This window comes from Bufo gargarizans, chromosome 6, assembly GCF_014858855.1.
Source record: "Bufo gargarizans isolate SCDJY-AF-19 chromosome 6, ASM1485885v1, whole genome shotgun sequence".
NCBI lineage: Eukaryota > Metazoa > Chordata > Amphibia > Anura > Bufonidae > Bufo > Bufo gargarizans.
In genome coordinates this window covers 234,698,795-234,770,883 of record NC_058085.1, presented here as the reverse complement: position 1 = coordinate 234,770,883, position 72,089 = coordinate 234,698,795, and the positions used below count along the sequence as shown (strand labels likewise).

The window sequence follows — 72,089 nt, the reverse complement described above, 5'->3', positions numbered from 1 at the left end:
ATATGTCTACTTCATGTGTGAATTATTTTGGGAATGATATTTTATTGTTTGGGGATGTTATAAGGCTTAGAAGTTTAGAAGCAAATCTTGAAATTTTTCTGAAATTTACAAAAACTAAATTTTTAGGGACCAGTTCAGGTCTGAAGTTGCTTTGCGAGGCTTACATAATAGAAACCACCCAAAAATGACCCCATCTAAGAAACTACACCCCTCAAGGTATTCAAAACTGATTTTACATATGTTGTTAACCCTTTAGGTGTTGCACAAGAGTTATTGGCAAATGGGGATGAAATATGAGAATTTCATTTTTTTCTGTCTAATATTTCATTTTTACCCATTTTTTCCACTAACAAAGCAAGGGTTAACAGCCAAACAAGACTGTATCTTTATTGCCCTGACTCTGCCGTTTACAGAAACACCCAATATGTGGCCGTAAACTACTGTACGGCCACACAGCGGGGCGTAGAGTGAAAGGTGCGCTGTATGGTTTTTGGAGGGCTGATTTTTATGGACCGGTTTATTTACACCGTGTCCTGTTTCCACCCCCCTGATGCACCCCTGGAGTCGAAACTCCCTAAAAGTGACCCCATCTAAGAAACTACACCCCTCAAGGTATTCAAAACTGGTTTTACATACGTCATTAACCCTTTAGGTGTTGCACAAGAGTTATTGGCAAATGGGGATGAAATTAGAAAATTTCATTTTTTTGCCTTATTTTCCATTTTAACCCATGTTTTCCACGAACAAAGCAAGGGTTAACAGCCAAACAAGACTGTATCTTTATTACCCTGACTCTGCCGTTTACAGAAACACCCAATATGTGGCCGTACACTACTGTACGGCCACACAGCGGGGCGTAGAGTGAAAGGTGCGCCGTTTGGTTTTTGGAGGGCTGATTTTTATGGACCGGTTTATTTACACCGTGTCCTGTTTCAACCCCCCTGATGCACCCCTGGAGTCGAAACTCCCTAAAAGTGACCCCATCTAAGAAACTACACCCCTCAAGGTATTCAAAAACTGATTTTACATACGTCGTTAACCCTTTAGGTGTTGCACAAGAGTTATTGGCAAATGGGGATGAAATTGGAAAATTGCATTTTATTTTTTTTTGCCTTATTTTCCATTTTAACCCATGTTTTCTACTAACAAAGCAAGGGTTAACAGCCAAACAAGACTGTATCTTTATTACCCTGACTCTGCCGTTTACAGAAACACCCAATATGTGGCTGTACACTACTGTACGGCCACACAGCGGGGCGTAGAGTGAAAGGTGCGCCGTTTGGTTTTTGGAGGGCTGATTTTTATGGACCGGTTTATTTACACCGTGTCCTGTTTCAACCCCCTTGATGCACCCCTGGAGTCGAAACTCCCTAAAAGTGACCCCATTTTGGAAACTACGGGATAAGGTGGCATTTTTTGGGGGAGTATTTTTAGGGTAAATATAATTTTTGGTTGCTCTATATTACATTTTTGTGAGGCAAGGTTACCAAAAGTTGAAATTCTGATATTTCATCTCCATTTGCCATTAACTGTTGAGGAACACCTAAAGGGTTAATAAAGTTAGAGTTTTTACTCTAGGGGGGCATCAGGGGGGCTTCAAAAGGGATATGGTGTCAATAAAAAAGGCCATCAAAATCGGCCTTCCAGAAACCATGTCGGTCCTTTCCTTTTGCGGCCTCCCTTTTACGGATACAGCAGTTTACGACCACAAATGTGGCGTTTCTGTAAACTGTAGTATCAGGGTAATAAATTTTAACTTTTGTTTGGTTGTTAACCCTTGTTTTGTTACCGGAAAAAACGGACTAAAATGGAAAAGTGCCAAAAATAGCGGTTTTGGCACCGTATATTTTTTTAACCGTGTTAAGTCATGGGTAGTTAGGTCATGGGATATTGTTATAGAGGAGATTCTTACGGACGCGGCAATATCTAATAAGTCTACTTTTTTTTTTACAATTATTTAGGTTTTTGACTATATTATCTTTTTTGATACAACATTTTTTTGGGTATCTCTAAAGTCTAAGTGTCATTTTTTTATTTTATTTTATCCAATTATCTTATGTGGGGGCTCATTTTTTGCGGGATGAGCGGACGGTTTTATTGGCACTATTTTGGGGGCTATATGACTTTTTGATCGCTTGCTATTAAACTTTTTGTTATGTAAGGTGACAAAAAAAATTTTGCACCTATTTTTTTTTTTTTTTTTACTGTGTTAATCTGGGGGGTTGGGTCATGGGGTATTTTTATAGAGGAGATTCTTACGGACGCGGCGATACCTAATAAGTCTACTTTTTTTTACAATTATTTAGGTTTTAGACTATATTATCCTTTTTGATACCCTAAAAAATTTTTTGTATCTCTATATGACTTTTTGATCGCTTGCTATTAAACTTTTTATTATGTAAGGTGACCAAAAAAAACTTTTTTTGCACCTTTTTTTTTTTTTTTTTCTGGACCGTGTTAATCTGGGGGGTTAGGTCATGGGGCATTTTTATAGAGGAGATTATTACCGACGCGGCAATACCTATGTCTACTTTTAATAAATTATTTTTTTGGGTGTCTCAAGTCTGAGAACCATTTTTTTTTTTATCCGATGTCAGTGCTAAATTGGGATATAAATTTAGTACTCCATGGAAGTGTGATACTCCCTGAAGCAACCGTCAATGCAGAGGCCCGGATGATGGGGGCATGTGTCGCACTGAGTAGTCGTGTCCTTCCGTATCCCCCTCCTGCGACACACTCTGCACTTTTTTGGGTTCGTCCCTTCTTTCCAGTATGGGGGACCACACCTGGAAAGTGTTGGCCAGGGACGATCCGGGCGCCTACAGTTTCCGAGGTACTCCGGCCTGCTCTTTCCCGGTCCGAAAAGATCAGGGCCTTGAGGACTGCCTCATAGAACTGGAGGAATGTCCCTGTGCTGCCAGCGCTTCGGGATAGTACAAAAGAGTTGTACATGGCAACCTGTACCAAGTAGACCGCAACTTTTTTGTACCATGCCCGGGTTTTGCGCATGGCGTTATATGGCTTGAGGACTTGATCCGAGAGATCAACTCCTCCCATATACCGATTGTAGGCAACGATACAATCGGGCTTGAGGACCGTTGCCGTGGTACCTCGCACAGGGACAGGGGTGATGCCGTTACCATGAATTGTGGAAAGCATAAGGACATCCCTCTTGTCCTTATACCTGACCAGCAACAGGTTTCCAGTGGTAAGGGCACGGGTCTCACCCCTGGGGATAGGTACCTGGAGGGGGTGGGCAGGGAGGCCGTGTTGATTTTTCCGCACGGTCCCAGAAGCGGACATGGATCTGGCGGCAAGGGACTGGAACAAGGGGATACTGGTATAAAAGTTATCCACGTACAAGTGGTAACCCTTATCCAGCAGTGGGTGCATAAGGTCCCACACAAGTTTCCCGGTAACACCCAGAGTGGGGGGACATTCTGGGGGTTGAATCCGGGAATCTTGCCCCTCGTATACACGAAATTTGTAAGTGTACCCTGAGGTACTCTCACAAATTTTGTATAGCTTCACGCCATACCTCGCCTGCTTGGAAGGCACATACTGGCGGAAAATGAGTCTCCCCTTGAACGCAATGAGAGACTCATCAACCACGACCTTCCTTCCAGGTACATAGGCCTCCATGAATTTGGCCCCAAAGTGATCGATGACCGGCCGTATCTTATACAGACGGTCATGGGCAGGATCACCTCGGGGTGGACATGCTGCATTATCGGAATAATGCAGACATTTCCGGATGGCCTCAAACCGGGAGCGTGTCATAACCGTACTGTAAAGTGGGGTCTGATATAGGACGTCCCCACTCCAGTACAGCCTGGCACTGGGTTTCTTGACCAGGCCCATATGCAGCACGAGGCCCCAAAATGTCCTCATTTCGGCTGCACTGACCGGCCTTCAGCCACCGGGCCTGGCCAAAAAGGAGCCCGGGTGTTGAGCGACGAACTGTTGGGCGTACAGATTCGTCTGCTCCACCATCAGATTTACCAGTGGGTCACTAAAAAAATGACAAAAAAAGTCATATTCAGTGTAGCCCACTGTGGAAATCTGGATTCCTGATTGGCCTATGAAATCAGGAATCACGGGCTCGTATCGCTCTGGGCTACACCAGACAAGTTCACCGGTGGGCCGGGAAACCAGTACGAGCCCTAGAGCTGCTCGTACTAGTGTGGGCCACAGGGTCCCTAACATGGCGGTCCCCTTGCTCCGCCTGGCGGCGTCTCCGCCGCCTTGGGGGCTCATCCTAATCGCTAGATGATGAGGAGGATGCGGATGACAACAGGAATGTGGGGGTCATCCTCATCGGGACTCTCCGAGTTGGAGGCAAGCTGGGCGTATGCCTCCTCGGCCGAGAACGTCCGGCGGGCCATAGGGGAGTGTGTGTCTGCGTGTATATGTGCGTGTGTGTAACTCTTTATTTGGTGTGCGTGTGTGAGGGGGCACGGGTGTTCACAAACTCACCCTAAAACTAACAGAAAAAAATAAATAAACTAACTAAAAAAAAGGCAAAAAATTTGGGGGGAAAAAATTCAAAACTGCTGATCAACCGTCCGAAGTTGATCAGCGGTGGGGTGTGCGATGCGCTAACAGTGGCCGGACGCTAAGTGCCGGCCAGAGTCAGCGTACGCAAAAAAAAAAAAAAAAAAGCACCCCAAAAAAGGTGGGGGGGGGGGGGGCTGCAAGTGGCAGCACCCCTGGGGGGTCTAGGGTCACACAGCTGCGCTGTGGACCCCAGACACCCTAACTGGGGTGATACAATAAAAGTTCAAAAAAACTACCTTTCCCTTTTTTTTCCCTGCCTAACCCAAACTTTCCCTAGCTGTCCCTATGTACCTGATGGGGTGCTGGGGGCAGAGATCGGGTCCTGGGGGCACAGATCGGGTGCAGGCAGCGGTGCAGCGGTGGCAGCAGACACGTGCAGGCAGCTCCTCTCTCCTCCGGCTCCGGAACACAAAAGGAGGAGGAGAGGGGCGCCTGCCTCTTTTGAATCTGCCGCCGGACCGCCCACAGACCAATCAGAAAGTGATCCTGAGTGGTGATACGCCCTGTGTCCTTAAGGGGTTAAAGTGGTTGTGTCACTTCAGTAAGTGGCATTTATCATGTAGAGAAAGTTAATATAAGGCACTTACGAATGTATTGTTATTATCCATATTGCTTCCTTTGCTGGCTGGATTCATTTTTCTATCACATTATAAACTGCTCGTTTCCAGGGTTACATACCAACCTGCAATCTATCAGTGGTGGTCGTGCTTGCACAATATAGGAAAAAGCTAAAGCCTATGTGCACTCCCATTTTGGAGTATGCGTGACTTTTTGATCACTTTTTATTACCTTTTTTGGAGTAAGAGAAGCAATGAAAAAATGGCAAACTGGCCATTTTGACTCTTTTTTCCGTTACGCAATTCGCCGTATTGGAATTTTTTTTCTATTTTAATAGTATGGGCATTTCCAGTCACGGTGATACCCATGATGTTTAAATGTCTTGTTATTTAGTTTTTTTATTATACGGAAAAGGGGGGGCGATTTAAACTTTTATATATTTTTTAACTTTTTTTATGATCATTATGTGCCTTATATATGAGCTTATTACATTTTCTTTTTAATTTTGGGTTATCAGGAATTTATTAGCTTATTTTGCCCACTTTTGCTCATTTCTTATCCTGGCCTGCCATCTGGTGGCCAAAATAAGAATTATAGTTTGAATACTGTTAGCTTACTCAGTAAAGCTACCAGTATTCAGAGCAACTATCTATGCCCAGATTGGACACACGAGGCATAGGTAGGAAGCGCGAGCGTCCGTGTTTTTGCGCATTTAGGTGCTGTGATCTCACTTGAGCTAAAGCATTTAATTACCGCGATCAGCCATGATGCCCGCTGCACGTGCGAGCGGGTGTCATGTTTACATATCGCACCAGCGCCGTACATGTACGGCGCTGGTAGCCTAAGGGTTAAACATCTCTGGAATATGGCGGGGGGGGGGGGGGGGGGGGATTTACACTACAATAATAATGTATAACACACTAGCAATTTTCCCCAGTATACATACACACCATCCATGTTGATCCAGTTCAGTGAGAACACATTCAAATGGGACAGATCTGTGGATTAACACACTAACCCCTATAGCTGAGCAGGTGGAGTTAACAGGGATAACTTATATACTATCATATGTGTCTCTTGCAGACACAAAATTAGAAGCTGATATGATGGGACATATTCAAATATTGCCCTACGTTTAACTGGAGCCCCCATCCTTCTCACATTACAGGTAATCTCAGTGATGGTAGTAGCCATTTTGAAGGTACAGTAAGATTAGTAGCCACACGATCAGGTCGCTCTATTGGCGACGCTTCACAAGTCTGGACAAAAACATAGCAGAGTTTCCCCCCCTCCCTCAGCAGAAACCATACCAAAGGTTTTGGCAGCACCTGGCTTTCCTTAGATAGGCAGCTGGGCTCAGCAGCTGAGTCTCTGTGTTGGGATCTGAGGCCACTCTGGCCAAGAGAAGGGAATTTGCCCAAGTTACTAAAACTCTCAGTGATCAACACATCCGTTATCGCTGGGGTTTCCCCATTAAACTTCTGATCACGCATGAAGGCATACAGCATGTCTGCGTTTCCCCTCAAGAGGCAGGACAAAGGCTACACAGTTGGGGTCTGCTCCCTACCTCTCTCCAATTGAACAAGGAAGCCATCTCCAGACCTGATAGGATCACCCCGAACTGGAAGAAAGCCTGAGTCAAGCAATGTTCTCTATCATCCTGTAGGATGCTTGGTTGTTGGGACTTGTAAGCGTATGTCATCTGTTATACTTCCCCCCACTTCTCTGCTTTCTGGAGGTGATACCTTACCGAGCAGACATTTTATTGTACCTGACCATCTACCTTGCACTATGTTGGTCCCTGATCGCTATGTTCTTATACACCGTGGTCATTTTGCAGACCCTGCTAGTTATGTTTTTTTCCTTTTCTTTTTTATGTTCCACTTTCTCTGCAGGTGTTACTGGGCCTACAAATCCTAAGTATTTATCTGTATACAGGGTGGGCCATTTATATGGATACACCTTAATAAAATGGGAATGGTTGGTGATATTAACTTCCTGTTTGTGGCACATTAGTATATGTGAGGGGGGAAACTTTTCAAAATGGGTGGTGACCATGGCGGCTATTTTGAAGTCGGCCATTTTGAATCCAACTTTTGTTTTTTCAATAGGAAGAGGGTCATGTGACACATCAAACTTATTGGGAATTTCACAAGAAAAACAATGGTGTGCTTGGTTTTAACGTAACTTATTTCTTTCATGAGTTATTTACAAGTTTCTGACAAATGTGTTCAATGTGCTGCCCATTGTGTTGGATTGTCAATGCAACCCTCCTCTCCCACTCTTCACACACTGATAGCAACACCGCAGGAGAAATGCTAGCACAGGCTTCCAGTATCCGTAGTTTCAGGTGCTGCACATCTCGTATCTTCACAGCACACCATTGTTTTTCTTGTGAAATTCCCAATAAGTTTGATGTGTCACATGACCGTCTTCCTATTGAAAAAACAAAAGTTGGATTCAAAATGGACGACTTCAAAATGGCCACCATGGTCACCACCCATCTTGAAAAGTTTCCCCCCTCACATATACTTATGTGCCACAAACAGGAAGCTAATATCACCAACCATTCCCATTTTATTAAGGTGTATCCATATAAATGGCCCACCCTGTATATTACTATATGGTTGTCACGGCAGGCGTGCACTCAGACTCGCAGATAACCCACCAACCAGGTTCTGGGCGAGAGACAGGGGAAGGGTCACCTCCTAGCTAATCCCTGACCTCTTTCCCTGCACTGCTCAGCCCACATGCAGACCTTAAAGGTGTGATGTGTCCCCATGCCTGGGCTGAGAAAACCCTAACTTCCCTGAGATGGTGAAGAGGGGAAATAGGAGCAGCCTGCTCACACAGAACCTGGATGGGAGAGATGACACAAAACAACCAAACTTGAATCACACTTATCTATCTGAGCTGGAACAGACAGACAACCTTCCTTCCTAGCTTCCAAGACCACAATGATTAGTATAATCCACTCAGAGCACTGGGCTGGTATGCTATTTAAAGGGATTCTGTCACCAGTTTTTGACCCCCACATTCAAAAATATGGTTATGTGCATGGAGCCCTTGTGATTCCTAATGTGGTCTTATAAGCTAAATCTGTAGGCTCATTTAGTGTAAAAAACGTTTTATCTGACCTGTCATTCATCTCGGTAAGGTGCCCTGGGGGTTGCTCATGTCTTCAAGATGCCGCCCGCCGCCGTTCGTGCCCAGCTCCTCCTTTGCTGTCATCAGCGATGTGCCCAGCTCCTCCTTTGCTGTCATCAGCGATGTGCCCAGCTCCTCCTTTGCTGTCATCAGCGCCTTTGCAACGCCTCCGGCTCTCCCTCACTCCTCCCTCCTTCTTCTCTAAGATCCCGCGCGTGCGCACAGGCCTGTGCCTGATGCGCCCATGCGGACTTCTCCGTTCAGCTTCATTGAGCGAAGTGCGCATGCGCTGGCACTTCGCTCAACCTCCCGATGACCTGAACACTGGCGTCAGTTAAAACACTCTCCATCTGTTAAAAAGTGGAAAGCTGGGACGTTTATATGTATTAGGTCCTCAGTAGCATTCACTCCTCAGCAATGTCTCACAGATACTGCAGGGCAGTATGTTATCTTATTATGCTTAATTGAGGGAGCTCAATACACTATTGTCTCTGTGTATGCACCCAATGTTCGACAAAAAACCTTCCTCCACAAACTCTTTAGGAAAATTCAGAAAGTGGCAAAAGGAGCTGTGGTAGTGGGCGGAGATTTTTTTGTCAATGGAGATTTAGATTGCCACACAAGTGCCAACTCCCGTCGTGAAGATTTACAGAACTCGCTTAACCCCTTAGGGACACAGCCTTTTTACACCTTAGGACCAGGCCATTTTTTGAAAATCTGACCAGTGTCACTTTAAGTGATGATAACTTTAAAACGCTTTGACTTATCCAGGCCATTCTGAGATTGTTTTTTCGTCACATATTGTACTTCATGACACTGGTAAAATAAAGTTAAAAAAAATATTTTTTTTTGCATAAAAAAATGTCAAATTTACCAAAAATTGGGAAAAATTAGCAAATTTCAAAGTTTCAGTTTCTCTACTTCTGTAATACATAGTAATACCCTTAAAAATTGTGATGACTTTACATTCCCCATATGTCTACTTCATGTTTGAATTATTTTGGGAATGATATTTTATTTTTTGGGGATGTTACAAGGCTTAGAAGTTTAGAAGCAAATCTTGAAATTTTTCAGAAATTTACAAAAACCCAATTTTTAGGGACCACTACAGCTCTGAAGTCACTTTGCGAGGCTTACATAATAGAAACCACCCAAAAATGACCCCATTCTATAAACTACACCCCTCAAGGTATTCAAAACTGATTTTACAAACTTTGTTAACCCTTTAGGTGTTGCACAAGAGTCATTGGCAAATGGGGATGAAATTTGAGAATTTCATTTTATTGCCTAATTTTCCATTTTAACCAATTTTTTCCACTAACAAAGCAAGGGTTAACAGCCAAACAAGACTGTATCTTTATTGCCCTGACTCTGCCGTTTACAGAAACACCCCATATGTGGCCGTAAACTACTGTACGGCCACACAGCGGGGCGTAGAGTGAAAGGTGCGCCGTTTGGTTTTTGGAAGGCAGGTTTTGCTGGACTGGTTTTTTGACACCATGTCCCATTTGAAGCCCGCTGATGCACCCCTAGAGTAGAAACTCCATAAAAGTGACCCCATCTAAGAAACTACACCCCTCAAGGTATTCAAAACTGATTTTACAAACTTTGTTAACCCTTTAGGTGTTGCACAAGAGTTATTGGCAAATGGGGATGAAATTTGAGAATTTCATTTTTTTGCCTAATTTTCCATTTTAACCCATTTTTTCCACTAACAAAGCAAGGGTTAACAGCCAAACAAGACTGTATCTTTATTGCCCTGACTCTGCCGTTTACAGAAACACGCCATATGTGGCTGTAAACTACTGTACGGCCACACAGCGGGGCGTAGAGTGAAAGGTGCGCCGTTTGGTTTTTGGAAGGCATGTTTTGCTGGACAGTTTTTTTGACACCATGTCCCATTTGAAGCCCCCCTGATGCACCCCTAGAGTAGAAACTCCATAAAAGTGACCCCATCTAAGAAACTACACCCCTCAAGGTATACAAAACTGATTTTACAAACTTTGTTAACCCTTTAGGTGTTGCACAAGATTTAATGGAAAATAGAGATACAAAATTTCACTTTTTTGGCAGATTTTCCATTTAAATTTTTTTTTTTCCAGTTACAAAGCAAGGGTTAACAGCCAAACAAAACTCAATATTTATGGCCCTGATTCTGTAGTTTACAGAAACACCCCATATGTGGTCGTAAACCGCTGTACGGGCACACGGCAGGGCGCAGAAGGAAAGGAACGCCATACGGTTTTTGGAAGGCAGATTTTGCTGGACTGGTTTTTTTGACACCATGTCCCATTTGAAGCCCCCCTGATGCACCCCTAGAGTAGAAACTCCAAAAAAGTGACCCCATTTTAGAAACTACGGGATAGGGTGGCAGTTTTGTTGGTACAAGTTTAGGGTACATATGATTTTTGGTTGCTCTATATTACACTTTTTGTGCGGCAAGGTAACAAGAAATTGCTTTTTTGGCACCGTTTTTTTTTTTTTGTTATTTACACCATTCATCTGACAGGTTAGATCATGACGTAATTTCAAAGAGCAGGTTGTCACGGACGCGGTGATACCCAATATGTATACAATTTTTTTTATTTATGTACGTTTTACACAATAATTTCATTTTTAAAACAAAAAAAATGTTTTAGTGTCTCCATAGTCTAAGAGCCATAGTTTTTTAAATTTTTGGGCGATTATCTTAAGTAGGGTCTCATTTTTTGTGGGATGAGATGACGGTTTGATTGGCACTATTTTGGGGTGCACATGACTTTTTGATTACTTGCTATTACACTTTTTGTGACGGAAGATGACAAAAAATGGCTTTTTTTACACCGTTTTTATTTTAATTTTTTTACGGTGGTCATCTGAGGGGTTAGTTCATGTGATATTTTTATAGAGCCATTCAATACGGACGCGGCGATACCTAATATGTATACTTTTTTTTTTTTATGTAAGTTTTACACAATGATTTCATTTTTGAAACAAAATAAATCATGTTTTAGTGTTTCCATAGTCTAAGAGCCATAACTTTTTCAGTTTTTGGGCGATTATCTTGGGTAGGGTATGATTTTTGCGGGATGAGATAACGGTTTGATTGTTAAAATTTTGGCGTAGATGCGACTTTTTTGATCACTTTTATTACCTTTTTTGGGAAGTAAGGTGGGCAAAATTCCAATTTCATCATAGTTTTTAATTTTTTATTTTTATGGCGTTCACCGTTCGGGTAAAGTAACATGACCGTTTTATAGATCAGGTCGTTACGGACGCGGCGATACCAAACATGTGTAGGGAATTTTATTTTTTTCATTTTTAATCAGTGATAAATGTGTTTTTTGATTTTTACTTTATTTTTCACTTTTTTCACTTTTTTTTTGACCCAGACCCACTTGGTTCTTGAAGATCCAGTGGGTCTGATGTCTGCATAATACAGTACAGTACAATATATATTGCACTGTACTATATTTTACTTACACTGAACAGATCTATGCTTTCAGCACAGATCTGTTCAGCACCATGGACAGCAGGACGCCTGAGCAGGCGTCCTGTTGCCATGGGAACCTTCCCCGTCTGCTCAGTAGTGGCCAGAACTGCGCAGACGGGGAAGGGTAAGGACGGGGCTCTGGGGGGGCTGCCTGGAAGCTCTCTCCCTCTCCATTCGGGGGACTGCAAAGGCACAGCAGCCCCCCGATCGGAGAGGGAGGGAGCTCCCTCTTACTGTTAACCTTTTCCATACAGCGGTCCGTACGGACCGCTGTATGGAAAGGGTTAAACGGCTGACATCGCATCACCGATGTCAGCCGTTTATACCAGGGTGCCAGCAATGTGCTGGCACCCTGGTATAACCCACTAGACGCCAACGATTACGCAATGGGAGGCGGGCGGGGGATCGCGATCCCGCCTACCGCACCGCCCGCCTCCCGCACCGCCCGCAACCCTCCCCCTGCACCTCCCACCGGGCAAAAATCACTAAGGGGTGCAGGGGGGAGGGATACATTTATATTTTACAAATGCAAAAGTTTCTGATCCCCGCGGTCAGGGACCGCGGGGATCAGAAACTGCAGAAATCGCAGCAAACCGCAGGTCTGAATTGACCTGCGGTTTGCCGCGATCGCCGACATGGGGGGGTCACGGGACCCCCCCGCGCATTTAGCCTAGGTGCCTGCTCAATGATTTGAGCAGGCACCGGGTTCCGATCACTGCCAGCCGCACGGCAGTGATCGAAAATGCACAGGGCGTACATGTACGCCCTGTGTCCTTAAGTACCAGGGCACAAGGGCGTACCTGTACGCCCTGTGTCCTTAAGGGGTTAAAGACACATCCTTACATGATATATGGAGATATCAATATGGAGGTGAACGAGATTATACGCACATTTCATCATCCCATTCTTCACAATCTCGCATCGACTATTTTTTGGTATCTAGGGAAATCTTGCATAAGGTGGTATGATCGGACATTGGGTGTGCTACATGGTCTGACCATGCACATGTCTCACTTGAAATTGATAATGGTCTTCCACAGGGAACAAGAACTGTCAGAGACCATCAGAAATCTTGAAGTAGCAAACACTATATACAAGTCCCACTGTTATGGGACGCAGGCTTCTGTTCCCCTGCGCAGCTGGCGTTCCCCAATCTCACCGCAGCAGGGACGCTCCTGGTTCCCGACGTCTCCGTTATCATGGTGACAGGGGACGCTGCGCGCCCAGCCACACTCCTCCTGCAGGAGCGGTCGGCGTTCCCCTTCACCATAGGAACCAGGAGGGGCTGAGCGCCAAGCTGGGCACTCGGCTACAGGCAGGGAGGATGGGTCATGTGACGCTGACCACGTCACTTGATCCCTTTCCTCCACTATTTAAACAGGTAACCTGCTGGCCACAGGTTGCCTGTGATTGCGATTGCGTCACTTAGGCTGTATATATCCACGAGTATCTGCACTGTTTGATCTCTCGGATGTGACCACTGTTCGTCTTCTGACCTGCCTATCGCCTGCTTCCCTGGTACTGTCGCTAGTCACATTCTCCTGCCTTTCCCCTTTGTACTTACGCAACCTCACGGACTGACCTCGGCTAGTTGACCCGCCTTTGCCTCCTCCATCGGGGGGTACTTTCGCCTTTGTTTACCTTCCTGTCCTTCCTTCCGTATATAGCACGTGTGTGCCGTTTTCTGCTTCAGCTGTCCGTTTCCCTCGCTGTCCTCTCCGTTCTGCACTTACATAGGTCAGGGACCGCCGCCCAGTTGCGACCCATCGCTTAGGGCGGGTAGTGCAAGTAGGCAGGGACAGAGTTGGGGGTGGCAGTCAGGGGGTGCACTTCCTCTCCACTTTCCCCATGTGACACCCACACTACCACATTTCACTTAGCAGTGCTTCAGCGGTTGAGACCCTTCTCCTATATAAGCATGAAAGAGTGCTAAGTCGGCTCAAGTCATCTTTTTATCACATGGGGGATAGGGCAGGAGCGTTACTTGCGTGCAGACTTAAGCGCTGGGCAGCAGAATTTAGGATCGAGAAACTAAATTACAATGGCCTTCTAATCGCTCATCCACAAGAAATAGCAAACACATTTGCCTCTTATTATGCCAGCTTATATAATCTCCGTGATGACGTCACTACCCCTAACCTACTCAAGAAGGAATTAGAGCCTTCCTGAACCCACTTACTCTTCCCTCCTTAACCAGTGAACAATTATCATCGTTGAATGCTCCAATAACTGAAAGTGAGATCCTTTCAGCACTCAAAACCACCCAGGCCCAGATGGTTTAATTTCCAACTATTATAAAACCTTTCATACACAATTAGCCCCTCATCTGGCCGCTCTGTATAACAGCTTTATTACCTCAGGTACAATTCCCTCGGAAATGTTAATGGCCACTGTTATTACACTTCCAAATCCAGGTAAACCCCCTACCGAACCTGCAAACTTCCGCCCTATATCACTATTCAATTTGGATTTAAAACTGTATGCCAAAATTCTGGCCTCTCGCATTAATGTCTTTCTTTCTCTGTTAGTAGACCCTTACCAGGTTGGTTTTGTCCCTGGAAGGCAGTACAGGGATGGCACGAGGCGCATGGTTAATCTTACTCAATTAGCGGATAGATCCAGGACTACCACAGTGTTCACTTCCCTAGATGATGAAAAAGCGTTTGACAGGGTGCATTGGGGGTTTCTGGATCAGATCCTTCGAAAGTTCGGCTTCTCCGGCCCCATACTCTCAGCTATTATGGGTTTGTACACCAAACCCTCTGCCTATCTCTCAGACTCTTGACTGATCCAGAAAAGTCCCTAGAGGCCGCGATGCGCATTCTTAATTCATATTCACACTGCTCATATTATAAGCTAAATGTTAGGAAGACTAAGGTCATAGTAACATAGTACATAAGGCCGAAAAAAGACATTTGTCCATCCAGTTCGGCCTGTTATCCCGCAAGTTGATCCAGAGGAAGGCAAAAAAAAACAAAAAAAAAAACCTGTGAGGTAGAAGCCAATTTTCTCCACTTTAGGGGACTATAAACTTCCAATCAGGCCATCAGAATAACTCCCTGGATCAACGACCCCTCTCTAGTAGCTATAGCCTGTAATATTATTAAGCTCCAGAAATACGTCCAGGGCCCTCTTGAATTCCTTTATTGTACTCACCATCACCACCTCCTCAGGCAGAGAGTTCCATATTCTCACTGCTCTTACCGTAAAGAATCCTTTTCTATGTTTGTGTACAAACCTTCTTTCCTCCAGACGCAGAGGATGTCCCCTCGTCACAGTCACAGTCCTGGGGATAAATAGCTGATGGGATAGATCTCTGTACTGACCCCTGATATATTTATACATATTAATTAGATCTCCCCTCAGTCGTCTTTTTTCTAAAGTGAATAACCCTAATTTTGATAATCTTTCAGGGTACTGTAGTTGCCCCATTCCAGTTATTACTTTAGATGCCCTCCTCTGGACCTTCTCCAGCTCTGCTATGTCTGCCTTGTTTACAGGAGCCCAGAACTGTACACAGTACTCCATGTGTGGTCTGACCAGCGATTTGTAAAGTGGTAGGACTATGTTCTTATCACGGGAATCTATGCCCCTTCTGATGCAACCCATTATCTTGTTGGCCTTGGCAGCAGCTGCCTGACACTGGTTTTTGCAGCTTAGTTTGCTGTTTATTAAAATTCCTAGATCCTTTTCCATGTCAGTGTTACCGAGTGTTTTACCATTTAGTATGTACGGGTGACTTGCATTTTTCCTTCCCATGTGCATAACTTTACATTTATCAGTGTTAAACCCCATCTGCCACTTATCTGCCCAAGCCTCCAATCTATCCAGATCCCTCTGTAGTAGTATACTGTCTTCATCAGTGTAAATTACTTTACACAGTTTAGTGTCATCTGCGAAAATTGATACTTTACTATGCAAGCCTTCTACAAGATCATTAATAAATATATTGAAGAGAATAGGGCCCAATACTGACCCCTGAGGTACCCCACTAGGTCTTAGCATTCTATGTGTCAGAAGTTGCCAGAGGCCGAATACAGCAGAAACACTAATTCCAATGGGCTGAAACTTCTATTACTTACCTAGGGGTAGAACTGGCTCATTCGGTTGAGAAGACCATATCTATAAATCTGAATAATCTAAGAGCTGAATTAAAACAGGATTATGCTAAAATGTCTAAAGTACATTTATCTTGGATAGCCAGCATTAATGCGGCTAAAATGTTATCCCTCCCTAAAATATTGTATTGTTTTAGATGCCTTCCACTCCAATTACGACGTGGCGATGATTTATGGTCACAGGGCTGACTATTACATGGACATATGTTTTATATTATATGTATGTAGATTTTATGAGTTTTATTCCAATGCATTAGTTTAATGCAAATAAATTTAGGATTATTGATATCCTGCCTTGAATGTGGTCAGATATTTGAGTGCCCTCCAATTACTTTATTCATTTCCTTTATAAATATTACCTAGCCAACCTAGCAGAGCAGGCGCTGGAATGGTGGTCACCGACTACTCCACATAGATGGCTTCAAATTGAGGAGACATACGTCAGAGGCCAGTGTCTGAAAGCTGTGCTGGCAGCATATACGGTAACATAAAGCACTTCCGTCACAACTTGCCGTTACTCACAATGCAGGCTACAATGTTTGTTTGGGCTTATCTTGTAGATGCAAAAAAAAAATATCCCATATCCCACATGTCAATTTCCCTATCACCGCACTGGAATATCATATTCCTACTATGTCTCTCGTAGCATAGGGCAACTCAAGGCGTTCGTTCCATCGGATGCCTGTATAACAATTCTACTCTTGTAGATTTTGAGTGGTTGCACAGCAGGTTCCTGCTCCCAAATAAATTGTTTTATCAATTTCTTCAAATCCGGCACCTTTTGAGCGCTCTGCCATCTCCGCCTTTATGTCAAGGAACCAAACCGCTCATTACCTTCCTTGCAGAAGGTAAGGCCCCTCGCTCTAAGCTATCTACCTTTTACTCAATCTTAGGCTCTTCTAATATGCAGTGTAAACAGCCATTTATGCTGAAGTGGGAACAGGAACTGGGGAAATCTTTCTTTCTTTCAGTGGAGGGGGGGCTTTCTTTTGGTCCCTTTAAAGTTCCAAATGTGTTAATCATATAGAGCAGGCAAGGAAGGTCCAGCTCCGTTGGTATTTGACCCCCAACAGACTAGCTCACTTAGTCCCTGGTTACTCTCCTTTATGTTGGAGGGGTTGCGGTGAAATAGGGACCCCTCTCCGTATGTGGTGGTCCTGTCCCTTGGTCAGCAGATTTTGGTCTAATATCACCGACCTTATCAAAGATGTAGCCTCAGATGATTTTACTCTCTCAGCAGAGCTAGCGATCTTGGGCATAGGGTTAATAGATATACCCGCAAATTTACGTTGGTCAGTTGCCCACATTCTAAGTGCGGCGCGCAACATTATAGCTCGCCAATGGAAGTTGGCAAAAAGTCCTTCAATGGCAGAAATTTGTGCAGTCGGTCAATTCACATATGCACTGTTAGTTTTTGCTCCAACTTTATCTTCCAGGGTTAAGGCCCACAACCAGTGGATCCTCTGGCTTTCCAGCCAATACCCACTGCTCTACCTCATTATATCCTGTAAACAGGCCTTGTATTTTAATATACCTATTTGTAACATGTTACACTTATGATATACTCATATATCTCTGTATACCCGTCATAATCTACTTGCGGCTGAGGGCATAAACATCTTGTAATCAATCCATAATGTGCTGTACTGTAAGCATTTACTTCTGCTCATGGCTTAGTACACCTGTTTCACTGTGTCTGTACTGTTGCTGTTTTCTTTTGCAAAGAAAATCTATAAAAATCTATTGAACACCAACAAGCCTCAGAACAGGCCTCACCACTGTCGACCAAAGAAGTTGAGTGCACGTGCTCAGCATCATATCTAGAGGTTGTCTTTTCTAAATAGATGTATGAGTGCTGTCAGCATTGCTACAGAGGTTAAAGGGGGGTCCAGCTTGTCATTGCTCAGACCATACGCCGCACACTGCATCAAATTGGTCTGCATGGCTGTCGTCCCAGAAGGAAGCCTCTTCTAAAGATGATGCACAAGAAAGCTTGCAAACAGTTTGCTGCAGACAAGCAGACTAAGGACATGGATTACTGGAACCATGTGCTGTGGTCTGATGAGACCAAGATAAACTTATTTGGTTCAGGTGGTGTGAAACGTGCGTGGCAGCAACCAGGTGAGGAGTACAAGGGCAAGTGTGTCCTGCCTACAGTCAAGCATGGTGGTGGGAGTGTCATGGTTTGGGGCTGCATGAGTGCTGCCAGCTGTGGGGAGCTACAATTCATTGAGGGAACCATGAATGCCAACATGTACTGTGACATACTGAAGCAGAGCATGATCCCCTCCCTTCGGAAACTGGTCCGCAGGGCAGTATTCCAACATGATAACGACCCCAAACACACCTTCAAGACGGCCACTGCTTTGCTAAAGAAACTGGGTAAAGGTGCTGGACTGGTCAAGCATGACTCCAATCCTATACCCTATTGAGCATCTGTGGGGACTCCTCAAACGGAAGGTGGAGGAGCACTAGGTCTCTAACATCCACCAGATTTGTAATGTCGTCATAAAGGAGTGGAAGAGGATTCCAGTGGCAATCTGTGAAGCTCTAGTGAACTAAATGCCCAAGAGAGTTAAGGCAGTGCTGGAAAATAATGGTGGGTACACAAAATATTGACACTTTGGGTTGTACTCACTTTTGTTGCCAGCGGTTTAGACATTAATGGCTGTGTGGAGTCATTTTGAGGGCACACCAAATTTACACTGTTATACAAGCTGTACACTGACTACTTTACATTGTATCAAAGCGTCATATCTTCAATGTTCCCCTATGAAAAGATACAATAAAATATTTACAAAAAATGGGAGGGGTGTACTCACTTTTGTGAGAGATATATATATATTGCTACCCTCAGTGACATCTCTAGACATATACAGCCCAGAGACGTCAGCTAACCAAACTCTAGGGCAAACGCTAACCCTATCTCAAATCATCTACTCAGAGGGATGTTAACTGTCATCAAAAATGAGTGCTTCACTAAGGGGGGAGATTTATCAAACTGGTGTGAAGCAGAACTGGCTTAGTTGCCCTTAGCAACCCATCAGATTCCACCTTTCATTTTTCACAGTTTCTTTTGGGAAATTAAAGGTGGAGACTAGGTGCTATGGGCAATTAAGCCAGTTCTACTTTACATCAGTTTGATAAATCTCCTCCAAAGTCTTTTCTCCTCTCCCTCACCATTAACTCCAACCTCCCTTTTGCCTTGCGTGATGGTCCAAAACGCTTTTGCAGTGGGTGATTTCTGGAACTGTCTATCACGTATAATAATTACTGACTTTGGGTACTTGCACATGATTGGTAGGCAGAAAATCTGATTTGAATGCAGAAAATCTGCATGAAATTTGCGCATCTGCATTTTTGTGTGGTTTTTGGTGCAGGTTTTTGTGCAAATTTACTTTTTATATTAGCTAACCCACTATGGGGAAAACAATTCTACAGAAGGTGTGGAATTACACAAATAGACATGCTGAGGATTTTAAAATCTGCACAGCAGATACCTTTTCGAATGGAAGAAAAAAAGCAAAGTGTACATGAGATTTGTCTAATATCATACACTGCTGGTACTGTATTGTGCTGCGGTTTTTCTGCACGCGAATCAATGAGGAAAAATTGTGCGTAATCCGTGTGCATAAACTCCATACCTGGAGAGGAACATATCTGTAATTTAGTACCCTCCTTCCCACCTCTTACCTTCATATATCCCAAGTTCAGTCTTTACTAGGAATTCCTTAAACTGGGTGTAGCTATTAGAGACCTTACCTGGTTTGAAAAGATGATACTCTCACAAAGGTTTCTAAACATAGGCTATCTATACTTCATTTCTATATATTATGAGAAGAAATGTCCACCACACCCTTATTCCTTATCTCATCGGAATGAGAATTGGGGTTACGTTTATCTGAGGCTGAAAAGACATTTGTACTTGCACATTCCCACAGTTTTTATATGTGCATTAAAAAGAAAACCACTATAAACTTCTAACTTGATGGTACAGGACACTGAAACTTTTGACATTTGGGGTCTTCTGAACAGCACATTATGTTGGAGATGCAGCTGAATCACATATCTGATGGTTTTGTCCATTGATCGCTCCATATTGGCAGAAGGTGGAATCCCATATTCAAGTGGTTTCCTCAATAATTTCTAAATTAACCATTAAACCAGTAGTGTTTGGTCTTTCCTCACAGTTCTATAAACCATCCTAGATATAATTGATTACCAATTTGTGAGCAGTAGCCAAATATTTAATACTACTTTTATGGCTAAAACAAGATCCACCTTCAATTTCACAGTGGTTCGAAAATTTAAATTTAACCAAATAGGCTGTATGGAGGAAGACCACTCTCATGACCAATATATAAAAATTTGGGGCTCGTGGCTGCAATATACTAACCATGGTCTCTTTATCTTTCCCCACAAGTCTAGTGAATTGGTTACACATCCAAGTGATAAGTGGCTACAGCTGTGGGTATTCTTCTCACCTGTTGAGCTACATATTTATTTTTTGTGTTATGCTGGTCGATGCCTTGGTATATATTAGAGATAAGTGAATTGATTCTAACAAATTGATTTGTCTCATCAGCGGGGCTTCTTCACTCGTGGTGGCTGTCCCCACAGGTGAAGAAGTGCCCACCTGCTGCTAGATTGACAGGGCTGAACATTTAGCCCGATCCTGACAATTTCCTGTCTGCGCTGCAGCTCCGGTTAGCAGAACAAAGGCACAGGCTCTGATCATGCATCAAAGTAGCATCTGCACAGGCAGAAAATTGTCACGGCCGGGCTAAATGTCCCGCACTATCAATCTAGCAACAGGTGGGCGCTTCTTCACCTGTGGGGAAAGCTCCTAACCAGTGAAGAAGCCCTGCTGATGAGATAAATCGATTTGCTCATCTCTAGTATGTACCATATTTTTCACCCTATAAGGGTACTTTCCCACTTGCGTCAAAGTTTTCCGGTATTGCGTTCCGTCCTCGGGGCTCAATACCGGGAAAAAACTGATCAGTTTTATCCTAATGCATTCTGAATGGAAAGCAATCCGTTCAGGATGCATCAGGATGTCTTCAATTCAGTCCTTTTACGGTATTTGGACGGAGAAAAAACCACAGCATGCAGAATTTTTCTCTCCGACCAAAAATTCTGAACACTTACCGGAATGCCAGATCCGGCATTTTTTTCCATTGGAATGTAAAATTGGCGCATCGACGGATCCGGTGTGCGCATGCACAGACCTTTAAAAATGTCGCCAAAAAAACCTACGGGATCCGTTTTTCCAGATGACACCGGACAGACAGATCCAGTATTGCAATGCATTTGTGAGACGGATCCGCATCCGGATCCGTCTTCAAATGGTTTCCATTTGCATACAGATTGCGACGGAACTGCCTGCCAGAAAATCCAGCAACGCAAGTGTGAAAGTATCCTAAGACGCAAGTGCCCATAAGACGCACCTAGGTTTTATAGGAGGAAACTAAGAAAAAAATATTTTTCATCAGACCTCAGCTCAGACCCCCAATGTTAATCAGACCTCAGTTCAGAGCCCCTATCAGAGACCCAATGTTAATCAGACTTCAGAACAGATTCCCAATGTTAATATGACCACCAATCAGACCTCAGTTCAGACCCCCAATCTGTGGCATGGCTATAGGGGTCACAGCGGTCGAAATTGTGACCGGGCCCTAAGCCGGGCTGCCCACAGGGCCCCCCTTTGCCAGAAGCGCACCGCCAATTGCTGTATTTTTCACTTTATAAGATTCATTGCGTCTTATAAAGCGAATACTAGTGAGCGTCACCATTATGGAAGCGCTTAGTAGTATGCAGGAAGAGTGGGGAGTGATGCGTTGTACTCACCCCTCCTCCCTGGTCTTCTCCAGGCTGTGCTACTGTGTCCTGACTGCGTACAGCATCAGGACATATAGCGCGCACTGTGACCTGGTGACAGTACAGCGCGGGCCTGGAGAAGACCAGTGAGCGGGGACTGCAGGAGAGGATGCCGGATGTGGAGAGCAGCGGTGGAGCAGGAGAGGTAAGTTTATTTATTTTTGGTCTGATATAGGGGGTCTGACTCTGATCTGAGGTCTGATATGGGTATCTGATCTGAGGTCTGATATTGGAGTCTGAGGATCTGATATGGGAGTCTGATTTGAGGATCTGATATGGGGGTTTGATTTGAGGATCCGATATGGTGGTTTGATCTTATATGGGGGTCTGATCTGAGGATCTGATATGGGGGCCTGATTTGATGTCTGATATGGGGGTCTCATCTGAGGATAAGGTAAGGGGGTATTTTTTGTACTGGCACACATTATAAGGGGGTATTTTTTGGTACTGGAGGACATTATGTTTATACTATTAGTGTCAGGGACACTATTTGCTGGGCGCAGTTATTTTTTAGGGCACTGTGTGCCAATAATTATTGAAGGGGCACTACCTGTGTGGTACTAATATTTTCAGGGGGAATGTTTCTGCAGTATAGTATTGGGGAGCACAGTGGGGGTGGCAGGATGGTGTGTTCAGAACGTGGGAGGATGAAAGAAAGGTAGGAAACTAAGATGTCTGGCAAACTCTGCAGAGATGAGAGATGACTGAAAGAAATCATCATGGCGGTCTGGTCTGAAAGGAGAAGATGAGGAAAGAGAACAACTGCATTAGATGACACATCACTGAATGTAAGAGGTATGTGGCACTGTATTACCCTATTTGTTTTGTAGTGCTATATGTAATATTTTCCAAGTATGTCTTTAACAGTAGGGCTGGAAGGATGGGGTAAGGGGTGCAGTTTCAATTTTTGCCTCAGGCAGCAGAAAGGCTAGGTGCGCCCCTGCCCCTTGCTACAAAGCACTTAGCGATGGGGGACCCGAGCTGAACTCTTTCATCAGGACCATTGAGTCTTTAGCTAGATCTCAGATCAGTCCCCCAGACCCTAGTTTCATTTTTTCCTCATCTTCTCCACATCATTTCCCTTCCAACCCCCACTCGATCCCACCCCCTTTATCTCCTTGAGTTTCTCTTTCTTATTATGTCATTTATACCAATAGGAAATATGTGACGGTCAGAATCATTTCATATTGTGAATAGACGATTGACTATTTCTGCATGTGTCTACATAACTGGAATTTTTTTTTTGCTTAATGTAAAATTTTCGATAAAACATAATTGACAAAAATACATTTGCAAAGTACCTCATATTCATTTATATAGTGAATATAGCATTAGTATAATTTACAATTTATATGTAACTAGTGTTGTTGCATTGGGTTTTATTTTACTTTTGTATTTCCATCCACAGCGATGCACACCTGCGTATTTATTTTATTTTATAGGATGTGCTAATTAAAGGGGTTGTCCAGATTCCTATATTGATGACCTATCCTCAGCTGAAGAGAATGCAGTACCCCTGAGAGCGCTGTATTCTCTTTAATGTTTACCTGCTCACCGTTGGCACTGCAGCAGGTGAGCAGGTTAAATTACAGCTCCTCCGTCCCATTCACTTGAATGAGAAGAAGCAGATGTAATTATACTCCACCTCATTCAAGTGAACTGGATGAAGGGGCTGTAATTACACCTGCTTGCTGCTGTATTGTCGATTTCGAGCAGGTAAACATTGAAGAGAACGCAGGGCTCGCAGGAGTGCTGTGCTGCTGATCTGATGTTGAGAATAGGTCATCGATATCGGAAACTCAACAACCCCTTTAACTTTGTGCCTTGGAAGGGGATGCAGGCACACAGCAGACAGTGATACAGCTAGGAAAGAGGTAAGTGTTCTTGACCTGCATATTCTAGGTATATGCATAATGATAATAGAGGAGAATGAACAGCTCTGAATTATTTTGAGGTAGGCTTGTACGAAAGGAAAAATCGGACATCCATGGACTGGCCCTGCTACAGATATTCGGGGATCACCAAGTGATAGCCTTCTCCTTGAACTACCTGACAAAGGAGATGCTCTAGTCCAGTGTTTCCCAACCAGTGTGCCTCCAGCTGTTGCAAAACTACAACTCCCAGTATGCTCGGACAGCATTTGGCTGTGCGGGCATGCTGGGAGTTGTAGTTTTATAACAGCTGGAGGCACACTGGTTGGGAAACACTGCTCTAGTCTTCAAAACACTTTGGTAGTTTTTACTCTAGTAAAGGATACCACTATCCAAACATCTGTAGCAGCATTGATCCATGGATGTCCGTTTTTTCTTTGTACAAGCCTACTGTCACATACCCAGGAAGCCATTGTTACAGTAAACCGGGAAGGACACAGGCAGGCAGCAGCTCAGGTGGGAGACAACTACACAGCGGTGTAACGCAGTGATTAAGCAATATAAGTTGTTGTGACGAAGGTGAGCACTTCTGACAATCTTTTTGTTTTAAATATACTGACAGTATCACACTAGAGGTGCTGCCTCTGAATTGTTTTGACCCCTACTGGGCACTTACATCTTCTGTAGAATAAGATATTTTATACTTGCAGCTAAAAGGAATGTCTCTCGCTCTCAAGGACTTGTTCTGTCTGTACATAATTTTTTTTCCATCAGTCCTTTTCTGTTCCTTATTGGTAGGGTATGATTACATGTGGTACAGATACTGTGGATTTTGCTGCTGCGGATTCTAACTACATCCGCTGTGGATTTTCTGTTGTGGAAAATAGATATACACTCAACAATAAAATAGTAACTCCATGAAGGAAAAGGAATTATGGAAACTACAGGATCGATAGACATGTTACTGATATTCAAATGATAAAAAGGTAACAAAATATAAAAAAAATCTTAAATTATTTAGTGGTGAGTATGAATGTCACATGTAAAAATACATATACTTACACACCTCGGCATGCTATTGTTGATTAATGGTTGTCTGAAGACTATTCTTCCACACAAAATGTTCTTGCAAATCATCAAGATCCGTTATCTGCCACTCCCTTTGCAATTGCTAACCAAAGACCTCCAAGATATGCTCGATGGGAGACAAGTCTGGAGACGCTGCAGACCAAGCTAGTAAGTAGTAGTAGGCCACACAGACTGCTCATAGTAGAATGAGCAACATACAGTCTGTCGTTATCCTGACTGAAAACAGCTACTGAGACGGATAGGAGAATTAGCTGTACCTATGGTTTTACAACCAAATCAATTAACACCAAACTGTTAGGCCCCTTTCACACGGGCGAGAATTGGTTCATGGTGATGGACCATGTGATGAGCGCAGTGACATCACCACAGGTCCTTTAGCCAGGTCCTGAAGAAAGAAGGGGAGATCCGCTACACGATCATGTGGATGGGGTGAGTTAAATTTGTTTATTATTTTTAACCCCTCCATTACTATTTTACTATGCATTCTGTATTAATAATGCTATTATTTTCCCTTATAACCATGTTATAAGGGAAAATGATAAAATCTACACAACACCAAACCCAAACTTCAGTGAAGAAGTCCGGGTTCGGGTCTGGGGACCAAACATGACAATTTTTCTCACGCACATGCAAAACGCATTAAAAAGCTTTGCACTCGCACAGAAAAATTGTGCATTTTCCCGCAACGCACTCGCATTTTGTCCGGCCCTCACACGCGACGCCCGTGTGAAAGAGGCCCTAGTGTAACTGGAATGAAGCCTAGAGTTGTCTGGCTACCCTATATTATTCCACCCCACACCAAAATACCGGTGTGACCTTCCCCTGTAAAGGTCTCCAGACTAATCTCTTGACTATTACTGCGTCCAAGACAAAAGCGGGATTCATCGCTGAAAAGGATAGACCTCTTGCTATGCACTGCCATCTTGCTGCGCACCAGCATTGCCGTTGAGAGTGGTAGCGTGAGGTCAATAGAACACCTGTAGATGAATATGTTTTGTAGCCTGATGTTGTTCAAATGCCTTCTGTTTTTTGTAGACACTGCCGACCTAGCCTTGTGATATGACGTCCAATTTAATTTGCAGTACAGAATAGATTACTACCCAACATTCTTCTAATCAGACTCTCCATCCATGCAGAGGTTCGCTGCTGTGCACTTCTTGCTGTCATTCCAGTTTGTTGTTCTCTCAACCAGTGGGACATGCGATGTTGAATAGTGCTGACATCTCAGCCAAGACGTGTTGTGATCTGCTGGAGTGATAAACCAAGGTCTCTCAGTTTAAGGATTCTGTCCCTGTCAGTTTGCGACCAGTGTCAATAACTGGCATGTTGATGAACAGGAAGCACCACACAATTATCCCATAGAAAAAACTCTATCTTCAATCTGGCTTTTATGCCCCTCATACATACCACAGATTGGAGCTAGGTGCTTGAAAATGTAATTATCTGCAAATTTTAGAAAATTGCTTTCTTGAATTGCAGCTTGTTCTTCTTTGTGCTTCAATTTCAATGTTATGGAGTGTATTTAACACTCAACCATGGTCCAGTGATCCAGGCCTGTCAAATCTTGTAGCCAAGTCAAGTCCAAGGAGGGTTTTCTTAGAGCTACAAAGCACAAATGTATTACTTGCTCTATGCAGGTTACATACTGGGTGTGCTACAACATGCATCTTTTTTAAGTAATTTCTAGACCATAGTTATAACATTCTTGATGAGAGGAGAAAGGTCCAGTTTATGAGACGTATCACACTCTGTCCAGTCTGATGTGATGCATTTGCTTCCTATTAAGATCAGGAGGTAAGATTTCTCACTAGGCTATTACCATGAAACGCAAACTTTTCCTACTGTTTCTGGGCTATGCACTAAATTTATGTATTGTATTAGTATTTTTTGTTTACTTCATTTTAGAAAGATTTCACCCCAAATGTACTAAAAGAAAATGTTATAATTCAAGTAACAATAACAGTAGAAACATAAAAGATTCCCTTTCTTATATGTTAGAGTACACGTGTCTCAGGGATGTTTAAATTCATTTACTGTAGATTTCCCAACCATATCTGATGGAAGTTTGATCCAAGCCTCAAATTACAGTGTAGTAATATTTCCTAACACTGGTTATGATCTTCCCCCCCCAACTAATTTTAGGTTGTGCCTCCTTGTTCTTGCGTTTAGTTTTATTAGCTTAACAATCCTATAAACTGTCTTGGTGGACAATCTGGTAAAAGTCTATTTCTGACCATATAAAATTAACAACACCTTATAGTACTTGAAAGGTTAACAGGTTTTATTTAAAGTCAAAAAAGCTCTACATATGTTGAAAAACAATTTGTCCTCTATGGATTTTCAAATGTCTATTCAGGTCATTTTTCTGGGCAAAGCTCTTGCCACACTGGCGACAGATAAATTTCTTCACTCCAGTGTGCCCTCTCTGATGTGAGAGAAGGTTTGAACTTTGAGCAAAGGCCTTCCCACAGATGGGGCAAACAAAGGGTTTCTCTCCGGTGTGGATTCTCCTATGAGTGATGAGAGCAGAGTTGCATGAGAAATGTTTGCCGCAATCTTGACAGACAAGAGGCTTTTCTCTTGTGTGGGTTCTTAGATGTGTCACTAGGTGTGACTTGCAGACGAAGTTCTCCCCACATTCCGAGCACACAAACGCTCTTTCCCCTGTGTGAACGCTCTGGTGTCTAGTCAGATGTGACTTGTATGGGAAAAGCTTCCCACAATCGGAGCAAGTCAGTTTCTTTCTCCTGTGAATACGCTGATGCCTAATCAGTTCTGCATTACCAGTGAAAAACTTTGGACACTCAGTGCAGGTGAAAAGTCTCCGGGTCATCTGTAATGACTGCTGAGGAGGTGGAGGAGCTGGTTTCATGTTAAAATTCCTGTTGAATTCACCATATTTTATTAACATGGCATTCATTTTCTCTGTGTTAATGTTAGTTTTAGGAATTTGTTTAATAGGGGCTGGTCTGTAGGCTAAAGCTCTTGGGTTGTAGACTTGTAAGAGGTTTGCTGCATTCCGTGGCATTGGCTCTTCTCTCCTAAATAGAGGAGGATGTTTTGTTTGAGTTTGTTGTGTGGATATATAAATTACGTCTTCATCACTGGAGTCGGACTCTGTGGCTTGGCCATCAGTAGCTGTGTATTGAGTGTGTATGTAAAGGTCACTGTGTGGGAAATCATCGTCTTCACTAGAAGAAGAGTCCTCTGATTCATCACTTACAGATTTTCCAGGTCGATCAATTGTTTTGTATAGCTTCAACAATTCTGGTCTCAGATTAGACATATTAAAGTTCTTATTCTGTTCTAAGTAAAAAGGGGGATGAAAAGTGGAGTGAAATCCTCTCTGAGAAATTTTGACCTTATCTGTTGGTGAAAAATAAAAAGAGAACATGATTGTGTATATAAATATCTATACCATGCTAATTATGAAAATGATTTTTAACCGGATGTCGGAAGAAATGGTTTTCAAACATCAAGACCATTTTTTACACTATTATTGCAGCCAATTGTCCATTGTTGATAGTGGATATTTATTATGTACTGGCACTGTGTAAAGTGGGGCAACACCTACCCTGCTTTTACTATGGGCACCATGGGTTCTCTCTAGAGTCATTCTGCTAATACTCCACATTTCTCTTGTGAATGACTCAACAATGCCAAGAAGAACCATATAGAAGGGAAGGCTTACACAACTGCTTTTTTTCTTCTTCTCTTTTTAATAACTACAATGCCTCTCAATGTTTGACATCAGCTTTAAGCCTTCTATCTCAGATTTGGACAAGAAGATCTAAATCAGGTCAGACCTAAATAAGTTGTTACATTGCCGGCTCATGGCTGCCGCAGCCCGTCTCACTTACCTCTGTCCCGGCTAGGTGTCGTGTATTTCATTTGTCTTCTTGTGTACCAACTTCATCCCGTTTTCTGGACATTAACTGTCCGCTGCCTGACTTTACCTGTGTTTGTACTCCGTAGTGACCCTGTGCTATTCATCCTGACTTTGGACTGTTTACTGTATAGCTCATAGTCTGCCTGACCTTGGCCGGTTCCTGACTATGGTTTTGCCTGATCCCTCTGTTGTCTATTGAACTCAACCATACAGAGACAACTCGAGAAGGTAGCGGCCTGCTCAGTCCTTCTGAGGGGTGAATAGTATAGGGGTTAAAGGATGAAAACTAGGGGACTGCCAGGATTATTATTATTATTTTATGCACTTATATAGCGCTGACATATTCCGCAGCGCTTTACAGACATTAGCAACACGCTGTCCCCAATGGGGCTCATAATCTAAGTTGCGTGTCACCGACCAGGAAGTAGTCTGTAAGTTTCGCTTAATCTCGCAATACCTTGAACCTGCTTTCCTTTCACTGGCGTGTTTTCAGGACGTATGAAAATCTTCCAATGCCCAACACTGTAAATGGTAGGTCTGTATTCGGGTTCGGGTGGGTAGTTTAGCACTCGCAGGACCAGCCAGACTCGTTTCGAGGGCCCGCCCTCTTCCTCAGTGGCTAGAGATTAAGACTACTCCCTGGTCGGTGATACGCAAGGAAGTAACCACGTGAAACGCCGAGACCAGCGAGCAGAAAACCTGAAGTATGGGGGAGATACAAAGAACCTAGCGACCATCAGAGTGGTAACCCCGTTAAGGACGGTCACTCTCAAGGGCAAGGTAAGAGGGTTTTGAAAAACAAGGGGGACGCCCCAGTTATAAAACCTGACCACCTTTATCATCTTTTGCACCTTACCTAACCCTACCTGCATATTCTGTGCACAAGAGCTATCGATACAAAATTGTTTCATCGGATGGACATAGTTACAACTTCCACACAAGGAGTTGTATTCAAGTCTCTCAAAGACTCTCATCATACGACACTAAGTTATATATTTATATTTTTTTCATTTTTCACAGGACCCGTATTTATTGTATTTTACAGGACACTTATTATTGCATTGTATTTTTATTTGTATTTATAGGATACTTTATTATTATCACAAGTGAATTATATGCACAATTGAGCACCTTTTGTATATTCAGGATTTCCATATTGATGAAGATTAATTCAGCCATCTAGATAGACCCGCATTAGTGTCCCCAGTGCTATTTACATACTGTTTTGTATTTGGAATTTTTATGTGTAATAGTTTGAGCAATTTTATATGCCATTTTATTATATAAAGACATCATTTATAGATCTGCCAGCTGGTGAGTGCCTGTTTTTACCTTTTGTGTATATCATAATCTAAGTTCCCTATCAGTATGTCTTTGAAGTGTGGGAGGAAACCGGAGTACCGGGAGGAAACCCAAACAAGGGGAGAACATACAAACTCCATGCAGATGTTGCCCTTGTTCAGATTCGAACCTAGGACCCCAGCACTGCAAGGCAACAGTGCTAACCACTGAGTCACCATGCTGTTTTAAGGATAACATCTTTAGGACCCTGGGTCCTGCTCAGGGTAACAGATTAGTGTGGCAACCTTTTTTGCAGGTACATAGTCCCACAGTCAAATCTGTTGGTTGACACACCAACTACGTAACATATGTAATTAGTAGTGTCTTTTAGACAAATCAAAATCCAATATCAAACAAGGCTATTTTACCCGGTGATGTGAAGGGCTGGTGGGTCTCCATTATGATGTCCTTGTAGAGATCTTTGTGTCCTTCTAAATAATCCCATTCTTCCATAGAGAAATAGACTGTGACATCTTGACACCTTACAGGAACCTGACACACACACACACATAATGACAGAGTCATCAGTCAGGCATATTACAACCTTGGTTAAAAAAAAGACACAAATAATGAGTACTACATATACAACGGTTACAATTAATGGTAATCACAGCACGGTGATCGGACGCTGATCTGCCTGCAACAAGCAATACAGAATACAAATGACGGTGGAGCAGCCTATACTGACCAGGAAGGATGAAGTGATGGCTCCTAGCTAGTATACTTTTGCTGACCTTCCTGCAATATTATTGCGACTTATTTATGTATATAATTTTCTGTGACTTGCAATTGAGACGCTGTGTTTTCTGTGTGATTATTTATTGGTATCATAACCATCCATCACATCAGTCTAAATAACACCTTGTCTCATTTAGCCTCATGTACTATCTGATTTACCAGCTTTAGGATTGTTTTGGTGGCTCCGTGCACTCGTCACTTTATCCTCCTGCATTTTTTACCATTAATTGTAACCGTTGTATATGTAGTACTCATTATTTGTGTCTTTCTACTAATAAAGATTTATCAATTATATATGTGTGAGACTTTTTAGGTTTTCTATTCATCTACACACATATTCTTTTACACGCTAGCCTAACATCTTTGGTTGTGTATATTACAACCTTGGTGTACAATGTCCCAGCATTTCCAGCAGCGCTCACCTCTCCAGTCAGCAGCTGAATGATCTTGTTGGTGAGATCTAAGATCTTTTTCTCTTCATTGATTTTCTCATGTGTGAGTGAGTGAGTAGGAGACACAGTACTAGGACTCGGGGTCCTGCTCAGTCCTTCTGAGTGGCAACTGCTTGGTTTCACAACCTCATCTGACTTTTTTGCAGGTACATAGTCCTAGAGAGTTGCATGATACAAAACATGGGGAGAAATAAAATAAGTTGCAAGTAAACTGTAGTGGTACATGTACTATGGAAAAGAACTGAAGGATCATTCTCCTCTATAAGGTGCACACATGCAGCATAACAAGAGTCCAGTATGAGGCAGGAGAATAATCTGTAATTATGATCGGTTAAATCTATTGCCTCCAAAAACATATCACTTATTCTCAATATTCAGTATATGTTTTATTAACCATGATTTTTTTTTAATAAATAAAAGAGATGTCACGTGATCTTATTCCTGAACTCCCTCACTTCTCCAGTCAGTAGGTAGATGATCTCCAGTGTAAGATTTAATATCCTGTCAGTCATTTGATTTCTGTCTTTTTCCATCTTCTGGAAGTAGAATACCTGCCGAAATTAAACAGCAAAAGGTTTCCTCAAACAAAATATTATGTATTCTCCCAGTGGTTCAGAGTACAAAACCAACTAGAGCAACATCTGCATTGAATCTGTATGCAGTCCTCTGCGTACATGATGTCTTCATCCTGACCTGTATGTACAGTAGATGTGTATAGCTGTATGGACATTAGGTTTGATGCCTCAGAGAGGACAAACACTGGAACTAGAAGGCTAGAGATGGGCTAGGCAATGGGTGGTGTGTTGTCAATGAAAAGCGGGTAAGGGGCAACCGAGCCCAACAGCTACAATGTGGACAGTCTGAGATCACGATGTCAAGTGGTTTGGAGTTGCAGACATGTGTGAGGTAGTAAAGAAGGTCTATGTGAAGCAGGTAATGATAGGACAAGAAGCTGAAGGGCAGTCAAACAAGATTGTGAGTCTAAAAACATTAACACTTTACTAGTTGATATATGAATACCTGCACTAACCACTTAAGATATCTGTAAGGGTAGGGTCACCACTCTGTTTAACTGATCCTGCAGGCTGTTCTGGCAAAGAACAGCCTGCTGGAGCTCACCGGATCTGGCCCAGCCAGATAACTACCGTTTACTGTAGGATGCCATTCATTATAATAGGATCCAGCAGGTATCCAGATCTTGCGAATGCTGCTGTTTCTGCACGTCGGAAACCTGTCACTCATGCCGGAAAGAGGCCGGATCCCATTATAGTCAATGGGGTCGTGAGAATGGCAGTATCCAGCTAGGCTGGATCCGGTGAGCTCTTGCAGGCTGTTCTCTGCCGGAACAACCTGCCAGATCAGTTAAACGATGGTGGGAACCTACCCTTACTCAAATGATCGCCTTACCTCAGTAGGAGGTAAAAAAAAATTGCTGTAAGACAACCTTGATAATGCTTATCTCAAAGGCAAACAATTTCCCTGATGCTTGCTTCCTCTAATAGATGACAATGGGTGAAAGCACAGTTGTCCCTATAACATTAGGACACGTTTACACGGGTTAAGGTTTGGAACAATTTTTGGTCATACACACGTGTGTTCCCAATAACTTGTATAATGGTACATAGGGTGATCTTTCATGTGGCACCTAAAATTATTATTTGTGATGTCAACTCAGCTTTGAGCCTGATGTGTAAGCTCCCTAGATGAAAACAAGCATGATGGGAGGTAAGGGAAGGGAAGTAACTGACAGTATAAAACTGTTAAGACTTCCATAAAAGGCCCACTGCTTCTGAGAGAAGTGCATGTGAGGAGGGGAATAACTTGGGCAACAAAGACATTAGGGGAGCCAAAAAAAACAACTATTCCTTCACAGTTATGATTGTACAATAAAGCACTGCCATTACGCACAATTTAATGTTTGTTTTTTTTTTTTGAAAGCTCAGGTACGCTTTAAAGCCAGTTTTATAAAACCATGACATTAAAGTTATGGATGTGTTTGGGTCTTCACAAACCCAATTTAAATGACTGTCAATGAGCTCACGCGATTTCAGAATACATAGTCAGTACAGACCAAAAGTTTGGACACACCTTCTCATTCAAAGAGTTTTCTTTATTTTCATGACTATGAAAATTGTAGATTCACACTGAAGGCATCAAAACTGTGAATTAACACATGTGGAATTATATACATAACAAAAAAGTGTGAAACAACTGAAAATATGTCATATTCTAGGTTCTTCAAAGTAGCCACCCTTTGCTTTGATTACTACTTTGCACACTCTTGGCATTCTCTTGATGAGCTTCAAGAGATAGTCACCTGAAATGGTTTTCAATTCACAGGTGTGCCCTGTCAGGTTTAACAAGTGGGATTTCTTGCCTTATAAATGGGGTTGGGACCATTAGTAGCGTTGTGGAGAAGTCAGGTGGATACACAGCTGATAGTCCTACTGAATAAACTGTTAGAATTTGTATTATGGCAAGAAAAAAGCAGAGTTCTAGCAGCAGACACATCTCTAGAACAACTGTTAAGAGGAGACTGTGTGAATCAGGCCTTCGTGGTAGAATATCTGCTAGGAAACCACTGCTAAGGACAGGCAACTAGCAGAAGAGACTTGTTTGGGCTAAAGAACACAAGGAATGGACATTAGACCAGTGGAAATCTGTGCTTTGGTCCGATGAGTCCAAATTTGAGATCTTTGGTTCCAACCACCGTGTCTTAGTTTGAGCAATGCAGAAAAGGTGAACGGATGGACTCTACATGCCTGGTTCCCACCGTGAAGCATGGAGGAGGAGGGGTGCTGCGCCAGATGACCTGGCCTCCACAGTCACCGGACCTGAACCCAATCGAGATGGTTTGGGGTGAGCTGGACCGCAGAGTGAAGGCAAAAGGGCCAACAAGAGCTAAGCATCTCTGGGAACTCCTTCAAGACTGTTGGAAGACCATTTCAGGTGACTACCTCTTGAAGCTCATCAAGAGAATGCCAAGAGTGTGCAAAGCAGTAATCAAAGCAAAAGGTGGCTACTTTGAAGAACCTAGAATATGACATATTTTCAGTTGTTTCACACTTTTTTGTTATGTATATAATTCCACATGTGTTAATTCATAGTTTTGATGCCTTCAGTGTGAATCTACAATTTTCATAGTCATGAAAATAAAGAAAACTCTTTGAATATGAAGGTGTGTCCAAACTTTTGGTCTGTACTGTATATAGGGACGGACCATGTAGTGGCTCCAAGAATGTTGCATATTTACTGACAAAATTAGGATCACTAAGGTCACTTTCACAAGATCGGTATTTTTCATCATAATCATATTATTTAACATTTTATTTAAAATTTTCCATGACAGTATTTGATCCCCCTTTTTGGTCTTGAATATACATAATTCACATAAAGCCAGAATTTATCTTAGGCTATATGATAACTTTTTGCCACTGTTAGGTCTACATATCCCATCAGGGCAATAGCAAGCAGCTTCCCTCTGACTTAATTAGCTTTGATCAACTCCAAGGAACAGGTCTACAATGATTGCGATACAATGATGAACAATGTAATTGCAGTCAACAACAAATGCACATTGTATTTTACAGTTTTTAAACACACATTTTAAAAAGATTTTCTTCAGGTTAGCATATGTACAAGTCTGGTGGACACTAATGTTGAGCGAGCATGCTCGGCCAAACTGCTGTTCGGCTCAAGCATTGCTACTCGGCAGATCCGAGTGCTTGGCTGAATAAGTACAACTTAATACAATGAAAGTGAATGGGAGACCTGAGCATCAAACCAGGCACCCCCTGCTCTGAAAAAGAGTGTGTTTGGTTCACAAAAAAAAGGTTAGAAATTGATGGAAGCCCCATCAAAATGGTTTGGAAACAGCATTAAGAGAATAGCTGGATGCATCTTAGACTCCTATTATCTACAACATACAATAGACAAGCACACAAAGGCTATATGCCAAAAGCCAGGTATATGCAAGCCATCAATCTATCCATGAGACAGATAACAGCCAGCATACCTTAGGCTACTTTCACACTAGCGTTCGGCTGTCCGCTCGTGAGCTCCGTTTGAAGGAGCTCACGAGCGGACCCGAACGCTTCCGTCCAGCCCTGATGCAGTCTGAATGGATGCGGATCCGCTCAGACTGCATCAGTCTGGCGGCGTTCAGCCTCCGCTCCGCTCGCCTCCGCATGGACAGGCGGACAGCTGAACGCTGCTTGCAGCGTTCGGGTGTCCGCCTGGCCATGCGGAGGCGTGCGGATCCGTCCAGACTTACAATGTAAGTCAATGGGGACGGATCCGTTTGAAGATGCCACAATATGGCTCAATCTTCAAGCGGATCCGTCCCCCATTGACTTTACATTGAAAGTCTGGACGGATCCGTCCGAGGCTATTTTCACACTTAGCTTTTATATGCCAAAATAATGCAGACGGATCCGTTCTGAACGGAGCCTCCGTCTGCATTATTATGATCAGATCCGTTCAGAACGGATCCGATCGAACGCTAGTGTGAAAGTAACCTTACAATGGCAGCCTTGTACACTATGAGACATTCCAAACCAGCTTTCATCTGACTGAGAGCCAGTAAGCCTCAAAGTTAATTCAGATCTGTTGGATCGCTTGGGTGGACCTGTGCAACTAGATCAATATTATTAGGGAGACAAAAAGTTTTCTGATTGTCCTAACATAATATTCAATAACCTTTCTATACAATTTTGTCATATAAAAACAAATTTCCATAAACATGGGCATATGGAAGAGACATGCAAATGAGCAGAATCTGCCTTGTTTTTGAGCTGTCATAAGAGTATGAAAACCAATAGATGACGCTATTGAGTTATGAACAGCGCCATCTATTGGTTTCACAGTCTTATGACAACACACTAATAGTTTTGTCAGAAGACTATGAAACCAATAGATGGCGCTGTTCATAAATCAATAGCGCCATCTATTGGTTTCATAGTCTTCTGACAAGAATATTAGACTATGAGTCTTATGACAAGCTTGTAAGTGTAGCCTTTTGCATTGTAAATTCGCAATAAAAATTCACGATTAGAATATTTGCGATCTACACTAGGATGATATCTGACACTGGGAAAGCTGGGTAATAACTCAGTGATAAAATCTGACACTGGGAAAGCTAGGTAATAACTCAGTGAAGATATATGACACTGGGAAAGGTGGGTAATAACTCAGTGAAGATATATGACACTGAAAAGGTGGGTAATAACTCAGTGATGATATCGGACACTGGGAAAGCTGGGTAATAACTCAGTGAATATATCTGACATTGAGAAAGTTGGGTAATAACTCAGTGATCATATCTGACACTGGGAAAGGTGGGTAATAACTCAGTGATAAAATCTGACACTGGGAAAGGTGGGTAATAACTCAGTGATGATATCTGACACTGGGAAAGCTGGGTGGTAAGTCAGTGATAATATCTGACACTTGGAAAGCTGGGTAATAACTCAGTGATGATATCTGACACTGGGAAAGCTGGGTAATAACTCAGTGATGATATCTGACACTGGGAAAGCTGGATAATAACTCAGTGATAAAATATGACACTGGGAAAGTTGGGTAATAACTCAGTGAAGATATCTGACACTGGGAAAGCTGGGTAATAACTCAGTGTAGGTCGCAAATATTCGAATCGCAAATTTTCCATGCAAAAGGCTACACTAATAAACTTGTCATAAGACTCTTAGTCTAATATTCTTGTCAGAAGACTATGAAACCGATAGATGGCGCTATTGAGTTATGAACAGCACCATCTATTGGTTTCATAGTCTTCTAACAAAACTATTAGCCTGTTGTCATAAGACTGTGAAACCAATAGATTGCGCTGTTCATAACTCAATAGCGTCATCTATTGGTTTTCATAGTCTTATGACAGCTGAAAAACAAGGCAGATTTTGCTCATTTGCATGTCTTTCCCATATGCACATGTTTATGCAAATACGTTTTTACATGACAAAACTGTATAGAAAGGTTATTGAATATTATGTTAGGACAATCAGAAAACTTTTTGTCTCCCTAATAATATTGATCTAGTTGCACAGGTCCACCCAAGCCATCCAACAGATCTGAATTAACTTTGAGGCTTACTGGCTCTCAGTCAGATGAAAGCTGGTTTGGAATGTCTCATAGTGTACAAGGCTGCCATTGTAAGGTGTTCTGGCTGTTATCTGTCTCATGGATATATGGATGGCTTGCACATACCTGGCTTTTGACATATAGCCTTTGTGTGCTTGTCTATTGTATGCAGGGCTGTGGAGTCGGAGTCGAGGAGTCGGAGTCAATTTTGGGTACCTGAAGTCGGAGTCGGAGTCGGCAAAAAATGAACCGACTCCGACTCCTACTAAATTTAAATTGGAATAAAAAAATAAAAAAGCAAGTTTAAATGTCCGAATTCATAGTTATACACAGTTATAATTAATGACTTCTCTACTGTAAGAATACAGGCCAATGCATGCAGTGCGTCACGTAACCGCAAAACAAACGCGTTCAGTGATGTGAAGAAGCATGCTTTTCATATGCTTCACTATATGGCACGCAATGCACAATTAGGAGTGGCAATACATATACTTTCCATTGTGTTGTGTTCTGATGTTATAGGGAACACAATGCCCATGGTTTACCTGCCTCTCACTGATAAGGGATTAAGTAAATATGTGTTTTGCAGGACTAGAGACACTTGTATAAGTGAAGGGAATGGAGGGTCAATAGTTCAAGACTGAAGCTGTAAACCATGGATGTCAAACTCATGGCCCTCCAGATGTTGCAAAACTACAACTCCCATCATTCCCTGATAGCTGTAGTATGCCCAGGCATGATGGGAGTTGTAGTTTTGCAACAGCTGGAGGGCCACGAGTTTGACATCCCTGCTGTAAACCATTGGAAAAACTGCTGTCATTCAGCTAAGGCTATAAAACGTGTAAACTCAGAATGTTATCTTAAACTTTAAACATGACTATGGGATTCTTCTAGGGAAATCATGTTTTAAAATAAATGTCCCTTCTTGGATCCTCCCACTGCCCTGTCTTCAGCAGAAGATCAGCACACAAAGGAGAAGGCAGCAGCTTCTGCCCAACTACCTCTCTGTGCTAGAAGAGCTTAGAAGAACTTCTTTCTTTCCTTCAAGGAATGTATAAAATACATTCGCATATTAAATACAGAGGAGTCGGAGTCGGGGAGTCGGAGTCGGAAGTACAAAAAACTGAGGAGTCGGAGTCGGAGCATTTATCTACCGACTCCACAGCCCTGATTGTATGTTGTACATAATAGGAGTCTACATCCAGCTATCCTCTTAATGCTGTTTCCAAACCATTTTGATGGGGTTTCCATCAATTTCTAACCTTTTTTTTTATTGACACCCTCTTCTCTTATTATTATTTATTATTAAAGCACCATTCATTCCATAGTGCTGTGCTGAGCAGGGGGTGCCTGGGGTTCTCCCATTGTGCTTCGTAGAACACACGAGCATACCAATGTGTTTGGCCTGAGCATGCTCGCTCAACACTAGTGGACACCCTTTCAGTAACTTCACATTACATATCTAAGGACCCTTGTACATGAGCTGATGCACAAAGCAGCACCCAGAAATCTTGCTTGTTTGTAGGTGACCAAATACTTATTTTACTGATTAATTCATTAGAAATCCTACAATGTGATTTCCTATAGTCTTTCCCCCATTCTGTCTCTCATAGTTGAAGTGTACCTATGATGAAAATTACAGACCTCTCTCATCTTTTTAAGTGGGAGAACTTGCACAATTGGTGGCTGACTACCTTTTTGCCTCACTGTAAAACTAAGCCATTATTTCTGCTGCCTGCCCCCTTACTACTGTCTACTTGCTGTCACATAACTTTTTTTTTAACTCTATGTTTAGAATCTTCAAGAAAATGCAAGCAGATGTGGAAATTAGGTGCCTGCTGTACACACCACAAGCACTTCTGTAGTATGGAAGGCAACCATGGTGTTCTCCACAGGACTAAGAGAATCCAGTGGTCACTTCTTGTGGCTGGACCTGTTGCTAGCCATCAAGCACAGAGAGACATTGGGGAAAAATGTGCAGTTTTCAGACAGAGAAGTTGCAAATTTTTGCACAAGTGCTATTTTGTGCAAAAAAATTATAACTTTTTGCCCTTTTCCGCCTCCCTCACCACTTATACAAAATGTGGGCAGGGTGTGGACATCAGGTCGTGGGCCAGGGGTGGCAACTCCATGGCCTGACTCATGTAACAATAGAAAGCCAAAAAGCTGGTGCACATTAGAGCAGAAATCTTTGCTACCCTCCTTGCTCCGTTTTCTTTTTCTGGCGCACGGTACTTCGAACAATGTGCCAGAATTATTACCTTTTAATCCTGATGCATCATACACCGGTGGGGTTAGCTATTAAAACTAACATACAAAACGCTAGTCTTAATACATTCCCCCCAGATTCTGAAAGATTAAGACGCTATAGTAGGAAACTTGTTTCTTACCAGTTTCCCTTTAATTTTAGTGAGACAACACTTCGCTCTTATATAACCAGGAGCATGCTGTTGTAATCGAGAATGTCCTCACCTAACCAGAAACATGAAAAAAGTTGCCTTCTAACCAGGTAACCCTACTTTCATCCCAAACATGTTCTTATTAGAAATGTTTTCTTCTAACCATGAACACCTTCTTTGCAAATATAAGCACAACAGCACTAGTCACCAGCTACAGTGGAATCTGATAAAATAAAAATCACCTGGAGTTGCTCGGATTGAGTTGGAGCTCCAAGACAAAGTTTAAATGATATGTCCAGAACTGCATTGTCTCCATAAAACAGAAACTTTATTATGGATGAAGGGGTGTAAAATGCAAGTAACACTCTCTCAAAGCAGAAGCCTGAAACGCATCAGAGTTACTTGTATTTTACCCTCGCTACCATGAGGTTCCTGTTTTAAGGAGACATCACAGTGCTGGACATACCATTTGAACTTTGCATAGTAAATGCTTTCTTCCAACCTGGAGGGATCTTGGCTAACCAGGAATGTTTTCTTCTAACCAGGAACCTAAGAATGCCCTTGTCTAACCAGAAACATCTTCTACTAATTCCTTCTTTTACCTGAAAACATGTTCTCCTTATCAGGAACACCCTTGCCTAGTCAGGAATGCCTTCTCCTATTGAAGAACACATTCACCTATGAAATATCTTCCTCCAACCAAAAATGCCTTCTTCTAACCAGTAATGTTTAGTTATTATCAATAAGGACCATCTTCTGAAAAAGAAATTCCATTGGCTAACCAGGAGTAACTTCTTCTAACAAAGAGCAGCCTCAACCATGCCTTCTGTGAACCAAACAAAGGTCTCATCAAAAACAAGAAAGTCACCATGAAAGCCTTCATCAAAGGGTCATCCTCCCCCCCTCTATGGCTAACATCCATTACAGTCCACAAACACCATCTTCTATTGGAAAGCTTAATAGGAATCAGACTTCAATAGTTTTCCTGTACCTGTGGCTACTGACTGCTGGGTACCCGAGTCTATAGGAACACCAGTATGCACTGTGGGTACAAAGAGGGGGTGGGGTGGGCACTGTGGAAGAGAGTCACAGCCTGGTATAAAGTGACAATAGGGTGACTGTATGGTGTGTGACGGTAAAGTGGTGCCCCAGCCACTAGGTGGTGCTGTTCTGTGCAGTGCCCAATAGTGGTAGCACAGACTTCAATCTGCGCTCCCACAGTGTGAAAACTTCTGCCTGTTCTTACTACCAGTGACTAGTCTATAACAGCTACAGGTAACAGTCCCCCCATGTACCCCTACATTTACTGGACGTTGTGTATGTACATCGTGTCCCCTCCAGCTACATAAAAGACATGCACTGTGCTCTGGTCCTCCCCTGCAGCCCTAGAGGCCGCGTCTCACCTGTCAGGCGCAGACAACACTGGGGGATTACATGCACAAGAAGCTCGAGCTCATTCCACCCTCACTAAATGTAAACTCCCAACAACATGTCGGCTGCTCTTTATTATGTCATCCACTCCGAACAGTCCGCGCTAGGGGGAGTGAGGAATGTAACAGACACGTCCTCAGGTCGGCAGCCATGTTTTCGTAGTCGGCTGGGGACGTGTTATAGTCGCTGTTAAGATGGCCGCCGCTCTAGAGTTCTGCCTAGTCGATGGGGCGGAGCTTCCTGTGAACACATCATGGCTGCCGCGTGAGCGATGGAGAGGGGAGGATATTGATATACATACATGTACGTGCATAAATGTCCTGTATATGCGATAGGTGTGAGGTGGGGGCGCCTCCTGTATATGTATGTCTGTTCACCTACAGGTCCATATGTCTTGGCTATACATTATGCATTGTAGGCCTGTCGTGTATAAGGGCAGATGGAGAGCTCATGCACCAGATCTTTATGTTCATACAGAAACTGAGTTATTAGAGACCACCCATCCTGCCTGCCCACAGTAAGCTTCTCTGAAACAGTGTTTGGTGCTGTCCGGACCCTTTCATGCTTTTGGGGAAAAAAAATCTAAATTCTGGGATCCTGTTCCCTGTAAATGGCTTCAGAGCAGACCTCGTCAATGGAGGTGGAGATTGAGACAGGCTAATGATAATCGAAGTAAAAGTGCAAATAGTCTTTACGCTTTGATCAGCCATGGCACATTTTCTTACTTGGTGACAAATATTACATCCTAAAAAAAGGGCACTGCAATGGGCTCGGATATGGCGCCCCTCTATGCCAGGTGATACAGTGCAATGGGACTTGAATGGAGCGAGGACTGAGCTGCATCTAGACCACGTGACCAATGAACATGACGCCACTGGCCTAGGAAGAGACCGCTGTGCCATGGCCTCTTCAAACAGCTGGTTGGTAGGGGTTCCAGTTGTCGGACCCCTGCCAATCTGATATTGATGACCTTTCCTGAGGATTGGCCATCAATATAAGAATCTCAGAAAAGCCCTTTAAGCAAATCATGAAGCCCACAGAACATAATGGTCCCAATCATCTGGGTACAAAAACCCAGTCTTTTGATCCCATTTTAGAATGGTTTTCCATATATTCAGTGGCGGTGTGTAAAAGCAGAGAGTGAGGATCTAAAATAATCCCTTATACCAATTTGGGACAATCTTGTGGTAGCATGCTTCCGTGGTGGCCAATGTTTGAATGTTGTGCAACTGGAAAAGTCTATCACCTTTCTATACTTGTGAGTCTTTGTATGCGCTCTATTTGATACAATGCTCCTCCAGCCTTCAATAAAGTATACAGGACAGTATTGCTACTTATTCCTGGACAACCCCTTTAAGGGAGAGGAGAGAAGAGGTGGTTGCTGATTTTCGATTGATGTTTCAAAATCCTGATATTACGCAGCTTAGTAGCAGGTCTCACTGACAGAACAGCGTGTGCCATGTTGTATCAGAGGCCAGAGAGCTATCTAGATATCAACAGACCCATTAGGTCCACTTGTCTACAAAACAGCATAGATTCACAGCTGTCTAGACATCATCAAGTACATCGGGGCTGACGCGTTTCCCCCCTGGATTGTAGACTAATTTATTTAGAGATGTCTGCACAGCTTAGTCTACTTTCACACTGGCGTTTTGGCTTTCTGTTTGTGAGATCCGTTCAGGGCTTTCACAAGCGGTCCAAAACGGATCAGTTTGCATTCTAATGCATTCTGAATGGAAAAGGATCCGCTCAGAATGCCTCCATTCAGGCTCCAGTCCGCTTTGGAGACGGACACCAAAACAGTTTTCTCTGACACAATAGGAAACGGATCTGTCCTCCTCAATGGTGTTCATGAGTTGGCTATGTTAAAGATGATACAAACGGATCTGTTCTGAATGGATGCAGACGGTTGCATTTTCTGAACGGATCCGTCCATGATGGATCCGCACAAAACGTGAGTGTGAAAGTAGCCTTACTGCTGCAGACTTGTATGAAACTCCAGGGTTTAGTAGATGTGACCCAATGCTCTATGGTTCAGGCTCCTGACCCAGTCAACTGTATAGATGATCACACTCTCGGTGAGACTGCGCAAAAAGGTTTTTTCGAAAATATATTTTTTAACAGTCAACTTCTTAGAAACTTTTGTGAATGGCAACAATCTGTGTCTAAAACTGCTGTACAGTCTCCATAGTTGTACATAAACTGCGCAGCTCACTGAGAGAAGACTGTAAAACTGCTGTACAGTCTCCATAGCTGTACATAAACTGCGCAGCTCACTGACAGAGGACTGTAAAACTGCTGTACAGTCTCCATAGTTGTACATAAACTACGCAGCTCACTGACAGAAGACTGTAAAACTGCTGTACAGTCTCCATAGTTGTACATAAACTGCACAGCTCACTGAGAGAAGACTGTAAAACTGCTGTACAGTCTCCATAGTTGTACATAAACGGCGCAGCTCACTGAGAGAAGACTATAAAACTGCTGTACAGTCTCCATAGTTGTACATAAACGGCGCAGCTCACTGAGAGAAGACTGTAAAACTGCTGTACAGTCTCCATAGTTGTACATAAACTGCACAGCTCACTGAGAGAAGACTGTAAAACTGCTGTACAGTCTCCATAGTTGTACATAAACTGCGCAGCTCACTAACAGAAGACTGTAAAACTGCTGTACAGTCTCCATAGTTGTACATAAACTGCGCAGCTCACTAACAGAAGACTGTAAAACTGCTGTACAGTCTCCATAGTTGTACATAAACTGCGCAGCTCACTGAGAGAAGACTGTAAAACTGCTGTACAGTCTCCATAGTTGTACATAAACTGCGCAGCTCACTGACAGAAGACTGTAAAACTGCTGTACAGTCTCCATAGTTGTACATAAACTGCGCAGCTCACTGAGAGAAGACTGTAAAACTGCTGTACAGTCTCCATAGTTGTACATAAACTGCGCAGCTCACTGACAGAGGACTGTAAAACTGCTGTACAGTGTCCATAGTTGAACATAAACGGAGCAGCTCGCTGACAGAAGACTGTAAAACTGCTGTACAGTCTCCATAGTTGTACATAAACTGCACAGCTCACTGAGAGAAGACTGTAAAACTGCTGTACAGTCTCCATAGTTGTACATAAACTGCGCAGCTCACTGACAGAGGACTGTAAAACTGCTGTACAGTCTCCATAGTTGTACATAAACTGCACAGCTCACTGACAGAAGACTATACAACTGCTGTACAGTCTCCATAGTTGTACATAAACTGTGCAGCTGACTGACAGAAGACTGTAAAACTGCTGTACAGTCTCCATAGTTGTACATAAACTGCGCAGCTCACTGAGAGAAGACTGTAAAACTGCTGTACAGTCTCCATAGTTGTACATAAACGGCGCAGCTCACTGAGAGAAGACTGTAAAACTGCTGTACAGTCTCCATAGTTGTACATAAACTGCGCAGCTCACTGAGAGAAGACTGTAAAACTGCTGTACAGTCTCCATAGTTGTACATAAACGGCGCAGCTCACTGAGAGAAGACTGTAAAACTGCTGTACAGTCTCCATAGTTGTACATAAACTGCACAGCTCACTGAGAGAAGACTGTAAAACTGCTGTACAGTCTCCATAGTTGTACATAAACTGTGCAGCTCACTAACAAAAGACTGTAAAACTGCTGTACAGTGTCCATAGTTGTACATAAACTGCGCAGCTCACTGACAGAGGACTGTAAAACTGCTGTACAGTGTCCATAGTTGTACATAAATGGAGCAGCTCACTGACAGAGGACTGTAAAACTGCTGTACAGTGTCCATAGTTGTACATAAACGGAGCAGCTCGCTGACAGAAGACTGTAAAACTGCTGTACAGTCTCCATAGTTGTACATAAACTGCACAGCTCACTGAGAGAAGACTATACAACTGCTGTACAGTCTCCATAGTTGTACATAAACGGAGCAGCTCACTGACAGAAGACTGTAAAACTGCTGTACAGTGTCCATAGTTGTACATAAACTGCACAGCTCACTGAGAGAAGACTGTAAAACTGCTGTACAGTCTCCATAGTTGTACATAAACGGCGCAGCTCACTGAGAGAAGACTGTAAAACTGCTGTACAGTCTCCATAGTTGTACATAAACTGCGCAGCTCACTGAGAGAAGACTGTAAAACTGCTGTACAGTCTCCATAGTTGTACATAAACTGCGCAGCTCACTGACAGAAGACTATACAACTGCTGTACAGTCTCCATAGTTGTACATAAACTGCACAGCTCACTGACAGAAGACTGTAAAACTGCTGTACAGTCTCCATAGTTGTACATAAACTGCGCAGTTCACTGAGAGAAGACTGTAAAACTGCTGTACAGTCTCCATAGTTGTACATAAATGGAGCAGCTCACTGACAGAGGACTGTAAAACTGCTGTACAGTGTCCATAGTTGTACATAAACTGCGCAGCTCACTGACAGAGGACTGTAAAACTGCTGTACAGTCTCCATAGCTGTACATAAACGGCGCAGCTCACTGACAGAAGACTGTAAAACTGCTGTACAGTCTCCATAGTTGTACATAAACGGCGCAGCTCACTGAGAGAAGACTGTAAAACTGCTGTACAGTCTCCATAGTTGTACATAAACTGCGCTCACTGACAGAAGACTGTAAAACTGCTGTACAGTCTCCATAGTTGTACATAAACTGCGCAGCTCACTGAGAGAAGACTGTAAAACTGCTGTACAGTCTCCATAGTTGTACATAAACGGAGCAGCTCACTGACAGAAGACTGTAAAACTGCTGTACAGTCTCCATAGTTGTACATAAACGGAGCAGCTCACTGACAGAGGACTGTAAAACTGCTGTACAGTGTCCATAGTTGTACATAAACTGCGCAGCTCACTGACAGAAGACTGTAAAACTGCTGTACAGTCTCCATAGTTGTACATAAACGGCACAGCTCACTGACAGAAGACTGTAAAACTGCTGTACAGTCTCCATAGTTGTACATAAACGGCGCAGCTCACTGACAGAAGACTGTAAAACTGCTGTACAGTCTCCATAGTTGTACATAAACTGCGCAGCTCACTGACAGAAGACTGTAAAACTGCTGTACAGTCTCCATAGTTGTACATAAACGGCGCAGCTCACTGACAGAAGACTGTAAAACTGCTGTACAGTCTCCATAGTTGTACATAAACGGCGCAGCTCACTGACAGAAGACTGTAAAACTGCTGTACAGTCTCCATAGTTGTACATAAACTGCGCAGCTCACTGACAGAAGACTGTAAAACTGCTGTACAGTGTCCATAGTTGTACATAAACTGCGCAGCTCACTGAGAGAAGACTGTAAAACTGCTGTACAGTCTCCATAGTTGTACATAAACTGTGCAGCTGACTGAGAGAAGACTGTAAAACTGCTGTACAGTCTCCATAGCTGTACATAAACTGCACAGCTCACTGAGAGAAGACTGTAAAACTGCTGTACAGTCTCCATAGTTGTACATAAACTGCGCAGCTCACTGACAGAAGACTATACAACTGCTGTACAGTCTCCATAGTTGTACATAAACTGCACAGCTCACTGACAGAAGACTGTAAAACTGCTGTACAGTCTCCATAGTTGTACATAAACTGCACAGCTCACTGAGAGAAGACTGTAAAACTGCTGTACAGTCTCCATAGTTGTACATAAACTGCGCAGCTCACTAACAGAAGACTGTAAAACTGCTGTACAGTCTCCATAGTTGTACATAAACTGTGCAGCTGACTGACAGAAGACTGTAAAACTGCTGTACAGTCTCCATAGTTGTACATAAACGGCGCAGCTCACTGAGAGAAGACTGTAAAACTGCTGTACAGTCTCCATAGTTGTACATAAACTGCACAGCTCACTGAGAGAAGACTGTAAAACTGCTGTACAGTCTCCATAGTTGTACATAAACTGCGCAGCTCACTAACAGAAGACTGTAAAACTGCTGTACAGTCTCCATAGTTGTACATAAACTGCGCAGCTCACTAACAGAAGACTGTAAAACTGCTGTACAGTCTCCATAGTTGTACATAAACTGCGCAGCTCACTGAGAGAAGACTGTAAAACTGCTGTACAGTCTCCATAGTTGTACATAAACTGCGCAGCTCACTGACAGAAGACTGTAAAACTGCTGTACAGTCTCCATAGTTGTACATAAACTGCGCAGCTCACTGAGAGAAGACTGTAAAACTGCTGTACAGTCTCCATAGTTGTACATAAACTGCGCAGCTCACTGACAGAGGACTGTAAAACTGCTGTACAGTGTCCATAGTTGTACATAAACGGAGCAGCTCGCTGACAGAAGACTGTAAAACTGCTGTACAGTCTCCATAGTTGTACATAAACTGCACAGCTCACTGAGAGAAGACTGTAAAACTGCTGTACAGTCTCCATAGTTGTACATAAACTGCGCAGCTCACTGACAGAAGACTATACAACTGCTGTACAGTCTCCATAGTTGTACATAAACTGTGCAGCTGACTGACAGAAGACTGTAAAACTGCTGTACAGTCTCCATAGTTGTACATAAACTGCGCAGCTCACTGAGAGAAGACTGTAAAACTGCTGTACAGTCTCCATAGTTGTACATAAACGGCGCAGCTCACTGAGAGAAGACTGTAAAACTGCTGTACAGTCTCCATAGTTGTACATAAACTGCGCAGCTCACTGAGAGAAGACTGTAAAACTGCTGTACAGTCTCCATAGTTGTACATAAACGGCGCAGCTCACTGAGAGAAGACTGTAAAACTGCTGTACAGTCTCCATAGTTGTACATAAACTGCACAGCTCACTGAGAGAAGACTGTAAAACTGCTGTACAGTCTCCATAGTTGTACATAAACTGTGCAGCTCACTAACAAAAGACTGTAAAACTGCTGTACAGTCTCCATAGTTGTACATAAACGGAGCAGCTCACTGACAGAAGACTGTAAAACTGCTGTACAGTGTCCATAGTTGTACATAAACTGCACAGCTCACTGAGAGAAGACTGTAAAACTGCTGTACAGTCTCCATAGTTGTACATAAACGGCGCAGCTCACTGAGAGAAGACTGTAAAACTGCTGTACAGTCTCCATAGTTGTACATAAACTGCGCAGCTCACTGAGAGAAGACTGTAAAACTGCTGTACAGTCTCCATAGTTGTACATAAACGGCGCAGCTCACTGACAGAGGACTGTAAAACTGCTGTACAGTCTCCATAGTTGTACATAAACTGCGCAGCTCACTGACAGAAGACTATACAACTGCTGTACAGTCTCCATAGTTGTACATAAACTGCACAGCTCACTGACAGAAGACTGTAAAACTGCTGTACAGTCTCCATAGTTGTACATAAACTGCGCAGCTCACTGAGAGAAGACTGTAAAACTGCTGTACAGTCTCCATAGTTGTACATAAACTGCGCAGCTCACTGAGAGAAGACTGTAAAACTGCTGTACAGTCTCCATAGTTGTACATAAACTGCGCAGCTCACTGACAGAGGACTGTAAAACTGCTGTACAGTGTCCATAGTTGTACATAAATGGAGCAGCTCACTGACAGAGGACTGTAAAACTGCTGTACAGTGTCCATAGTTGTACATAAACGGAGCAGCTCGCTGACAGAAGACTGTAAAACTGCTGTACAGTCTCCATAGTTGTACATAAACTGCACAGCTCACTGAGAGAAGACTATACAACTGCTGTACAGTCTCCATAGTTGTACATAAACGGAGCAGCTCACTGACAGAAGACTGTAAAACTGCTGTACAGTGTCCATAGTTGTACATAAACTGCACAGCTCACTGAGAGAAGACTGTAAAACTGCTGTACAGTCTCCATAGTTGTACATAAACGGCGCAGCTCACTGAGAGAAGACTGTAAAACTGCTGTACAGTCTCCATAGTTGTACATAAACTGCGCAGCTCACTGAGAGAAGACTGTAAAACTGCTGTACAGTCTCCATAGTTGTACATAAACGGCGCAGCTCACTGAGAGAAGACTGTAAAACTGCTGTACAGTCTCCATAGTTGTACATAAACTGCGCAGCTCACTGACAGAAGACTATACAACTGCTGTACAGTCTCCATAGTTGTACATAAACTGCACAGCTCACTGACAGAAGACTGTAAAACTGCTGTACAGTCTCCATAGTTGTACATAAACTGCGCAGCTCACTGAGAGAAGACTGTAAAACTGCTGTACAGTCTCCATAGTTGTACATAAATGGAGCAGCTCACTGACAGAGGACTGTAAAACTGCTGTACAGTGTCCATAGTTGTACATAAACTGCGCAGCTCACTGACAGAGGACTGTAAAACTGCTGTACAGTCTCCATAGCTGTACATAAACGGCGCAGCTCACTGACAGAAGACTGTAAAACTGCTGTACAGTCTCCATAGTTGTACATAAACGGCGCAGCTCACTGAGAGAAGACTGTAAAACTGCTGTACAGTCTCCATAGTTGTACATAAACTGCGCTCACTGACAGAAGACTGTAAAACTGCTGTACAGTCTCCATAGTTGTACATAAACTGCGCAGCTCACTGAGAGAAGACTGTAAAACTGCTGTACAGTCTCCATAGTTGTACATAAACGGAGCAGCTCACTGACAGAAGACTGTAAAACTGCTGTACAGTCTCCATAGTTGTACATAAACGGAGCAGCTCACTGACAGAGGACTGTAAAACTGCTGTACAGTGTCCATAGTTGTACATAAACTGCGCAGCTCACTGACAGAAGACTGTAAAACTGCTGTACAGTCTCCATAGTTGTACATAAACGGCACAGCTCACTGACAGAAGACTGTAAAACTGCTGTACAGTCTCCATAGTTGTACATAAACGGCGCAGCTCACTGACAGAAGACTGTAAAACTGCTGTACAGTCTCCATAGTTGTACATAAACTGCGCAGCTCACTGACAGAAGACTGTAAAACTGCTGTACAGTCTCCATAGTTGTACATAAACGGCGCAGCTCACTGACAGAAGACTGTAAAACTGCTGTACAGTCTCCATAGTTGTACATAAACGGCGCAGCTCACTGACAGAAGACTGTAAAACTGCTGTACAGTCTCCATAGTTGTACATAAACTGCGCAGCTCACTGACAGAAGACTGTAAAACTGCTGTACAGTGTCCATAGTTGTACATAAACTGCGCAGCTCACTGAGAGAAGACTGTAAAACTGCTGTACAGTCTCCATAGTTGTACATAAACTGTGCAGCTGACTGAGAGAAGACTGTAAAACTGCTGTACAGTCTCCATAGCTGTACATAAACTGCACAGCTCACTGAGAGAAGACTGTAAAACTGCTGTACAGTCTCCATAGTTGTACATAAACTGCGCAGCTCACTGACAGAAGACTATACAACTGCTGTACAGTCTCCATAGTTGTACATAAACTGCACAGCTCACTGACAGAAGACTGTAAAACTGCTGTACAGTCTCCATAGTTGTACATAAACTGCACAGCTCACTGAGAGAAGACTGTAAAACTGCTGTACAGTCTCCATAGTTGTACATAAACTGCGCAGCTCACTAACAGAAGACTGTAAAACTGCTGTACAGTCTCCATAGTTGTACATAAACTGTGCAGCTGACTGACAGAAGACTGTAAAACTGCTGTACAGTCTCCATAGTTGTACATAAACGGCGCAGCTCACTGAGAGAAGACTGTAAAACTGCTGTACAGTCTCCATAGTTGTACATAAACTGCACAGCTCACTGAGAGAAGACTGTAAAACTGCTGTACAGTCTCCATAGTTGTACATAAACTGCGCAGCTCACTAACAGAAGACTGTAAAACTGCTGTACAGTCTCCATAGTTGTACATAAACTGCGCAGCTCACTAACAGAAGACTGTAAAACTGCTGTACAGTCTCCATAGTTGTACATAAACTGCGCAGCTCACTGAGAGAAGACTGTAAAACTGCTGTACAGTCTCCATAGTTGTACATAAACTGCGCAGCTCACTGACAGAAGACTGTAAAACTGCTGTACAGTCTCCATAGTTGTACATAAACTGCGCAGCTCACTGAGAGAAGACTGTAAAACTGCTGTACAGTCTCCATAGTTGTACATAAACTGCGCAGCTCACTGACAGAGGACTGTAAAACTGCTGTACAGTGTCCATAGTTGTACATAAACGGAGCAGCTCGCTGACAGAAGACTGTAAAACTGCTGTACAGTCTCCATAGTTGTACATAAACTGCGCAGCTCACTGACAGAAGACTATACAACTGCTGTACAGTCTCCATAGTTGTACATAAACTGTGCAGCTGACTGACAGAAGACTGTAAAACTGCTGTACAGTCTCCATAGTTGTACATAAACTGCGCAGCTCACTGAGAGAAGACTGTAAAACTGCTGTACAGTCTCCATAGTTGTACATAAACGGCGCAGCTCACTGAGAGAAGACTGTAAAACTGCTGTACAGTCTCCATAGTTGTACATAAACTGCGCAGCTCACTGAGAGAAGACTGTAAAACTGCTGTACAGTCTCCATAGTTGTACATAAACGGCGCAGCTCACTGAGAGAAGACTGTAAAACTGCTGTACAGTCTCCATAGTTGTACATAAACTGCACAGCTCACTGAGAGAAGACTGTAAAACTGCTGTACAGTCTCCATAGTTGTACATAAACTGTGCAGCTCACTAACAAAAGACTGTAAAACTGCTGTACAGTCTCCATAGTTGTACATAAACGGAGCAGCTCACTGACAGAAGACTGTAAAACTGCTGTACAGTGTCCATAGTTGTACATAAACTGCACAGCTCACTGAGAGAAGACTGTAAAACTGCTGTACAGTCTCCATAGTTGTACATAAACGGCGCAGCTCACTGAGAGAAGACTGTAAAACTGCTGTACAGTCTCCATAGTTGTACATAAACTGCGCAGCTCACTGAGAGAAGACTGTAAAACTGCTGTACAGTCTCCATAGTTGTACATAAACGGCGCAGCTCACTGAGAGAAGACTGTAAAACTGCTGTACAGTCTCCATAGTTGTACATAAACTGTGCAGCTGACTGAGAGAAGACTGTAAAACTGCTGTACAGTCTCCATAGTTGTACATAAACTGCGCAGCTCACTGACAGAAGACTATACAACTGCTGTACAGTCTCCATAGTTGTACATAAACTGCACAGCTCACTGACAGAAGACTGTAAAACTGCTGTACAGTCTCCATAGTTGTACATAAACTGCGCAGCTCACTGAGAGAAGACTGTAAAACTGCTGTACAGTCTCCATAGTTGTACATAAACTGCGCAGCTCACTGAGAGAAGACTGTAAAACTGCTGTACAGTCTCCATAGTTGTACATAAACTGCGCAGCTCACTGAGAGAAGACTGTAAAACTGCTGTACAGTCTCCATAGTTGTACATAAACTGCGCAGCTCACTGACAGAAGACTGTAAAACTGCTGTACAGTCTCCATAGTTGTACATAAACTACGCAGCTCACTGAGAGAAGACTGTAAAACTGCTGTACAGTCTCCATAGTTGTACATAAACTGCGCAGCTCACTGACAGAGGACTGGAAAACTGCTGTACAGTCTCCATAGTTGTACATAAACTGCGCAGCTCACTGACAGAGGACTGTAAAACTGCTGTACAGTGTCCATAGTTGTACATAAACTACGCAGCTCACTGACAGAAGACTGTAAAACTGCTGTACAGTCTCCATAGTTGTACATAAACTGCACAGCTCACTGAGAGAAGACTGTAAAACTGCTGTACAGTCTCCATAGTTGTACATAAACGGCGCAGCTCACTGAGAGAAGACTATAAAACTGCTGTACAGTCTCCATAGTTGTACATAAACGGCGCAGCTCACTGAGAGAAGACTGTAAAACTGCTGTACAGTCTCCATAGTTGTACATAAACTGCACAGCTCACTGAGAGAAGACTGTAAAACTGCTGTACAGTCTCCATAGTTGTACATAAACTGCGCAGCTCACTAACAGAAGACTGTAAAACTGCTGTACAGTCTCCATAGTTGTACATAAACTGCGCAGCTCACTAACAGAAGACTGTAAAACTGCTGTACAGTCTCCATAGTTGTACATAAACTGCGCAGCTCACTGAGAGAAGACTGTAAAACTGCTGTACAGTCTCCATAGTTGTACATAAACTGCGCAGCTCACTGACAGAGGACTGTAAAACTGCTGTACAGTGTCCATAGTTGTACATAAACGGAGCAGCTCGCTGACAGAAGACTGTAAAACTGCTGTACAGTCTCCATAGTTGTACATAAACTGCACAGCTCACTGAGAGAAGACTGTAAAACTGCTGTACAGTCTCCATAGTTGTACATAAACTGCGCAGCTCACTGACAGAAGACTATACAACTGCTGTACAGTCTCCATAGTTGTACATAAACTGTGCAGCTGACTGACAGAAGACTGTAAAACTGCTGTACAGTCTCCATAGTTGTACATAAACTGCGCAGCTCACTGAGAGAAGACTGTAAAACTGCTGTACAGTCTCCATAGTTGTACATAAACGGCGCAGCTCACTGAGAGAAGACTGTAAAACTGCTGTACAGTCTCCATAGTTGTACATAAACTGCGCAGCTCACTGAGAGTAGACTGTAAAACTGCTGTACAGTCTCCATAGTTGTACATAAACGGCGCAGCTCACTGAGAGAAGACTGTAAAACTGCTGTACAGTCTCCATAGTTGTACATAAACTGCACAGCTCACTGAGAGAAGACTGTAAAACTGCTGTACAGTCTCCATAGTTGTACATAAACTGTGCAGCTCACTAACAAAAGACTGTAAAACTGCTGTACAGTCTCCATAGTTGTACATAAACGGAGCAGCTCACTGACAGAAGACTGTAAAACTGCTGTACAGTGTCCATAGTTGTACATAAACTGCACAGCTCACTGAGAGAAGACTGTAAAACTGCTGTACAGTCTCCATAGTTGTACATAAACGGCGCAGCTCACTGAGAGAAGACTGTAAAACTGCTGTACAGTCTCCATAGTTGTACATAAACTGCGCAGCTCACTGAGAGAAGACTGTAAAACTGCTGTACAGTCTCCATAGTTGTACATAAACGGCGCAGCTCACTGAGAGAAGACTGTAAAACTGCTGTACAGTCTCCATAGTTGTACATAAACTGCGCAGCTCACTGACAGAAGACTATACAACTGCTGTACAGTCTCCATAGTTGTACATAAACTGCAGCAGCTCACTGACAGAAGACTGTAAAACTGCTGTACAGTCTCCATAGTTGTACATAAACTGCGCAGCTCACTGAGAGAAGACTGTAAAACTGCTGTACAGTCTCCATAGTTGTACATAAATGGAGCAGCTCACTGACAGAGGACTGTAAAACTGCTGTACAGTGTCCATAGTTGTACATAAACTGCGCAGCTCACTGACAGAGGACTGTAAAACTGCTGTACAGTCTCCATAGCTGTACATAAACGGCGCAGCTCACTGAGAGAAGACTGTAAAACTGCTGTACAGTCTCCATAGTTGTACATAAACTGCGCAGCTCACTGACAGAAGACTATACAACTGCTGTACAGTCTCCATAGTTGTACATAAACTGCACAGCTCACTGACAGAAGACTGTAAAACTGCTGTACAGTCTCCATAGTTGTACATAAACTGCGCAGCTCACTGAGAGAAGACTGTAAAACTGCTGTACAGTCTCCATAGTTGTACATAAATGGAGCAGCTCACTGACAGAGGACTGTAAAACTGCTGTACAGTGTCCATAGTTGTACATAAACTGCGCAGCTCACTGACAGAGGACTGTAAAACTGCTGTACAGTCTCCATAGCTGTACATAAACGGCGCAGCTCACTGACAGAAGACTGTAAAACTGCTGTACAGTCTCCATAGTTGTACATAAACGGCGCAGCTCACTGAGAGAAGACTGTAAAACTGCTGTACAGTCTCCATAGTTGTACATAAACTGCGCTCACTGACAGAAGACTGTAAAACTGCTGTACAGTCTCCATAGTTGTACATAAACTGCGCAGCTCACTGACAGAGGACTGTAAAACTGCTGTACAGTGTCCATAGTTGTACATAAACTGCGCAGCTCACTGACAGAAGACTGTAAAACTGCTGTACAGTCTCCATAGTTGTACATAAACTGCGCAGCTCACTGAGAGAAGACTGTAAAACTGCTGTACAGTCTCCATAGTTGTACATAAACGGAGCAGCTCACTGACAGAAGACTGTAAAACTGCTGTACAGTCTCCATAGTTGTACATAAACGGAGCAGCTCACTGACAGAGGACTGTAAAACTGCTGTACAGTGTCCATAGTTGTACATAAACTGCGCAGCTCACTGACAGAAGACTGTAAAACTGCTGTACAGTCTCCATAGTTGTACATAAACGGCACAGCTCACTGACAGAAGACTGTAAAACTGCTGTACAGTCTCCATAGTTGTACATAAACGGCGCAGCTCACTGACAGAAGACTGTAAAACTGCTGTACAGTCTCCATAGTTGTGACATAAACTGCGCAGCTCACTGACAGAAGACTGTAAAACTGCTGTACAGTCTCCATAGTTGTACATAAACGGCGCAGCTCACTGACAGAAGACTGTAAAACTGCTGTACAGTCTCCATAGTTGTACATAAACTGCGCAGCTCACTGACAGAAGACTGTAAAACTGCTGTACAGTCTCCATAGTTGTACATAAACTGCGCAGCTCACTGACAGAAGACTGTAAAACTGCTGTACAGTGTCCATAGTTGTACATAAACTGCGCAGCTCACTGAGAGAAGACTGTAAAACTGCTGTACAGTCTCCATAGTTGTACATAAACGGCGCAGCTCACTGACAGAAGACTGTAAAACTGCTGTACAGTCTCCATAGTTGTACATAAACTGCGCAGCTCACTGAGAGAAGACTGTAAAACTGCTGTACAGTCTCCATAGTTATACATAAACTGCACAGCTCACTGACAGAGGACTGTAAAACTGCTGTACAGTCTCCATAGTTGTACATAAACGGCGCAGCTCACTGAGAGAAGACTGTAAAACTGCTGTACAGTCTCCATAGTTGTACATAAACTGCACAGCTCACTGAGAGAAGACTGTAAAACTGCTGTACAGTCTCCATAGTTGTACATAAACTGCGCAGCTCACTGACAGAAGACTGTAAAACTGCTGTACAGTCTCCATAGTTGTACATAAACTGCGCAGCTCACTGAGAGAAGACTGTAAAACTGCTGTACAGTCTCCATAGTTGTACATAAACGGCGCAGCTCACTGAGAGAAGACTGTAAAACTGCTGTACAGTCTCCATAGTTGTACATAAACTGCGCAGCTCACTGACAGAAGACTGTAAAACTGCTGTACAGTGTCCATAGTTGTACATAAACTGCGCAGCTCACTGACAGAAGACTGTAAAACTGCTGTACAGTCTCCATAGTTGTACATAAACGGCGCAGCTCACTGAGAGAAGACTGTAAAACTGCTGTACAGTCTCCATAGTTGTACATAAACTGCACAGCTCACTGAGAGAAGACTGTAAAACTGCTGTACAGTCTCCATAGTTGTACATAAACTGCGCAGCTCACTGACAGAAGACTGTAAAACTGCTGTACAGTCTCCATAGTTGTACATAAACTACGCAGCTCACTGAGAGAAGACTGTAAAACTGCTGTACAGTCTCCATAGTTGTACATAAACTGCGCAGCTCACTGACAGAAGACTGTAAAACTGCTGTACAGTGTCCATAGTTGTACATAAACTGCGCAGCTCACTGAGAGAAGACTGTAAAACTGCTGTACAGTCTCCATAGTTGTACATAAAATGCGCAGCTCACTGACAGAAGACTGTAAAACTGCTGTACAGTCTCCATAGTTGTACATAAACTGCGCAGCTCACTGAGAGAAGACTGTAAAACTGCTGTACAGTCTCCATAGTTGTACATAAACTGCACAGCTCACTGACAGAGGACTGTAAAACTGCTGTACAGTCTCCATAGTTGTACATAAACGGCGCAGCTCACTGAGAGAAGACTGTAAAACTGCTGTACAGTCTCCATAGTTGTACATAAACTGCACAGCTCACTGAGAGAAGACTGTAAAACTGCTGTACAGTCTCACTGAGAGAAGACTGTAAAACTGCTGTACAGTCTCCATAGTTGTACATAAACTGCGCAGCTCACTGACAGAAGACTGTAAAACTGCTGTACAGTCTCCATAGTTGTACATAAACTGCGCAGCTCACTGACAGAAGACTGTAAAACTGCTGTACAGTGTCCATAGTTGTACATAAACTGCGCAGCTCACTAACAGAAGACTGTAAAACTGCTGTACAGTCTCCATAGTTGTACATAAACGGCGCAGCTCACTGAGAGAAGACTGTAAAACTGCTGTACAGTCTCCATAGTTGTACATAAACTGCGCAGCTCACTGACAGAAGACTGTAAAACTGCTGTACAGTGTCCATAGTTGTACATAAACTGCGCAGCTCACTGAGAGAAGACTGTAAAACTGCTGTACAGTCTCCATAGTTGTACATAAACGGCGCAGCTCACTGAGAGAAGACTGTAAAACTGCTGTACAGTCTCCATAGTTGTACATAAACTGCACAGCTCACTGACAGAGGACTGTAAAACTGCTGTACAGTCTCCATAGTTGTACATAAACGGCGCAGCTCACTGACAGAAGACTGTAAAACTGCTGTACAGTCTCCATAGTTGTACATAAACTGCACAGCTCACTGAGAGAAGACTGTAAAACTGCTATACAGTCTCCGTAGTTGTATATAAACTGCGCAGCTCACTAACAGAAGACTGTAAAACTGCTGTACAGTCTCCATAGTTGTACATAAACTGCGCAGCTCACTGAGAGAAGACTGTAAAACTGCTGTACAGTCTCCATAGTTGTACATAAACTGCGCAGCTCACTGAGAGAAGACTGTAAAACTGCTGTACAGTCTCCATAGTTGTACATAAACGGCGCAGCTCACTGAGAGAAGACTGTAAAACTGCTGTACAGTCTCCATAGTTGTACATAAACTGCGCAGCTCACTAACAGAAGACTGTAAAACTGCTGTACAGTCTCCATAGTTGTACATAAACTGCGCAGCTCACTGAGAGAAGACTGTAAAACTGCTGTACAGTCTCCATAGTTGTACATAAACGGCGCAGCTCACTGAGAGAAGACTGTAAAACTGCTGTACAGTCTCCATAGTTGTACATAAACTGCACAGCTCACTGACAGAAGACTATAAAACTGCTGTACAGTCTCCGTAGTTGTATATAAACTGCGCAGCTCACTAACAGAAGACTGTAAAACTGCTGTACAGTCTCCATAGTTGTACATAAACGGCGCAGCTCACTGAGAGAAGACTGTAAAACTGCTGTACAGTCTCCATAGTTGTACATAAACGGCGCAGCTCACTGAGAGAAGACTGTAAAACTGCTGTACAGTCTCCATAGTTGTACATAAACTGCGCAGCTCACTGAGAGAAGACTGTAAAACTGCTGTACAGTCTCCATAGTTGTACATAAACTGCGCAGCTCACTGACAGAAGACTGTAAAACTGCTGTACAGTCTCCATAGTTGTACATAAACTGCGCAGCTCACTGACAGAAGACTATAAAACTGCTGTACAGTCTCCATAGTTGTACATAAACGGCGCAGCTCACTGAGAGAAGACTGTAAAACTGCTGTACAGTCTCCATAGTTGTACATAAACGGAGCAGCTCACTGACAGAAGACTGTAAAACTGCTGTACAGTGTCCATAGTTGTACATAAACGGCGCAGCTCACTGAGAGAAGACTGTAAAACTGCTGTACAGTCTCCATAGTTGTACATAAACTGCACAGCTCACTGAGAGAGGACTGTAAAACTGCTGTACAGTCTCCATAGTTGTACATAAACTGCGCAGCTCACTAACAGAAGACTGTAAAACTGCTGTACAGTCTCCATAGTTGTACATAAACTGCGCAGCTCACTGAGAGAAGACTGTAAAACTGCTGTACAGTCTCCATAGTTGTACATAAACTGCGCAGCTCACTGACAGAAGACTATAAAACTGCTGTACAGTCTCCATAGTTGTACATAAACGGCGCAGCTCACTGAGAGAAGACTGTAAAACTGCTGTACAGTCTCCATAGTTGTACATAAACTGCACAGCTCACTGAGAGAAGACTGTAAAACTGCTGTACAGTCTCCATAGTTGTACATAAACTGCGCAGCTCACTGACAGAAGACTATAAAACTGCTGTACAGTCTCCATAGTTGTACATAAACGGCGCAGCTCACTGAGAGAAGACTGTAAAACTGCTGTACAGTCTCCATAGTTGTACATAAACTGCGCAGCTCACTGAGAGAAGACTGTAAAACTGCTGTACAGTCTCCATAGTTGTACATAAACTGCGCAGCTCACTGACAGAAGACTGTAAAACTGCTGTACAGTCTCCATAGTTGTACATAAACGGAGCAGCTCACTGACAGAAGACTGTAAAACTGCTGTACAGTCTCCATAGTTGTACATAAACTGCGCAGCTCACTGAGAGAAGACTGTAAAACTGCTTTACAGTCTCCATAGTTGTACATAAACGGAGCAGCTCACTGACAGAAGACTGTAGCCAGTGTAGCAGTCTAAGGGGACGACCACACTCTCAGGTTTCTGCATGCAGTTTTGAAAGGCAAAACCAGGAGCGAATTCAAAAAAGAGGAGACGTATCTGTCCTTTAGGGCTCATACACACACCCGTGATTTGGGGTCCGCAAATTGCGGTTCGGCAAAACTGGAATCCTGGGAGTACATGCCACCATTTATTTTTTAAATTTATGTAGAAATGTCCTATCCTTGTCAGCAAAATGGACAAAAATAGGACATGATCGGAGTGCTGTCTGCATCTTGTGCAGCCCCATTGAAATGAATGGGTCCACATCTGATCCACAAAAATGTGGCTCAAATGAGGACCGAATATGCGATTGTGTCAGGATCTGTTCAGGAAAAAACGGAAGGTCTTGCACACAAGTTCAATCAGTTTTGTCTGCGATTGCGTTCAGTGTGTGCTTTTAAAAACCAAAACAATGTTATAAAAAACTACCGTATTTATTGGGCACTAAGAATGGATAGAATGCGATGTGTTTCGTCAGTGGGGCACTGACTTCCTCAGGTGGATGAAGGAAGAATGTCCGTGCGCCAGCTAAATGCCAGCAATAGTGAATATTTTTCCCAGATAAATGAGGAGTATTAGTTACTTCTAGTTTCAGGCACTCTAGCTAATTGTTACCCATTTCTCATTTACCCAAATTGTGTGTGCCTGCTAAAAACATTGGGGCACATTTAGACTGGCATTTAGACGCCGATCTTAATAAAGCCCCATAGAAGGCAGTGGATCCACCAAAGTTGTGTAGAGGTGCAGGCCTCTCTCCATAACTTCGGCAGAGCCTCTGCCAGTTCTAGATGTAAGACCGCTTCCTTGCTTACATTTAGACCGTTTTCTATGCCTAAAACAGGCGCAAAAAATGTTAAATGAGGCGGACCTGCCGATCCATCCCCACCCACTTTTAGACCTGTCATGAGCAAGTAGGAGTTGCGCATTGCGGCGCAAAGAACCTTTTTGCCACAATCTGTGCTGGAAATACGCCTAATTTAGGTGTATTTCTGCTTAATAAATGACCCCCATTATTCTTTATTAATCACTTCTAAGATCTTGTTACTAGTTTAAAAACCCACCAAGCAGTCACTACACTCTATATTGCTATCTGTGTACTGATATAGAGTATGGATCGCGGCAGCGTGTACAACTGCTCTCCTGTCTCCAAATGATTGGCGCTGCTAATAAATTAGTATCGGAACCTAGAATTCAATGCCCCTGAACATGTTTCGCCAGATCCCTGGCGTCTTCAAGGGCTTATAGGCAATGGCAACTATGAAGGCCGTGCTTGGGACTATAAAGCCTGGCGGCGCGTGCTATCTACCAATCACAATAAGCTCCTACTGTTGTGTCGGAACAGAAGCTGGGTCCACCTACTTCTTGTAATGCATTTTATGGAGCGGTCCCTAATAGAACAAGCCTATCCTTATTTGTAATGCCGATAAGTAGGGATGAGCGAATTTCAGTTTTTGAAGTTTGAGTTTATGGTGAATTGCATTATGGATTCTGTTACCATGTACCACAACGTAATTCTAGAACGGAAAGCCTTTAGAGGTATTCCATCATAATAGAAGTCTATGGCCAGCATAACGGATCCGTCTAGTTTCCGTTATGCAGGAGAGGACTCTAAGGGTCTATTCACACGTCCGTTTTTTCTTTCCTGATCTGTTCCGTTTTTTGCTGAACAGATCTGGACCAGATCTGGACCCATTCATTTTCAATGGGTCCTGAAAAAAAATCAGACATTGTGCTGTCCGTTTTTTTTCAGGACCCATTGAAAATGAATGGGTCCAGATCTGGTCCAGATCTGTTCAGCAAAAAACGGAACAGATCAGGAAAGAAAAAACGGACGTGTGAATAGACCCTTAAGGCATTCTGTTCTTGAATTGCATTATGGTAAGTGGTAACGGAATCCATAACGCAATTCACCATAAACCCGAACTCAAACTTCAAAAACTGAAGTTCGCTCATGCCTACCGATAAGTATATGTATTTTTATTTTTAATTTTTTTTGCAGACCGGCCATGTGGACACAAAATGCACATGTAATCCCCCCCCCCTTCCCCCCCCCCAAAAAAAAATACCTAAAGGACATTGAATTATTATATACAGTACATATTATTTATTATTAGGCACATATACCTACCTTTTTTCTTGATTTAGGTTTTCTTTAAGTAGAAGTTGAGAATTCCCACAGAAATCCTGCGATGTCACTTCTGGGATGCTGCCATTTAGCTGGTCTGCATACAACCTTCTTCATGGTCCTGAGGAAATCAGAGGCTCACTGACCAAACACGTTGTACTGGAACCAGTAGTTTTATTCCTTTAGAGTAGTCCTCTGTTTTAAACCCCTTTTTTCCAATATCGCTCGTTCTGAAGCTTGAGGCTGAAGAGCTGCAGCTGATGGGGCTATTTGAAGGCCTATGCTAGAGATGTTCCTGGCAATGCACATGTCGTTGTAGTAAACACAACCAGTGTCAAAATATTGTTACTGCTTTGGGGGTCTTCAAATAGGAGTGCTCCTTCTTATTTTTTAACTAGAAAAATAAAAAAGTTACCTTTTAAATTAATTTACTGATAAACCAGGCACACAATGCCTTGTAGGATTAGCTTAGCTGAATGTAATGAGCACCTGTGCAACTGAGCAGTTAAGTGCACTGAAGCTGGACCCAAGCCACTTGGGTACCTTGCTCCTCCTGCTTCCCCTGCCATCCTCTCCCTCTCCTTTTTGATTGACAGGTCAGGTATCTGCCATTATCTTGCCTGGATCTGTATATCAAAAACAAGGTGGAGGGGCAGGCTGAGGAAGCAGGAGGAGCAAGGTGCACAGATTGGCTTGGGCTTGTCCTCGGTTTACTTAACTGCTTATTTGCATATGGATTAGGGCTGTTTCACACTTGCGTTGTTCTTTTCCAATATTGACATCCGACACATGGGGCACAATAGAATGAGGGAACTTCATGATGGAAGGTGGCACTATGTGCGACCACAAAATTGATGGGGGCACAGTGAGGGCTGCAGGGTGGAAGGTGGCACTGTATGGGGGCATAGTAGGATGGGGGTACAGTGTGAGAAATCGCAATAGGGCACTTGGGGCCATAATAAATCTTTTGGTAGAACAGTGAAGGCAAAAATACTGTGATTGAGTATAATGATGGCAAAACTATTGTGAAGGGGGCATAGTGAGGGCCAAACTACTGTGAAAGGGGCATAACTGAAGTGGCAAAAAAAACGGCTATCAATTGGCCAAGTCTCTGCCTCTGAAACTAAGTTAGGCCTCATGCACACGACCGTTGTGTGCATCCGTGGACTTGTGCCGTTTTCAGTTTTTTTTCGCGGACCCATTGACTTTCAATGGGTCCGTGGAAAAATCGGAAAATGCACCGTTTTGCAGCCGAGGGCGTGATCCGTGTATCCTGTCCGTCAAAAAAATAGGACCTGTCCTATTTTTTTGACGGACAACGGTTCACGGACCCATTCAAGTCAATGGGTCCGTGAAAGAACACGGATGCACACAAGATTGGCATCCGTGTCCGTGATCCGTGGCCGTAGGTTGCTTTCATACAGACGGATCCGAAGATCCGTCTGCATAAAAGCTTTTTCAGATCTAAGTTTTCACTTCGTGAAAACTCATATCCGACTAGTATATTCTAGCACAGAGGCGTTCCCATGGTGATGGGGATGCTTCTAGTTAGAATACACTACAAACTGTACAAGACTGCCCCCTGCTGCCTGGCAGCACCCGATCTCTTACAGGGGGCCGTGATCAGCACAATTAACCCCTTCAGGTGCGGCACCTGAAGGTGTTAATTGTACTATCATATCCCCCTGTAAGAGATCAGGGCTGCCAGGCAGCAGGGGGCAGACCCCCCCCCTCCCCAGTTTGAATATCATTGGTTGCCAGTGCGCCCCCCCCCCCTCCCTCCCTCTATTGTAATAATAGCTTGGTGGCCAGTGTGCGCCCCCCATCGGGCCCCCCCCCTTCCTCCCTCTATTGTAATAAATCGTTGGTGGCACAGTGTGCGCCCCCCATCGGGCCCCCCCTCCCTCCCTCTATTGTAATAAATCGTTGGTGGCACAGTGTGCGCCCCCCATCGGCCCCCCCTTCCTCCCTCTATTGTAATAAATCGTTGGTGGCACAGTGTGCGCCCCCCCCTCCCTCTATAGCAGTAACAACATTGGTGGCCAGTGTGCGGCCTCCCATCTCCCCCCCCCCGATCATTGGTGGCAGCGTAGTTCCGATCGGAGTCCCAGTTTAATAGCTGGGGCTCCGATCGGTAACCATGGCAACCAGGAAGCTACTGCAGCCCTGGTTGCCATGGTTACTTAGCAATAGTACAATAGTAGAAGATTCATACTTACCTGCTTGCTACTGCGATGTCTGTGTCCGGCCGGGAGCTCCACCTACTGGTAAGTGACAGGTCTGTGCGGCACATTGCTAAATGAACTGTCACTTACCAGTAGGAGGAGCTCCCGGCCGGTCACAGACATCGCAGCAGCAAGCAGGTAAGTATGAATCTTCTACTATTGTACTATTGCTAAGTAACCATGGCAACCAGGGCTGCAGTAGCTTCCTGGTTGCCATGGTTACCGATCGGAGCCCCAGCGATTAAACTGGGACTCCGATCGGAACTACGCTGCCACCAATTATCGGGGGGGGTGGGAGATGGGAGGCCGCACACTGGCCACCAATGTTGTTACTGCTATAGAGGGAGGGGGGGCGCACACTGTGCCACCAACAATTTATTACAATAGAGGGAGGGAGGGGGGGCGATGGGGGGCTCACACTGTGCCACCAACGATTTATTACAATAGAGGGAGGAGGGGGGGCGATGGGGGGCGCACACTGTGCCACCAACGATTTATTACAATAGAGGGAGGGAGGGGGGGCCGCACTGGCAACCAATGATATTCAAACTGGGGAGGGGGGGGTCTGCCCCCTGCTGCCTGGCAGCCCTGATCTCTTACAGGGGGATATGATAGTACAATTAACCCCTTCAGGTGCGGCACCTGAGGAGTTAATTGTGCTGATCACGGCCCCCTGTAAGAGATCGGGTGCTGCCAGGCAGCAGGGGGCAGTCATGTACACAGTTTGTAGTATATTCTAACCTGAAGCGTCCCCATCACCATGGGAACGCCTCTGTGTTAGAATATACTGTCAGATCTGAGTTTCACGATGTAGCTCATATCCGACAGTATATTCTAACATAGAGGCGTTCCCATGGTGATGGGGGCGCTTCAAGTTAAAATATACCATCGGATTGGAGAAAACTCCAATCCGATGGTATAAAAGAACTCCAGACTTTACATTGAAAGTCAATGGGGACGGATCCGTTTGAAATGGCACCATATTGTGTCAACGTCAAACGGATCCGTCCCCGTTGACTTGCATTGTAATTCAGGATGGATCCGTTTGGCTCTGCACGGCCAGGCGGACACCAAAACGACTTTTTTTTCATGTCCGTGGATCCTCCAAAAATCAAGGAAGACCCACGGACGAAAAAACGGTCACGGACCTACGGACCCCGTTTTTGCGGACCGTGAAAATAAACTGTCGTGTGCATGAGGCCTTAAACTAATATTTATATGTATATTAATGTTTATTTCATTTAATTTTTTTTAGAAACCCATAAAAAACAACATTCTGTTGCCAATAGAGCTGTCCACTCTTTTATTTGAAAGTAAGTAAAATTTTAGTGGTATGCTTTTATTTTGTAAAGTTCAAATATTAACATTCTTTTATTTTTAAAGATATGTCCTCTTCAAGTGATGCTGGGAGCCTTCCTCCTCGCCGACGTCACAGACATATTGCAGTATGTATTGTTAGTGGTGTATTCATGTATTATTTTTCTATATTTATTGTCTTCTATTTTTTATAATCTAATTTCTACCATATTTTATTTTATAGCCATCTGATCCTGTAGCCTCACAGACAGGTTCTCCAGCCCCCGCCAGAGGTAGGCGGGGAGCTCACAGAGGTCGGATTCTTGTAAGTTTTTTTTATTAAATTCCAGTAATTATTGATTGGTGTGAACAGTATTTTAATGATTTTTATTTTTATTTTTAGGGTTCCAGAGTTTCCACCGGGCAGTATGAGGAAGAAGTCTCCTTCTACATTGACAATGACCTCCTCATTCAACTGGTGGAGGCGCGCTCAGCCTTGTGGGACCACACTGACCGCCGACATGCAGACCACAATGCGACCCGGCTCCTCTGGCATGAGATATGTAAGGCTATAGTGCCGAATTGGGAGGACCTCAGAGACAGGCAACGGGATCAGTGTCGTAAGTATTGATAATTATATTTGTGAAATGCATAGTTAAATGACTGAGAAGTGGTTTATCATACAGTTGATGTGGATTACTGCTACTACTAGTTTCACACAAAATGTTAATTTATTTTTCGCAGTGACTATAACAACTCAATAGTAAGCCATTTATGATTCACATAAGCCTTTGAGTACAAAGATTAACTTTGTATTTTTATTTTTCAGGGGCGCAGATAATGGTTCGGTGGCGGTCCATCAGGGACCGATATAAGAAGGACTATAATGAGGAACTTCGGGCCCCGAGTGGTTCAGTTGGAACCTCAAGGCGGGAATACCGTTATCATGCCGCTGTGGGGTTCTTGAGGAGAACCTTAGAGCTGCGAAGGTAAGAGATTCTGTACATTGTGATTTATTTTGAATTTTGCAATCCAATCTGTATGTATGACCCAGACAGACAATTATTTGACACTCTGTCTTAGAAATCCACATAGTGGTATTGTTGTGATGTTAGATAAATAACTCTCCACAAATTTAAACTGTCCATCATAGTGGTCAGCCACACTTCTAGTGTGTTTTAATGTCCCCCTGTAAAGACCATTATATTTGCCAACACCAATTCGAAATCGGAGGGAGGCCCACTATCAGTGGGCTCTAGGTAAATATATGGAAAGGGTTAAAAAAAAAATTAGATATTCATCAAACTACTTGCAATCTCTAGATTGAAGAAGACCAAAAGTGTGATGACCTCAATGCTTGATTTCGACTTGCCCACGCTGTGATGTTAGCATGATGAACGGTCTTTTGGTTTGTCGCTTTCAGTCAAGAGAGGAGCGATGTTGATTTCTTGACTCTGTGGTGGGGATCTCTGTAAACCAAACCTAATTTTATTTTTGTTTGCTTTCCAGAACAACAGGCAGCACTCGGGCATCCGAAGTTCTTCAAGAGGCGCTCCCTGATGAGCCAGCTACCGCAGGATCCTCTGGTCTTGGTCAGACAACTGGTCAGGACACTGATGTTCCCCTATCTGAACCACCTGGTGACCCAACGATGGCCAGATTGGCTCCTGTCTTTCAGGCCAACATACGTCGCCAGAGCGTAGGTAGCAGCCGTCAGGCAGACTATGAGGATCTCACAAGGCTCGTTTACGAGTCCTTGATGGGATCTTCAAATAGGGTTGCCACTTTGGAGAATCGTTTGGTGCGTCTGCAGGAGGGGGCGGTGTCGGCGCTACAAATGAGTCCAGTGCAGAACTTTTTGAATTCTCTGGTCCCCGTGATGGAACAGTTCACGCCCGACCAGTTGTTTGAGGCCCGCAGACTGGTGGACTGTGCCTTGTGGCAAGTGCAACATCTCCCCCCATCCTTTCCTCCTTCCCAGCCATTTCCCCAATCCCAGTCCTTTCTTCCATCCCACCCCCCATCCCACTCTCCCAGTGTTGCACCTGCACCAACACGCCCATTTTTGCCCAACGTGGCAGAACAACCTGAGAACAGAGGGGTCCTGTATTTATTGTAATAAATCTGCTTGTCTGACTTTTTTTTTTTTTACATTGTTTTTATTGTGATCAGGAGGAGAATACATTACAGTTAAGACATCGATAATCACAATGACATAGCTAAATGTCTCAGATACCTCCCGATCCATTTTCTATTTTTCTCCCTCCTTTCTAAAAACATCCTCTCTCCTGAAACTTCCCAACCCCAACCCAACTAGAACTCAAGCTCCACATTGATCGTCGCTAATCTTATTGCAATTCTCCTCAATAGTTCACTTCTCACAACTTTTATCAGTGTAATCTGCCCTATGTTCCTTCTACTTGGGCCTCCAAGTACCATGTAGTTTGTTTGAAGGGGGCCATCAACTGTATTTCCACATCTGATTATGAAAATTCAATAAACTTTCAATTGAATTTGTAGTCCCTATTACTTCCCTTATTACTATTACAACAGTTTTGTAGTCCCTATTACTTCCTCCCATGAAGGAACCTCCGCTTGTAGCCAGTGTCTCAAAATATCAGCAAATGCAGCCCTCTTTCTACAACTGCAGTTAAAGAGTCTGCATCTTGGTCCCTCGGAATGTACTGAAAGACACCCTCCTCCGGACTGAGTCGAACAGTCACCCTCCATACCGAATGTATATACTGTATAGCTCGTGCCCAAAGCGACTGCAGGTCTGGGCATTCCCACAGGCCATGTAGCAGTCCAGGCTTTGGCAATTCACATTTAGGACACTGTCTGATGTAGTGTGCTGGGAAATCTCCATAAGAAAGGTCAAGTGCATGAGTGGCATTGTTCATTATACGTAGTTGCATCTCATGCCACTGCTCATCATATGTTGCACGCCTTATGAGATCCATACCTTCCCTCATTTTCCGTGTCCAGTCCTTGTCTCCCAGTTCCTTTTCCCTTTTGCAAAAACTCCCTCAACTAGACCAATAGACTGTATGCTTTGGATTCTCAGATATAGATCTGAGAGTGATGATGTGCTTTTATCTGTTCCCAACAAAGCCTCAAACCAAGTCAATCTCTCCTTCTCTCCCATCTTCTCTGATTGTGATTTGCAATATAACCTTATCTGGTGAAACGGGAGATAATGTAATGTCACCATCTGGTATTTATGGTGGAAGTTTCCCCCAGGACATTACCCACTGCCCCAATGCGTTCAGTATGTCTTATAAATTTAGTTTTGCCGTCCCTGGGGGAAGGCAGGCAGAGACCACAGGAGCATCTTTGGGGAAAGGTAAATTGGGAGTCTGTATAGTTTCCTGATAGCTTTTCAGGCCATAATTGTATCTCTCAGAAGCACAGAGTGTTTTGCCTTCACTGGGATATCCCTAAGGCCGAATGGTATCCCAGCCTGGCATCCTTCTGAGCGCATGGCGTCATTGGTTGCTATGACGCCGTGCGCTTCATGCCGCCGCTGCACTACAGTAATACACTCGTATAGATCATGTATATAATATATATCATTAAGTAGATCTGCCAGTTTTTTCTATTATCTGAAGCCACGCCCATGAGCCGGCTCTGCCCTGCAGCCGAGTTCGTCCCTGGCTGCACGCGACATGGAGGAGATTCACAAGCTTGTCCATGCCAGATGATCTGTGCAGCCTATCTGCGCCTGCGCTCTTCTCCCTCACCTGTAAGAGCAGAGCATGTACAGTCTGCTCCCATCAGTGGTGCCCTCCAAGTCTGAAAGAAATCAGCAGCTAGTGGAGAAGGAGGATGTGCTTCCCTGAAGTTCCCTGCAAAAAAAACCTCCTGAGCTCCTGCATACAGTAGGTATTTGAAAGATTTTTTCCGGTCGCGGTCCCGCAGGGCTAATAAAAAATGGGCGGAGCCTAGATTTTACCAACTATATATATAAATATATATACATGTGTGTTATATATTTACAGTATATACATAATTATATATGTACAGTGATGGCCAGTTCGCCGTGTCCTTACCTGTGCCGGGAGCCTGTCTGAAACAAATGCGGTCATCGGGAGCAGGCAGTTCCGAGAACAGCCCGATGAAGGCCCCCGGCGGCTGTTCTCCGAACTGCCTGCTCCCGGTGACCGCATTTGTTTCAGACCGGCTTCCGTCACAGCTAAGGACTTACCTGTGCATCGCCGGAATTGTGAGTTAAGATGGCAGCCCGCATCTGTTCGCGGGCGAACACGGCGAACTGGCCATCACTGTATGTGTATAAACTATATACATAAAAATGAAAAAAGTATGTATATTTTTTCAGAATTTTATGTATGTATATATTGTCTGTGTGTATATGTATAAAATATATAAGGAGGCTGTCATTGATGGAAGGTATGTCACTGAGATTCGTAGCTGGTAGTTTTAAGTGTCAGCGGCAGCTAGTGCTGGTTGACACTGTTTGGCATTAGTATGGCTGTAAAGCCGATCCGGGCCGGCTCTTACTAGGAGAAGCCAAAGTGCTGGGTGGGTGGCTTCTCCCCACGCTCCAGGCCGGGTCTTTATTGGCCTATATAAAACCCAGCCAGCAGTCTCAGCTGGGTGTGGATTATCCTCCATCTGACAGGGAATATGGAGTCTCTGTGCTTTGAGATATAAAGATGTGTGCCGTGCTAAAGGCCTGAGAGCCCCTAAAGCCTGTTGTGGACTGCTGCTGACAAAACCGCTGACAAGGTGAATGTTTTTTGTTCTGTGTACTTGCCATGGTGTGAATGTAATTTTGTTGATGTGCGAATAAACACTGAACAGTTTAAATTAAAGACTTTGTTTTTGCCTCTGTAACGGCGTCCGCTTATCTGCCTACCAGAGCGAATCCCCACTATATACAGTACAGACCAAAAGTTTGGACACACCTTCTCATTCAAAGAGTTTTCTTTATTTTCATGACTATGAAAATTGTAGATTCACCCTGAAGGCATCAAAACTATGCATTAACACATGTGGAATTATATACATAACAAAAAAGTGTGAAACAACTGAAAATATGTCATATTCTAGGTTCTTCAAAGTAGCCACCTTTTGCTTTGATTACTGCTTTGCACACTCTTGGCATTCTCTTGATGAGCTTCAAGAGGTAGTCACCTGAAATGGTCTTCACTTCACAGGTGTGCCCTGTCAGGTTTAACAAGTGGGATTTCTTGCCTTATAAATGGGGTTGGGACCATCAGTTGCGTTGTGGAGAAGTCAGGTGGCTACACAGCTGATAGTCCTACTGAATAAACTGTTAGAATTTGTATTATGGCAAGAAAAAAGCAGCTAAGTAAAGAAAAACTGACCATCATTACTTTAAGAAATGAAGGTCAATCAGTCCAAAAAATTGGGAAAACTTTGAAAGTGTCCCCAAGTGCAGTCACAAAAACCATCAAGCGCTACAAAGAAACTGTCTCACATGCGAACCGCCCCAGGAAAGGAAGACCAAGAGTCACCTCTGCTGCAGAGGATAAGTTCATCCGACTCACCAGCCTCAGAAATAGCAGGTTAACAGCAGCTCAGATTAGAGACCAGGTCAATGCCACACAGAGTTCTAGCAGCAGACACATCTCTAGAACAACTGTTAAGAGGAGACTGTGTGAATCAGGCCTTCATGGTAAAATATCTGCTAGGAAACCACTGCTAAGGACAGGCAACAAGCAGAAGAGACTTGTTTGGGCTAAAGAACACAAGGAATGGACATTAGACCAGTGGAAATCTGTGCTTTGGTCTGATGAGTCCAAATTTGAGATCTTTGGTTCCAACCACCGTGTCTTTGTGTGACGCAGAAAAGGTGAACGGATGGACTTTACATGCCTGGTTCCCACCGTGAAGCATTGAGGAGGAGGTGTGATGATGTGGGGGTGCTTTGCTGATGACACTGTTGGGGATTTATTCAAAATTGAAGACATGCTGAACCAGCATGGCTACCACAGCATCTTGCAGCAGCATGCTATTCCATCCGGTTTGCGTTTAGTTGGACCATCATTTATTTTTCAACAGGACAATGACCCCAAACACACCTCCAGGCTGTGAAAGGGCTATTTGACCATGAAGGAGAGTGATGGGGTGCTGCGCCAGATGACCTGGCCTCCACAGTCACCGGACCTGAACCCAATCAAGATGGTTTGGGATGAGCTGTACCGCAGAGTGAAGGCAAAAGGGCCAACAAGTGCTAAGCATCTCTGGGAACTCCTTCGAGACCGTTGGAAGACCATTTCAGGTGACCACCTCTTGAAGCTCATCAAGAAAATGCCAAGAGTGTGCAGAGCAGTAATCAAAGCAAACGGTGGCTACTTTGAAGAACCTAGAATATGACATATTTTCAGTTGTTTCACACTTTTTTGTTATGTATATAATTCCACATGTGTTAATTCATAGTTTTGATGCCTTCAGTGTGAATCTACAATTTTCATAGTCATGAAAATAAAGAAAACTCTTTGAATGAGAAGGTGTGTCCAAACTTTTGGTCTGTACTGTATATATATATATATATACATATAGTGTGTGTATATATATATATTGTGTGTGTATGTATATATATATATATATATATATAGTGTGTGTGTGTGTGTATATATATATATTATATATATTTTTTTATATGTTTAACCCCTTAACAACCTACGGCACGCTGATCTGCGGGTGCAGGAGCTGCGCCCGCTCGATCCGCTGCAGGGGTCCGGCAGTCACTGATAGCCAGACCCCAGCTGTATGCACTGGCATCGGTAAAATCACCGATGCCGGCGCATTAACT

At 43.5% G+C, this 72,089-nt stretch overlaps 2 protein-coding genes across 3 annotated transcripts; one reads left to right on the top strand and one right to left on the bottom strand.

The window, feature by feature from the left end:
* Nucleotides 1-26,952: 26,952 nt before the first annotated feature.
* LOC122939802 (zinc finger protein OZF-like) lies at nt 26,953-41,114 on the bottom strand. Of its 2 annotated transcripts, XM_044295958.1 has the most exons (6): nt 41,011-41,086; nt 40,210-40,265; nt 31,568-31,663; nt 31,083-31,268; nt 30,291-30,414; nt 26,953-28,058 (listed from the first exon to the last, which is right to left on the bottom strand). In XM_044295958.1, the coding sequence occupies exons 3-6, from the start codon at nt 31,643-31,645 to the stop codon at nt 26,995-26,997; spliced, it is 1,452 nt and encodes a 483-aa protein (XP_044151893.1). In that variant the 5' UTR covers nt 31,646-31,663; nt 40,210-40,265; nt 41,011-41,086; the 3' UTR covers nt 26,953-26,994. The 2 variants fall into 2 exon arrangements, with proteins under 2 accessions (XP_044151893.1, XP_044151892.1); XM_044295957.1 differs by lacking the exon at nt 40,210-40,265 and having other exon boundaries at nt 41,011-41,114.
* Nucleotides 41,115-41,243: 129 nt separating this feature from the next.
* Nucleotides 41,244-67,803, top strand: LOC122939813. Its single transcript, XM_044295984.1, has 7 exons — nt 41,244-41,341; nt 65,250-65,307; nt 65,378-65,439; nt 65,535-65,615; nt 65,694-65,910; nt 66,120-66,279; nt 66,800-67,803. The coding sequence occupies exons 3-7, from the start codon at nt 65,380-65,382 to the stop codon at nt 67,407-67,409; spliced, it is 1,128 nt and encodes a 375-aa protein (XP_044151919.1). The 5' UTR covers nt 41,244-41,341; nt 65,250-65,307; nt 65,378-65,379; the 3' UTR covers nt 67,410-67,803.
* Nucleotides 67,804-72,089: the final 4,286 nt, after the last annotated feature.

Excerpts from the sequence above, each read along its gene's own strand:
- LOC122939813 (XM_044295984.1), top strand. The coding sequence starts at position 65,380 with ATGTCCTCTTCAAGTGATGCTGGGAGCCTTCCTCCTCGCCGACGTCAC. Across the intron at positions 65,911-66,119 it reads CAGGCAACGGGATCAGTGTC|GGGCGCAGATAATGGTTCGG; the intron begins GTAAGTATTGAT and ends TTTATTTTTCAG. Across the intron at positions 66,280-66,799 it reads AGAACCTTAGAGCTGCGAAG|AACAACAGGCAGCACTCGGG; the intron begins GTAAGAGATTCT and ends TTTGCTTTCCAG.
- LOC122939802 (XM_044295957.1), bottom strand. The coding sequence starts at position 31,645 with ATGGAAAAAGACAGAAATCAAATGACTGACAGGATATTAAATCTTACA. Across the intron at positions 30,415-31,082 it reads TTCAGCTGCTGACTGGAGAG|GTTCCTGTAAGGTGTCAAGA; the intron begins GTGAGCGCTGCT and ends TGTGTGTGTCAG. Across the intron at positions 28,059-30,290 it reads CCAGCCCTTCACATCACCGG|ATAAGGTCAAAATTTCTCAG; the intron begins GTAAAATAGCCT and ends TTTCACCAACAG.